This window comes from Ipomoea nil, unplaced genomic scaffold (assembly GCF_001879475.1).
Source record: "Ipomoea nil cultivar Tokyo-kokei standard unplaced genomic scaffold, Asagao_1.1 scaffold2845, whole genome shotgun sequence".
NCBI classification, from domain to species: Eukaryota; Viridiplantae; Streptophyta; class Magnoliopsida; order Solanales; family Convolvulaceae; genus Ipomoea; species Ipomoea nil.
Window position 1 is genome coordinate 6,592,700 of NW_017619273.1, and position 71,640 is coordinate 6,664,339.

Sequence of the window (71,640 nt, forward strand, 5' to 3'; positions counted from 1 at the left end):
TTAACCTTATTGTTCAACAACAGGAGATACAAGCCTCCTCTCCCTACCTCTTTATTGGCTTTTGCAAGAGCTTCGTCATCAGATGATACTGCAATTGAGTGGGATGACTCTGAGGCATATCTTTTCACTATGTACATATTATCAATTATGGAGGATGTTTTCCCAGAGTCACTCAAAACTGTGAGGAGTTTCTTTCGCAGGAGTGGTTGAGGCGAACCAAAATCAGGTCCTAGTTTCAGAAATTCAAAATAAATAAAGAAATTTCAGAAATCAGAATGTTGTAAAAGTTAATTCCACCCAAACCCATTCTATTTCCATCACTTCATTACAAATGAGATTTCATATTTACAATTTATCAACTCTATCAGGCTATTGGTGCCATAAAATATTTTCCCTATTATAAATAGCATGGTTGCAGTAAGCGCTAGGCGCTAGTCGGGCGGTGGCAGCAAACTAAAATAAATAAATTTGTGCACGTGTGTGGGTAGATATATATATATATATATATATATATATATATATATATATATATATATATATAGGGTTGAGTTCAAATGAGGACAGCAATATATAGAGGACTGTGAGGACAAATAATGGGCACACAACAAATTAATACCAGGCACACAACTTAATACATAATGGCACACAAGAATAAATGTAAACATCAGGTTTCGAACTCAGGCTCTATAAATTAGCAAATCTAGCACGCGACATACAAACTGTGGCACACGACTACATTCGGCTATGCACACAACATACCGGCTAATGGCACACGCTACATCTGTCCTCACCAGTCCTCTATAATATACTTGTCCTCATTTGAATACACACACACACACACACACACACACACACACACACACACACACACATATATATATATATATATATATATATATATATATATATATATATATATAATGAAAAAAAATTAGCAAGGCTCACTTGGCCAAGTTAGGCGCCTAGGCCGATTTTTGCAACAGTGGTAAATAGACAGATTAAATGGCAAGTTTAAGCCCATTTGCAGGGCAAAACAGTAAATTCTTACTATAATTTTACTCCAATAAAGCATTAATAATATATACTCCGTATTATTATCTGATTTATTACAAAAGTATTGTAATAATTATGTAAGCCCTGCAACACTATGAGCAATTTTGATTACAGAAGTTTGTGTGTTGCACACAAAGAAGATAACAGACTTACCATTTCGAATCTTTAGTATGGCCAGCTCCATTGCAGCTCTTGCGTCTTCAATGCTATCATGCCCATTTCCAGAATCTTGTATCTGCCTCCCAAGAAATCTCCTGCTTAGAACACGAAGTGCAGTTTTGAATGATCTTCCCTTTGGGTGTTTGTACAGTATGGCAGTGTCAATCACCAAATTGTGAATGATCTTTAGAGCTGACAAATCATTCTCTAAGGAGTGTCCAATCAGAACAGTTTCTTTAAAGACCAGTTGTAGAAAATCCTCCTGAAGAAATGTGCAACAGTTAAAACCATAGAGGAGAAATATATAAGGTGAGAATTTAGTATACCAAGCAGACTAGAAGTCAGAGAAGTCCACTGTCCACAATTATGTAAAAGTTTCTTTTTCAATGAGGAATGAAGAAATTATACAGCAGAAGGCCCTGATAATAAACTTATAAACCTGAATATCTTTAAGAGTGGTAGTCACACCATCCAACATCTCATGCGTGATTCCGCTGTACCTGAAAGAAAAAATCAGAATTGCCAAAATATGGCCATCATGCTATAAATACAATGTCACTACTAATAAGATGGGCAATATAGATTCTAATTCCATTTATGTAATTGCATCTTCACTTCAAGCCAGAGGTGGCAAAAGTGTAGAACTTAATTCATGTCACATATAAGAACATTTATAATATAAAATTAAAAAATATATATATGTGTATCTAAGATGAACAAACAATCTCTAGAGTGATTTCAAAAAAAACAATCTCTAGAGTTGAACAGTTATATCCAGAATGCTCTCCCCAAGCAAATGCCCTTGATTAATTTATGAATTAGGAATTTCCATGCAATGATAATAGTATACCCTACAAGCATCAGCAAGGGCTCTCCTCATTTCTATACCAAAGTAACATATTTGCTGATACTTCTATTCTTTTAGATAAAAATGACTTCTTTCAACAAGGCCAAATCTGAGCCCTCAATGTCAAGGGTAAATCCAGAAATAATCAATTAAATTTAAATGCACAATAGGACATTAAATAAAGTTTACTTAATCTGTGGCTTCTCCTACTCATGACTATTTTTTGAGGATGGGAGTACTATCATCAAATTCTTCTGTTGCATTAAGTTATAGAATATAGACCTATAGCCTTATAGAAGGAAAGAATCCATACTATTCTCAAAATCAGAATAACATATGCATTATATTATTGAAGCAACTCATTGAATGCAGCAGAATGTCCCAACTATGGTTATGATTCATGTCAGCCTCTGTTTTATCAAAACGGTATTTAGTACAAAAGAGATGCAAAAATGAACAATTAACTAATAAAGAAATATCAATATTAAAGGTCATATGAGAGATCGTTTTAATTTCACTTTCATTGCAAGGAATGAAAAGAAGAATTTCGCTTGTCTACAGTTCCTTATGTTGACATCATTATTAAGATATATGGAGAATTCCTTATGAAAAGATAAGGTTTCTAGTAGTAGGGATAAAATTTACTCTGCACATCTTCATTCCCCATGCATTTAGCTTCAATAATTTTAATTGGAATTGTATATGAGTTAAATCCAGGCCCATATCCCCCATGTCCATCTCACCACCCAAATCTCAGACATAAAGAGATATATAAATGGTCAAAAAGAAAGAGTTATCAAGAACATACCTTGTGTTATAATCAATAATCTCATTAAGTGGCTTAACCAGTTTATCTAATACAACCTGCAATTTTTTTTTTTAATAAAATTACCCTTGATCAGAAAAAACTCAAGTATAAACTAAATGTATGAAATAAGCAAAAACTTGTCCAAAAATATTGCAAAAATCCCATACATAAGCTAGTATGACAGGGCCACATCACAATTTGCGAGATAGGCAGTTAAGCAGATTTCTTATATATGATATGTAATGCTGAGGCATGTAAAGTCAAGCTTTGCAAGATAGGCAGTTAAGCAGATTTCTTATATATGATATGTAATGTTGAGGCATGTACAGTCAAGCTTAACAATGCCCCCAGTCGAAGAGAGAATAAAAATGGAAGAGGAAGACCCCCTTCCATCCCAGATTGAATGTCTAGTTTTGTTTTTTAAAATTCCCTAAAATATTGTCCGCTTTCCATGAAGCAAAAAAAAAAAAAAAGTATTCCATGCTTTTACATCTAGAAGTTATAAGACACATTATTACAGTTTCCAACTTTATTAAACTAATAACGTGTCTTTCAAATTCACCTAACAAATTACCAAGTCAAATCCTTAAACTTGATATTCGGCTTATTCGCATAGACATGTAAAGTCAAAACAAAACATTCAAAATGGATAAAGAAAAATATAATCAGTGTATGGAACTCTGAATACAATGGGATTGATTAAAAGACGGATACACATCATAGAAACAGTTAAATAATATGAACAATTTACCATACTGAACAAGTACCTCACATAGGAAGATAAGTAAAGACATGGATGGTGAATACCTGCCCTTGAAAATTTACAAGTGTGACTCTGGTGAGTTCAAATCCTTCATTTGTAATACACTAGCCATGTAAAACATTTAAAAGAAACAAAAATAAATAACGAAAGTAAGATGAATCATATTCTCAATGATGATGACTATAAATAAGAAAATTGTATCCCTCCACCCTACCACCTCCCAACCAAAAAAAGAAAAAAGGATCCAGACAAGGGAAAAGAAAAACTATAAAGTAATATGAAGCTTGTTTAACTCATTACTATTATTAGCCAAGCATTTGAAAAATAATTAATAGTACAAAGGCCTTCTTCCAAACTAGAGAGCCTATAACCAGGAGAAACAATGTGGCAGCGGTCCAGGCTTTTCAAAACCATTCCAGTCAGAAAACCAGAAGCTTAACTCCTTTATTGAATTTAATAATTATCATTATTATTATAATTACCCTTGAAGAAGCAAAAGGCCAAAAAGGCAATCTGAAACAGAGAAGTAAAGAAAAACCAATGTTGGAATAGCTTATCCTCAAATCCTCACATTGTTGGAATAGCTTCTCTTCTCCAACGGGAAACCACAGTTACCAGATTCCAGGAGATAAAAAACACTTCCGAATTCTGATGGAGTCAAGGGTGACTAGCAATTTAAAATCAACCCTCCAGTGAGATATCACTAGAACTATCCTCTAAAAGAATGATTGCCATGTGAAATAGATAGATGTAAGGAGTTTGATGGAATGGGCTGGCCTAGGGAAATGCATAAGAAATTACCTACAAGATTAGATAATTACAAATTATGGGATACTCTAGGCAAGTGCTTTCTACAGTTGGAATGAGCAATCAGCAATCTCTTTTTTTTTCTTTTCTTTTTTTTGCATTTTACTTTTTCTGCTCTCAACTAGTACTATTTATGAAATACATTCAATGTACATCACTTGTGCATTTTAGTGCCTATATACATATTTTTATAAAACTATTTTAATATACTATTTCAAAAACCAATTGTTGAACCAATGAACCAACTAATCAACTATTGAACTGGTTGAACCATAAATTTTACTCAGTATTATTCATTGGTCATGCTATGATTTGCACCATTCACTGGTAAGAACTCATTGTTAAGAAAATGCATATTTCCTCTAGCTGGCATTTTGATGAATTAGGATTGGGAATATGACTAGCTCCAAATGGTTTAACGTGAAAGTGTAAATATGTGCAGATGCAGTGACTCAACAAGATAACATCAAAACACAGAAGCAAAACCATAGTTGTATAGTCATATTTCAAGAAGAAAATGCAAGCTTAGGAGTTAGGACAACAACATTGATGAATTAGATCAGTAATTTACCATCTCACAATCAAGTGCTAATATCTCATATGGATGAATTCCTGAAGGAGCAGGAAGTGTTGAGAGATATTCTGTTGAGAGAAAAGGGTAAGGAACTAAATACTCAATAAACTCAATGGAAATACTCTACAAAGAATTCAATGTAGAGATCCTTGGCACCTGGATGGTCACAACAGTATCCATTATCTTCCAGTTCCTTAGCAGTAAGAGTGTAATAAGTAATGGGGAATGGTATGCTTTTCTTAAGGTCAAGAAAAGTTGTAATCTCTGAGCCAGAATTTGTAGGCCCTGCATGAATGAAAAAGCATGTACCTTGTGAAAGGTCTGGTGAGACATTAAAAAAAACAGATTTTGCTTTCCCGAACACATTGTTTATTTATAGAATGCACAATTGTGATGGGTCAGTGAGTGAGGAGATGACCAATCAATATTAGTTCAATGTTCAAACCAATAACCTCGTAAATTAAAACTTAAAACGTCAGACCAAATGTTCTAATTGTTGGTCACAGACACTGAATTGATCTCCCGATACTCATTGGTTTCTTAGTTAACAAATATAAACACATTAAACACACTTGTATACTCAAGTCAACAAACTAAAACTATGGTCAGACATCAGGGTGAACCAAGAAAAAAATTCAGAGTAGCACTATTTAAGATTTTAAGTCACAGCAAAAAGTAAAAAAACAACCGATATAATTCACATAATGATACCAGACCTATGAAAATTTGAAACTTGACAAGCCATATGCCAATAAGTTGATACACCAAAGGCTCAACATGCCAAGACAATGGATTCTAACAATCACATTACTTTTCATGAATCTATCACAGTTATTTGTGGACCATATTTAGTTAAAATTGCTCAAATAACCAAACAAAGATGATGTTGATAAAGTACAGGTTCTTTCACTTAATGCCTTCTTGTTGCTCTCCATAGTCCATACTTTAGCATATAGAAATGTCTCTTACTGAAACATCCGTTACATCCCTTTTCCACAAGCAATTATTATCTGCATGTCTACACTCTACAGCATCTTTCAAACATCCCTACTTTCTTATTTTTTCATGTTGAAACTCAGACCTCAGTTACTCACAACATAGTTTAAAATGTGTATTCATGCTAAATTGGGAAACATGGTATAAAATGTAACAAATAACTTTGGAAGACAAAAGGATGATCATTTTATAAAGCAGACCTTGTTCAGACGTTTGAGCAATTGTTTGTTCAGCAACATCCCTTTTTCTTTTCATTTTGTAGGTAAGAAGTGCATCTATAGTTTGCGTTCCATCTGATACACAGCTAACATAAAGCAAAAACAATGCATAAATAATATTGGCAATAATTACAAGATATTGTCTCAAGGTTATTATATTGACCACCAACCTGAGAGCTAAAACTGCTCTTGGAATGCCACCACATTGTTTAAAACTTTTGAGAACTTTAGACTGGGACAAGTAAAGTGCAGCATCAAGGCCAGGCACATACAGCATAACCACTTTAGGAATCAAGGGCTTGTTCTACAGGGAGTGAAAATAAGATAGGGTGAGAGATACAGCTAGAGCTTTTAATTTCTAAGAAACGATATCACATTCTGTGGCAAATTTACAAGGAACTATAAACATATAGCATTTGCACACTACACCAAGCCTAACCTTCTTACTTTTATATGTTAAAGCATATTCATATATATAATGCCTTGAGCTACTAACTGTAAAACAAATTCATATGAATATGTACTACATGCTAATTATAACTCATATGAATATGTACTACACACTAATTATATACAAAATATGCATGTACATAAATCTTCTGGATTAAATCTCACTTTATATCCTATCATATTACAAGATAGACGGAAAGCATGTTTGCTCCCTTAGCAACTTCTACAAATCTGTTTTATTGGAGAAGGAAAGTTACATGGTATGGGACATGCAGTTACTACTAAACAATGGTTAAGAAAAGGATGGTCATTGCAGAAAATTTGTAGCCATGTTTTGCCCCAAAAACTATATAAACTTCATTGTTCTTTTCTTAGAGTTCAACTAAGACGTAGAGCTAAGACTACAAAATACCCCCATCCGCAAAAGTTAATATGATAATATCTGGCTATCCGCACATTCTGTAGATATGAAAAGGCAATAGTGGAAAGTAGCAAGTTCACAAATTATGTACCATATAAACACTGAATTTTGCCAAAGAACACAGAAAAAAGAAATTCTTTATTCCAACACATAAACATCTAGCCTTTTACAATTAACATAGTAAACTTGTAAAGAGTTGGTACTGTCCTTCACAAAAATACAAAATACCTCATTCCTCAAGCCTTTTACAATTAACATAGTATGTTTTCCATTATGATTCTGATTCAAGCATGTTTAAAGAAAAGCTGGCACATGCATATGTGCATACATGTAGACATATAGCAAAGGAACAATACTTAAAGGCAAGCAATGCAGTTTCATTACTTTGATGAAAACCCATGATGGCATGAATCCTTCAGCAAGCACCCAGGTGGCCAATCCTTGCACATCCTAGGTGAGCATATGAAACCCAGTTAAATTCAAGTTCTAAAAGAAATGGAAAACATATTTCAAGCTTTGGCAAGGCCATGAAAAGTGAAAACATACTTGCAAATTCAATGTTGAGTTGGCTTCTGGTTGCTTGAAAACAACTTCTGCTCTTGCCTACATAACAGAGCTGGACTGAGTACCAATGCTACTTATTTAGACAAAACAAGACCAATCAAACATTTTCTAACATGTTCATGAATAAATTTAGTCTAGAAAAGTCAGAATATCTCTTGTTGCATAACAGCATAAAGAGAACCTTGGATCATATTATCAGTTTAAGCAGTAATTAATCCTTCCCGCTTCAAGAAATGAATGAGTTACTATTGATATTTGGACTTTTACAAAGAAAATACCAATTACTATCATTGGGAATTCAAGGCCACCAGAAAATTTGCACTACATCAAAGTCATTTTTCCTATAAATGGAGGGGAAAAAAGATAACCAAGAAAAAAACAAGAGCATTTAAAGCTCAAATCCTTTTTGATAAGCACAGTAGTTCTACACCAAAAGGACACCAAAGAATGTCATCTATTTACCGCAATATAGAAGGCTACCATCATGTTATACGCTTAACACTTCCCAGTATTCTTTAAAACTCTAAACATTCAAGCTCAACATTTTAAGGCAAAAGAATATCTAAGTATCTATATGGAACGCCATGGCTATTGTCTTCTTATACACATTCCAATCTTCATTAGAACTGTAACCTTCCAAGCTCAAAATTTCAAAGCACTGAACTTTTAATCTAAAAACTACACAAACCATTTCCAAACAATCTTAATTCCTCATGTTACTACTGCTAACGATCACTTTATGCAAAAGAACTCCAATGTAATTCATACTAAACCCATAAAACCTATGAATTTCACCTACTGTGCACCAAAAGAAAACTTAATAAAAGCGGTGTTTCGCTAATTCCAACAATGTTTTCGAGTTCGATATCATATGATTGAAGATTGAAACCCCAAAAAAAGAAATAAAGTAACAACAAAATTTAAATTCCACAAAGCTACGCAGCAGTGTTGAAGAGAAATAAGTGCAAAACCTGCGGCCCATAAATATCAAAGAAGGCTTTATCGTCATTGCTGGATTTTTCTTCGACGGAATCTCTGGTTTGGTTGTTCGATGAATTCATCTCATTAAATATTTCTGAAAAAGGCGCTCTCGGGTTTGTGTTGTTGCAAAAGAAGAAGGCAGAGGGAGTAGAGAGCAAAGGTCTACCAACATAGGAGGAGAAAAAGATCCGGCTGGAAGCGGGTCAAAATTTGGACCTGTGTTATGATGTTTAAACCCTTTCCCTCCGTAATTTTTTTATTATTATAATAAAGAAACAATATCAAATAGACCACTGAACTTTTAAAGATTGTGCAATTAAATCGAGTAGTTATGCTGCATGGTGTATACGGATACAAAAACGACGTTGTTTTATTAAAAACGCGCGTCTCCCCTTTAAAAAAAAAAATCAGGTTCGATTCTTAGCAACAACATTATGTTGTTCATTCATTCTGAAATTTTAGTTCATAAATTATGGAATTTTAGTTCATTGATTCTGGAATTATAGTTCATCGATTCTGGAATTGTAGTTCATCGATTCTGAAATTTTAGTTCATAGATTCTGGAATTTTAGTTCATTCATTCTGTAATTTTTAGTTCATAGATTATATTCTGAAATTTTAGTTCATAGATTCTGGAATTATAGTTCATCGATTATAGAATTATAGTTCATCGATTCTAGAACTTTAGTTCATATGTTGTTGCTGGGAATCGAACCTTAATTTTTTTTTAAGAGGAGACGAGCGTTTTTAATAAAACGACGTCGTTTTTGCATCCGTATGCACCATGCATGGTGCATACGGATGCACATCATAATTTGCCAATTAAATCATTGAAGTGTGTAATTGGACCATTAAAAACTTAAAAATTGTGTAAATAACATTCTTTTACCGCCTATTTTTAAGTTTTTCTTAATAAATAGGACATATAAAATGGAACAAAGAGAGTAATAAGTAGCATTCGATAGAACTTGATGAGCATTGAGCACCGGATGAGAACAGGATAGTCCACAGTAAAATTTGCAGGCTTTAACCAATAGTTATGCTGTGCAACCTTGTTCACCATGTGCATGGTAATTACGGGATAGATCCATAATTTCTAAGTTGTAGATCCATAATTATTATGGATCTCCATAATTTTTATACTGTAGACTCATAATTTATATACCGTATTGTAGATTTATAATTTATATACTGTAGATTCATAATTTCTACAGCATATAAATTATGAATCTACCCTTGTGTTCACCATGCACGTGGTGAATACGTTTCTATAGCATAATTTGCGGGCTTGAACTACAATAGTTATACTGTGCAACCGTGTGAACATGCATGATACACATGGTTGCAAAATGATGTCGTTTTTTACTAAAAACGTGCGTTCCATTTAAAAATAATAATTTCAGTTTCGATTTCCCTCAACAGCATAATTTCGCCTTGAACTAAACCATGCCATTTTGGGTCAACATATTATAAGCCCAACAACAAAGCCTCATGGCCCAGAGGCCATATATAGATTTAGCCCAATTTAAGAAGTGACTAGAAAAATTAATTGAAGGGAAAACAACGGCAACTCATTGATCGATCGGCGACTGAGAGAGACTAGAGATGTCGAAGACGCTGGTGCAGCCGATAGGGCAAAAACGGCTGACGAACGTCGCCGTCGTTCGTCTCAAAAAGCACGGAAATCGTTTCGAGATTGCGTGCTACAAGAACAAAGTCCTCTCTTGGCGGTCTAGCGTGTAAGCTTCGATTTCTCTCCACCATCTATCTCTCTATCTATCAATACACATCAAAATATCATCAAATAATGTTTAAAAAAAAAAATTCAAATAGGGAGAAGGACATTGACGAAGTCTTACAGTCACATACTGTGTATTCCAATGTCTCCAAGGGAGTTCTCGCCAAGTCAAAAGATTTGCTTGCGGCATTCGGGACAGATGATCAGACCAAAATTTGTTTGGAGGTCAGATGGAATTTTTTTTATTTTTTTTTTGTTTTTTTTTTTTTTTTTGACAATTCAGTGTTAACTTAATTCCTGGAAGTTTCTGCTAATAACCTGATTTGTGGAAGTTAGTGATGTTCCTTGAGCATGAATTGCTTTGATATTTACATATCATTAATTCATTATTGAGCTGCAAATAGCAAAGCTATACACATAACACACTCAAGGATGATTGCTTAAGTAACTTAAAAGTGACTGCAAATATTGCACAACTATTGAATTTAATTTGGTTTTTTATTCTACATTAAATTGGGTTCTTTTTTAGTGATTTGTGCGGTTGTGCCTGGTAGAACAGTTTATTTTTTCCTGCCTAAACGCCCCATCCCCCTGTTGAATGGAGTTATGGAGAAAGAGAGGGTTTTGAAGGTATTCCTTGAATGAAGGATCATTTCTTTCTCTGTCAGATTTTGGAAAAAGGAGAGCTACAAGTTGCAGGGAAAGAGAGGGACTCACAATTTTCAAGTCAGTTCAGGGATATTGCTACAATAGTCATGCAGAAGACGGTCAACCCAGAAACTCAGCGGCCATATACCATAAGCATGATAGAACGCCTAATGCATGAAATCCATTTTGCTGTTGATCCACATAGTAGCTCAAAAAAACAGGTTTTAATAAATATGGCTTTCCCATTTTTCTTCTGCATATATGGTTCCTTTGGCTGGTTACCCCATTATATTGATTTGCAACTTTACTTTTCTCTGTATTTGTTTATCAAGTAGAAAGCTGGCTCTATCTATCTATATTTTTCTCTCTAATTGCTATAGTTATATATTGTCTAAGAATTAGGAGCCTACTTTCTTAAAAAAGTGATTTTTGGCTCTATGTTCCATAGGCACTGGAGGTCATCCGTGAGCTTCAAAAGCACTATCCTATTAAACGGGCCCCAATGAGGTTACGCTTAACCATACCAGGAGAACAAAAAATTTCCATAATGGAGAAGCTTAAGGAGTGGAATGCTGGTGTGATTTCAAGAGATGAAGCTGGAAGCCAACTTTCTATTGTAAGTCCATGTTTCTGTTTAATGACATAGCTTGCGGGATATAGTATCATGGATTGTAATTGTTGCAGCTATTATAATATGCTGAATTTGACCATCCTTCATTCCTTCTAACTCTGATGCAGATTTGTGAGATGGAACCAAATCATTTTCGGGATTGCGATGCCTTGATAAGGAATTTGCAGGGAAGATTGGAAATTCTTGCAGTTAATGTGCATGTAGAAGGCGATACTTTTGTCGATCAGTATGATGATCATGAGGATGAATCATCATCAAGTTTGATGGAAAAAATGCAAAAGCATACAATCTCTTCTGAAAATGAAAATCTCAGGGGAGAGATAAAGCAGAACAGGCCAGCAAAAAGTGGTAGTTCAGAAGGAGAAGTCAAACTAAACAAGTGCAGTACATGCAATGCAGTTGTGGGAGATTCCAAGGAGTTCAGAGAACACTTCAAGAGTGACTGGCATAAACATAATCTAAGGCGAAAAACTAGGCAACTTCCTCCTCTTACTGCAGAAGAGTGTATGGCTGACATGGAACTTGGGGACTCAAAGGCTGATCTGAAGGAATACTCCTTTTGAGGTGGGACTAAGTTTCCTAGGTTGCTAACCTTACATTAATGTGATTTTGTAATGTTGGTGGGCTGGCTATGTTTGGATATTCCTGAAATGATTTTTGCTTTTGAATCTGAAAGTACGTTTTACAATCATAACCAAATTTATGAGATACGGAAGGTTCTTAATCAAGAACATGTTCACTAGCATATTAATCATAGCTTCTTTTTACTGGCGAATGAATTAGAACGTTCTAAAGTCTTTCCTATTATTTTAGAACGCTTTTTTAACTGTTAAATTGTTGTTCATCTTACTGTGAATCTTTTTCTCACCTGCATTCACATTATTTTACCTTGCTTTGTTGATTTTGGCAGGTTGAACATTGTCAATTGTCACATCATGGTGATTGATGGAACCATGTGTTTTCTTATGCCTCTTCACATTTTAAGATTGGTGAGAGCAGAGTTCAGTTCTTTTCTGAGAGGAATTATTTTGGCTGGATGTATGTATTTGAAGAGAGTTCCTAGTCCTTGTATGAACATGTCTTACAAGATTGATAGAATTGCCCTCTTGAGAGGACATATTATAAGAGTTAATTTCACTTTTTGTCATATGACTATTGGAGACTTGAGTGTTGTTAATTTCAATCCACGAGTTTCGAAACTGTCAATTTAGTACTATAACTATTCAATTTTTCTCAATTTCAGTGTATCCGGCTAAATTGCAAGTGAAAAGTGGCCGAAAAATTTTAATGGATAAAATTTTGAGGGCAATTTAGTCATTTGCTCATGTTCCCAAAGGCAGTTATTTACCCCTTCATATTGACTCATGGAGGTTTTGCTGTTGCTATCTCAAGAACTGTACATCCTAAGCTCCATATATCCAATGCTTAGACTGTACCCGCTCTCGTTAACTACAATCTGGGCAAATAAGATCAGTATATAAAAGAGAACATTAAAAATGCTTGCTTTCACTTAAACTGGAGTTTGAATTTGTTAGGTACCTCCGGAGCCATATCTAGTGTGGACTTCCCTTGCGCGATAACATCAAGGAAGATGATGGTATTTGAAATTAGGGAGAACGAATTCATAGTTGTTTCGAGGACAGGGATGGGGTATACTCCATATCTAGTGTGGACTTCCCTCGCGCGATAACATCAAGGAAGACGATGGTATCTGGAATTAGGGAGAACGAATTCTTAATTGTTTCGAGGACAGGGATGGGGTATACTCCCTACCCCGTTGACATCCCTAATTGTTACTTACAAATCATACACATGCATATTGTTATGCAAATTAAATCCCCATTTTAGCTTTTCACTTTCTCTGTGATTATTCACTGGTAGTTTTAGCCATGGAAAACTTGCTCGGAGTTGTTATGGAGGATGATCACTAGATGGAGTTGCTGTCGGATTTTGCTTCCACGCCACAGATGAAGAGTTTATAACTCATTACTTGTCGAAGAAGGTTGTTGACACTTCTTTCTGTGTTGTTGCCATTGGAGAGGTGGATATGAACTACGTTCGAGGTGATTCTGTAAAATAGAATACATTTCACTCTTAATAGTCTTTTTTCACATTGGTCCTTTTGTAGAAGTCACGACTTCTATATACGTTTGAGACTCATTTTCTAATAAACATGTTAGAAAATCCGGTTCATTTTCTAATAAACAAGTTAAAGTACAAAAATCATACTCTAAGTTAGAAAATCATGACCAAATGATTTTTCAACTCATGCCCGTTTACTGCGTATAGGCTCGAGCTTGGGTTTTTTCTCATATTCCCCACTATCATTATCCATAGCTTCGTCAAACGTCTGTTTTGATGTACTAGGTCCCTCGTTAGACCTACAAGGAAATACATTTTTAAAGAAGAATGTATTCCTCGATTTTATTATCATATTCTTATGTACGTCCGGATTATGAGACTCATGTACTAAGAACCAATAAACACTACTGTTAAGTGCATAGCCAATAAAGATACATTCCACCATCTTAGGACCTATCTTTATTTATTAGGTGTTGGTACCAACGCTTTGGCAAGACATCCTTACACTTTGAGGTATTGGTAGGAAGACTTCCTACATTTCCACAGCTTATAAAGAGTCTTATCGAGCTTCTTGCAGGGTACCTTATTTAAAAGGTAATTACTTGTCAAAATCGCCTCATCCCACATATTTTGAGGTAGACCCAAACTTATAAGCATCGCATTCATCACATATTTCAATGTGTGATTCTTGCGTTCGGCAACACCATTCGATTGAGGTGCGTAAGGTGTCGTACACTCGTATATGATACCTACACTTGCGCAGAAGTCACTGATATGTGCTTCGTACTCACCACCTTTATCGTTTCTAACCTTCTTAATCTTGCAATTAAGTTGGTTTTCAACTTCATTCTTATAAAGAATGAATTTCTCTAAGGCTTCATCTTTGCTTTTCAGCAAATACACATAGCAATAACGTGTGCTATTATCGATAAACGTGATAAAGAACTTATTACCACCTCTTGTTTGTATCGATTTAAAATAGCACAAATCACTATGGATTAATTCAAGTGGTTCAATTTGTCTTTCAACCGATTTGAAAGGTGCCTTAGTTAGTGTTGGTTCAACATAAATTTCACACTTATTATTTGTGCTAATTTGAAATGTAGGAATATGGTTAATGCTAATTAATTTACGCATAGAATTAAAATTAACATGACATACTCTACCATGCCATAAATTGGAAGACTCAAGCAAGTAAACAGAATCAACTTTGCCTCATCAATTCGGAGTCGCTGGATCAGGTCCTCCAAGTTCATTTCCTTTCGCTTGTGTTTCAGGTAATTCTTGAAGTCCTTCCAACGTAGAGGCAACAAGTGGATCACAGACGCCACTGAGAAGGTTTCATTCACGACCATGACCTCGTCACAGATCTCGTTAAAGATTAGTTGTAGATCTTCAACTTGACTGAGCAAGGCCTTGGAATCAACTATTTTAAAGTCAAAGAATCGATCGACAACAAATTTCTTTGTTGGCATCCACGCTTTTGTACTTGTGATCCAAGGATTTCCACAACGCTTTCGCTGTGTCAATTTTGTAATATACATTGTATAGCGCATCACACAATCCGTTGAGAATGTAGTTTCGATAAAGGAAGTCAGAATCCTTCCATATGCCAACCATCATCATGGATTGTGCATCATGTTCCTTTATCTCAAGAACTCTCTCGATCAAGAACCTTGTCAAGCCGAGAGTTGCTAGGTAGAACAACGTCTTTTGTTACCACTTCTTGAAGTTCGATTCGTTGAACTTATATATATATATATATATATATATATATATATATATATATATATATATATATATATATAGAGAGAGAGAGAGAGAGAGAGAGAGAGAGAGAGAGAGAAGGGTTCGGGGGTGCGGGTGTAGCTTCCAAACCACGCAGCTTAAGAACACAAACCATGCACATAAGATTTTAAAATGCCGCACTTTAAGTTTCAACAACTCACGCATCTTAAGAAGGAAAACAACGCACCTTAAGAAGGAACACAACGCACCTTAAGTTTCAACAACTACTCACATTAAACACACAAACCACGCATGCACCTTAAGCCCAAAAAGCACGCACCTTAAGCACAAAAGCACGCACCTTAAGTACAAAAATCACGCACCTTAAGTTTCAACAAATACTCACATTAAACACACAAACCACGCACCTTAAGCACAAAAAACACGCACGCTGAGCACACAAATCAGACACCTTAAGTACAAAAATTACGCACCTTAAGCACACAAACCACGCACCTTAAATTTGATTTAGATGCAAAAATTACCAAATTGTCACCGTTTTTTGTTTTGTTTTGTTTTGTTTTTTGTTTTTTTTTTTTTTTAAATTTTGTTAATTGTGGATGTTGATTTAAGCAAGATCAATAGGTCAGATTTAACTGCACGCACGAGAACTGAATTATATATATATATATATATATATATATATATATATATATATATATATATATATATATATATATAGGCTAATGTTCTAGTGAGACAACATATTCCCTGACTGTGATACACAACATAAATGCACACGGTCTACTACTAGCATGCGCACACACTAGATTGCATGCACTCATGTTGGGCAAATTGCACACACTCTAATGTGTACATTCCTGTAATAAAATGTGTGCATTCATATTGTGTCTCACGGGAAGATGTTGTCTCATTTGATTTTATATATATATATATATATATATATATATATATATATATATTTCCAAAACAATAAATACATATTGTAAAACTGAGGCCGAACAAACGAGTATTGACCACAAGCAGCAGTCCATAATAGCGAGTGCTTCCAAACGTTTAGGAAGGGGAAGGTAAGAGTTAGCTTTGCCTAATTTACGAGTTTTGACGATAAGCGACATTCAATTCCATGATAGAGAGTGCTTAATTGGAAACCTTTAATTTAATTAGGAAAGTGGAAGGAAACAAAGAAATAGCTTTTGGAACTCATATACTAATTCAGAAGGTTGAACACGTCCACCTCTCTCCATCTACCTTAGCTTCTGTATGTGGATGGTGTTAAATCATTATATTATTTCACCATTTCTATGCTATTTTCATATTTTATTACATACTACAAAAATTATCAATTTAAAATAGATGCATGAATTATCGTCCTATTATAACACAAATATGTGATTGAGAAGAGTTATTTGTTTAAGAATATCAAGAATTTGTTATTTTTAAATGTCACATGTATAACAATTTGATGATATCAGTGTTACTTTCTATAATGAAGTCTTAGATTTGAGTGAAAATTTGTTACTTTTAGATGCATCTTGATATTTTTCACCAATTGAAATTTTGAATATTTCACCATTAATCTTTTAAAGTTTGTATACAATTGTCACAAATATAAAAATATATATATAAATTTTCTAAAAAATGAATAGTAAAAATTATTTGGTAGGATAATATAATAATATAATGTGAGTAAATAATTTATACAAATAACATATAAAAAATCTAAAATTATAACTGTCACATTTAGCCAAACATAATAGAAAAACAGAATAAAAAGTGCATTGGAATTATCATAGTGGTTCGTCTCCTAACTTGATGTCAGGACGGAAAGTGACAATGCTCCTGTGACTTAACGTAGTGGTTCTTCGCCTGACTTGATGTCGCAACTAAAGGCTTGTGAGCTCATAAAGAAACAATAGAATAGAAAGCCCACAAATAATTGAAATATTCGGGGGTTTGGAATTGAGATGATCTCCTTGTGAGTAAAAATGTAAAGTTTGGCTCAATTAACCTTCTTATAAGGCAAAAAGGGTCCATAAACAGCGACATTGTGAGAGCAACCTTTCAAAGTGAGGAGAGTTTGGTGTGCGCAATAAGTAAATGTTTAGCTTCTGTATTCAGCTGAGTTATGATTTACATCCTCCCAAATGCTCTGTCTGATTAACGAACCTTTAGGATTCGAGATTCAACCTTTTGGAAACAAAGATAGAGAGGTCCATAAAATGAAAATCAATGATTTAGTTAAAAAAAAAAAAAAAAAAAAAGTCGAGACACCTGTTTTATAAAAATGGAAAAATAAAAATTTAAATAACTCGAGGAATGTCTTTAAATATGTGTTTTTATACTTAAAATACGAATATGAAACAACGCATTTATGACAAAAAATACAGCGCAGGCTGCCCCCAACCCAAAATAAACTTCAACTTTTTGACTCCCACTCTGACTTCTCAACTTCCCCAACACCACTGTTCAATCGATCGATCATCGGCGATGGCAGCATCGGCGACGCCGCCGGCCGTTGAGGAGAAGCGAATCGAGGAGGTGTTATCATTTCCGATTCTGTTATCGGACCAGATTAAGGATGCTGTCAAGGAAGCCGACTCCTTCAAATTGGAGTGCTCCGAGATCGGCAAACAGGTTGACCGACTCTGCCAGATGCTCCGCTCCGTCGCTCGTCTCTACACATCTACCGCCGGCTCCGTCTACGAGAGGCCGGTCCGGAGGATCGTCGCGGAGGTTTCCAAAAATATCGACCGGGCCTTAACCCTAGTCCGGAAGTGCAAGCGCCGGAACGTCCTCCGCCGCGTTGTTACCATAGTGTCGGCCGCGGATTTTCGCAAAGTTCTCAACCTTCTCGAGTCTTCGGTTGCGGATATGAAGTGGCTGCTCAACATCTTCGACGGCGAAGGCGGCGGCGGAGGTATTGTCTTAACTCTTCCCCCAATTGCCAGTAACGATCCGATTGTGTCTTGGGTTTGGTCTTACATTGCTTCTTTACACTTGGGGCAATTGAATGATAAAATCGAAGCTGCAAATGAATTAGACTCACTAGCTAAAGATAACGATAGGAACAAGAAAATTATTGTAGAAGAAGGCGGAATTTCACCTTTGTTAAAGCTCTTAAAGGATAATTCTTCTCCTGAAGCTCAAATGGCTGCGGCCATGGCGTTGTTTAATTTAGCAAATGATGAAGAAAGGGTTCGAGCAATTATTGATGAGCTGGGGGTGCCAATTATTGTTCAGGTGTTGGGAGATTCCCCTATGAGGGTTCAAATTTGGGTGGCGAATTTAGTGGCTCGCATGGCAGAGTATTGTTCGCTTGCCCAGGAAGATTTTGCCAGGGAAAATGTGATCAGGCCACTTGTGACCTTGCTGTCATTTGACATCCTTATGGATGATCTGAAATTGAAAGTTGGCAAACAAAGCATTCACTCCATTGTACAGATTAATAAGGAATTGGAGAAAAAATCATCGGGATCCTATAGTTATAGGCGAACTCTCGGGTCGCCACTGTCAAGGCACTATTCAGAGGGAAGTAGTCGGGGTGGGAATCACAGGAAGGACAGAGAGAATGAGAAGCCGGAAGTGAAACTGAAGTTAAAAGTTAGTTGTGCAGAAGCATTGTGGATGCTTGCCAAGGGGAGTGTTTCAAACAGTAGAAGGATAACTGAAACAAAAGGTTTACTTTGTTTAGCTAAGCTTGTTGAGACAGAGCAAGGTGAGTTGCAATTAAACTGCTTGATGGCAATAATGGAAATAACTGCTGCAGCTGAATCTAATGCTGACCTTAGAAGAGCCGCTTTCAAGACTAATTCTCCTGCTGCAAAGGCTGTTGTGGATCAGCTGCTGAAGGTGATTAAAGAATCAAATAGTCCAAAGATGCAAGTTTCAGCAATAAGGTCAATTGGTTGTCTTGCTAGGACATTTCCAGCAAGAGAGACAAGGGTAATTGGTCCTTTAGTTGAGCAGCTGAGCAATAGGAATCTAGATGTAGCTGCAGAAGCTGCGAATTCACTTGGGAAATTTGTCTACCCTGAGAACTTTTTATGTGTAGAGCATTCAAAGACGATTATTGAATTCAAAGCAGTTCCCCCTCTTATGAGACTGTTGAGGGGGAATGAACGGTCTCAGTATCCCGCATTTGTTCTCCTCTGCTACCTTGCTTTGCATGCAGGTAATAATGATGCTTTGGATCAAGGCCGAGTTCGGACTGCACTTGAGGGAGCAGATCGTACATTATTTACCCTACATCCTGAGTTGAAAGAATTGATGCAAAATGCAACATACCACCTAAATGTTTATCACTCTGGATTGCTTCCTCAGCGCCAACCTTATTCTCCGTAGCATTATCTCATAGCCTATGGATATTGGGATTAGTGTAAAGTTGTACTATACATAGCAATACATTTTAATTGGAAGACAAAGGGTGGTTCTCAGATCTTAATTAAATCATGGCAGATCAAAAGGTACTTTGTCAGTGTACTGTAAGTGTGTCTTGATACACTTGTTAGCTCATCATCTAGTGGAGTGTGGTGCATTTTTTGTGAAGGGAAAGAAAAAAAAAAATTTCTTGCAGCATGTTATTTTACTAGTTGCACATAATATTGGATATTCTTACTCCTTTTTGTTTATTATTAGTAGCACAACAAACATCATATCCTTTTGCATTTATTATTTTTCCCTGTGTTGTTATTCTTCTTTCCATCATAGTCTTCTACCTTCAAAAAGGAAGAATGAATGAAAAAAGATTCTAGGCATTAGAATTATTAGAGCAGATTTGATGATTATCCATACAATTATGTCACTATTCATCTGCTGCTTTCAGGTGCTTCCAATCTATCCCAGTTTGTTTGTTTGTTCAGATACAATGTGAATGTCAATGTTTTGTCTTTTGACTAAAGTACTAAACTGCTTTGATATGTGTATTGAATCATCTTTAAGGATTACTTTCAAGTTATAGACCATGTGAATTGTCTTAGGAAGAACTGATTCTTAATTGCAGACATTCAGTATAGTGATCTGATTTCTTGTCTTTTCACACTGGCATTTTTGCAATTTCCTAGAGTTAACTGTCAAAGATAATGTGATATTTTCTGCGTGCTTATTTTGAGGGAGAAACTATGTGCAGCTGCTGCTTTATGATGTCTAAGTTTTCCATGTACAGACACCTGAAGGCTTTTGCACACTGGTGAGGTAGTTTCTACCCTTTGTAATGATTTGTTAATTGAGTATATTCAGGGATGGCAACGGGGCGGGGGCGGGGAGTATACTCCCCGTCCCCGAAACCCCATCCCCGCCCCGTCCCCATCCCTGGCCGGGAATTGAAAATTGTCCCCATCCCCGCCCCCGAAACCCCGACCCAGTCCCCATCCCCATCTCCGGCGGGGAATTGAAAATTGTCCCCATCCCCGCCCCGCGAGGAATTAAGCGGGGACGGCAGTCAACTCTTAGTCGAAATTTTAAATTATTGTATTTTTAATTTTAAAAAATTAACATATATATATATATATATATATATATATATATATATATATATATATATATATATATATAATTTTTAATTATAATAATTAATCGGGATGGGGTGGGGAGGGGTATCCCCATCTCCGTCCCCGATCCCCAAAATTTTTCCCCGTTCCCGGGACGGGGATCCCCAGCAGGGACGGGATAATGAAGGGAAGTATTGATTGGTGTATGAGTAGGTTGCATTATTGTGTTATAGTTGGTCCATGTTTAGAGGGTTAGCTGTTCTCTTCTGCTTTGTCCTTACAGCCTTGAAGTAAGGTTCCTCTAATTGTTCTGGACTTCTGTTGGGGGGACAAGAATTCACTTCACTGCTGTTGCTATATGCCTATATCTTCATAATTGGGGATTGGTTCTCAAATTGAACCCCTCTAATTTATGAATCATACAAATAGGCTTTGGTACCCAGCTGAAAGCAGAGAATCTTGCATTTGAAAGTTGAGTGATCTTGTTTGTTTAGAAAGACACAAAACTATTCTCCTGCGAGTCTCATTTTGTGTGTTTGGTTTTTAGGGCATCTCCAATCGGCAATTTATATCATGGACCAGGGTTCACATAGTATTATGGACCTTGGATTGAAACACCGAGAATACTCGTAAGAATTTCAAAACACAATACACAAAAATTCACAACACAAAACACAGCATTATGGACCATAGATTAATGAAACGGCGAGATACAGAATTCATATTTGTAAGGTACAGAATTTTATAACAGAAGACACAAAATTATAACACAAGTCACATACACATGTTATATATTTATTAATGATTAATTCCACTAGAGGTCCCTTGTTTTTTGTGGCAATTCTAAATTTAGTCCAGACTATCGTTTTTGCCTTTTAACATACCAGATTATTACTTTTTGGACACTTTTAGTCCTCAAGATTTTTTCTATTTTTAGTAAGGGCATTTTAATCTCTTCATATTTTTCTTTTGTTATTTTTTCGGTTTCAACCAATTTAATTAGTTTAAAACTATTAAAAATCGATTAAAAAATATAATTACTAAAAATCATAGATTACCTAAAATTCTAAACCAATCATATATAAAGCAAAGGTGTGTGGCGCCTACGCACCTGGTCTCCGGATTTCTCTCCCTTTATCTCCAAACATTGGAGGTACCCTTAGAAACTTTCGATAGAAATTCTTGTTCTCCTCTGATTTTTGTAATTAAGATTCGACTTTACAATTTAATTTTTTGTAATATTTAGTGCAATATTAATATATAAATTTATATATTTAGCACTTATAGTAAAAGGTACTATTGAAGTAAAAAATTCAAATTTAAAAAATTAATAAAAAATTGATTTGACCAAGTAAATAGAATTGATAAAAAGTAATTGAGTTAATACCCAAAATCGTTCTCGACTATAATGATTTTTCTCAATTTCGTCCTAAACGACTTTGGTGACCTAATATCGTCCCAGACTTTTGTGTTTCGCTCAATTTAGTTCCAGACTTTTGTGTTTTTGCTCAATTTAGTCCCTCATTTGTTATTCTGTCCATTTGGTGTTAAATAAATAGATAATTCTGTAATTTTAATATTGACATCTCTTTACTCATAGACATGTGAACTGCGAAATCCTTTTTTTTTTTTTTTTTTTTTTTTTACGAATTACTCCTAAAACTGCGAATATAAAATTTGATTTGCAGGTCCGGGAGTAATTCTGGGTGTAATTCGTACAAGAAAGAGAAATTTCGCACTTCACAAGTTGAAAGTAAAGAGAGATCAATATTGACATTACTGAATTGTCCCTTTATTTAACACCAATTTGACGGAATAACAAATGGAGTACTAAATTGAGCGAAACACAAAAGTCTGGGACGATATTAGATCAACAAAGTCGTTTAAGACGAAATTGAGAAAAATCACTATAGTCGAAGACGATTTTGGGTATTAACTCAAAAGTAATTATATAACAACTACATGACAAATGGGGCCAGCCCAGCATGTTCCATATGCTAATTGACCATGGGCTAGATTGGCCCAATTACTATATATATATATATATATATATATATATATATATATATAGGGAAGGGTTCAGGTGCGGTTGATGCTTCCCGTGCGGTTGAACGCCTTTTAAACATTAATATGGCGCATCTTAGATACACAAATCATCATGCATCTTAAGTTCACAAACAAAGCATCTTAAGAACACAAATCACTCACCCTAAGTATAAAAAGCACGCACATTAAGCACAGAACAAAGCACATTGAGCACAAAATTCACACACTTAAGATTTTAAAATGTCTCACATTAAGCACAAACTCACGCACATTAAGTACAAAACTCACGCACATTAAACACAAACCTCACGCACATTAAGCATTAAACTGACGCACTTTAAGTATTAACTCACAGACTTTAAGTTTTCAACAACTACTAACATTAATCACTAACCGGTCTAACCCCACGTACATTAAGCACAAACTTCACTCACCTTAAGAACAAATCTCACGCACCTTAAACACAAAAGCCCACACACTTTAAGTTTTAACAACTATTCACATTAAACACAAACCCACGCACATTACGCACAAGACTCACGCACCTTATATACAAAACTCACGCACATTAATCACAAAATCACTCACCTTAATTTTGACCTAGATGCAAAACTTACAAAATTGCTACCGCGTTTTTTTTTTTTTTTTAAATTTTGGTAATTTTGGACGTTGATTAAAGCGAGATGAATGACTCAGATTAAACCGCACCTGAAGCACTCACCCGCACGAGAACCGATTTCTATATATATATATTTATTTATTTATTTATTTATATTTATATTTATATATGAGCGCACTCATATACTGCCGCTCAGGAGAGAATTTAGAACTAATCAGAGTTGTTCATCTGAAAAGGTCTAACAGATCATATGCAAGTATAGGAAAAAAAAATACAATGACATTTTTGTAAATAACTGAAACTTTAAAGTGCAAGGAACAACATTATAGAGTGCAATGTTTAACACTATAGAGTGAAAGTAAGTAAAAAGCTAAACCATAAAATTTATACTCCTAAATAGTAAAAAACATCCTTAAACTAATTATATAGGAAAAGTTATAACATAAAGATTAAAAGGTGAACCCTAAGTGCAATTAATGATAACGTTTGTTGAACTTAGGGTCCGTTTGGAAAGCAGGAAAATGACTTCTGGAAAATGTTTTCTGAAAAATGAGTCATTTTCCGGAAAACATTTTCCTTTCCAGTGTTTGGTTGCATTCTGGAAAACTGTTTTTGTGTGTTTGGTTCATTTTCTGGAAAATGAGTAGAATTGTATAATTAAACATTTTAATTATTTTATTTAGAACATTACAACATGTATAATAATATATAATAATTTTAAATATAATAAAAAAATAACTAATAATATATCAAAAATATTATGGTGGTGGTGGCGGTGTAGTGGTAGTGGTGTTATTTGTTATATAATAATAATAATAATAATAATAATAATAATAATAATAATAATAATAATAATAATAATAATAACAACAACAACCGGTGGTGGTATGACGGTGGTGGTAGTGGTGGTGGTGGTGATGGTGTGGTGGCGGTGGTTGCGGTGGTGGTGATGGTGTGGTGGCGGTGGTTGCGGTGGTATGACGGTGGTGGTGGTGGCGGCGACAGTGGTTGCGGTGGTATGGTGGTGGTTGCGGTGGTATGGTCGTGGTGGTGTGATGATGGTGGCGGTGTGATGGTGGTGGTGGCGGCGACGGTGGTATGGTGGCGGTGGCGGTGGCGGTGGCGATGGTGGTATGGTGGCGGTGGCGGTGGCGGTGGTGATGGTGGTGGTGGCAACGACGGTGGTATGGTGGTGGTGGTGGCGGCGATGGTGGTATGGTGGTGGTATGGTATTGATGGTGGTTGCGGTGGTATGGTGTTGGTGGTGGTAGTGGTGGTGGTGTGGTTGCGGTGGTATATGGTGGTGGCGGCGACAGTAGTGGTGGTGATGGTGGTAGTGAGGTGGTGGTGGTATGGTGTTGATGAAGTTGGTGGTGGTGTGATGTTGGTGTAAAAGTTGGAAAATGACTTCCCCAAAAAAAGGGGAAGTCATTTTCCTCCAAAACAAGCCTATTTTTCAAAGTCAACGGAAAATGATTTTCGTTGACTTGATTTTCCAGGCACATCCAAACAATAGAAACTTGAAAAATGATTTTCAGAACTCATTTTCCAGGTTTCCAAACACACCCTTAATATTGTTGCTATGTATACTTTATATTTCCAAACACACCCTTAATATTGTTGCTATGTATACTTTATATTTTCGCTAGGTGTGTTTAAAGGCAAGCAATAACTAGTGAATTTCTAAACTATTAAAAAAAAAAAACTAAATCTTAAATTGTAAAAGTAGACAATTTTAGGCAAATATTATGAGTAAAAATATGTAGATTATACTTTAGAATAATGTACATTATGTTTTAGAAGAATGTACATTATGTGTTAAAATAATGTACATTACGTGTTAGAATAATGAAATATCTAGGGTAATATAATGTACATTATGCTTTAGAATAATGTACATTATGAGTTATAAAAATGTATGTTGTAGTTGGGCGCGCGAAAAAATAAAATAAGCAAAACTACATCATTTTAAGACCGTGGTCCACACACTGCATGGACCACGGTCCGTGCAATAACTATTGATAATTTTATTGCACATATACATGTTACATAATACACTCTATAGTGTTGTTAATTGCACTCCATATTGTTATTACAAATTTGAAAACTAAAATAATATATTTCTTAAATAAATATTGTTAAGATAAATTGGTCCTGTTTGGTAAAATAATTAGCCTATAGGTTAATTTTGGCTTATTTGACCACTATTACCACTTTGACTTGGTTAAAAAATCAATATAAGTGTTTGGTTAATTAGTTTTTTGTAACTCCATAATGCTAAAATTCAAAAAGCTACTCAAAACAACTTTTTAATTAGCTTTTTGAGAAAAGGAATTATACCAAACAGCTAATTTACCAAACACATATTTACAATCAGCTAATGTTATCAACTAGTTATACCCTTTAATTAAGCCAATCAACTAACATCTAACATCCATTTACCAAATAGAGCCAATATAAAATATACCCATTACCATATAAAACAACAACAACAACAACAAAAAAAAAACAATCAAAATAGGTTAATTATTCAATTATTTAACTAGTACTTTGTTTCCCCTTCCATACGTTGATGAATGATGATCCATATCAAGTAGAAGCTCTGACATGCATGGAAGCTCTCTCATGGCTGAAATCCCGGAACCTTAACAACATATGCTTGGAATCTAATTGCTATAACGTTACGAGTGGCATCCTGAAAAGAACCAGAGATTTATATCTTACACAGGACCTATATCTTAGATCATTGTCATACTCTGTTTAAATCCTTTAATAACGCTATTTATCGTATTCCTAACTCATCGAACCAGATGATTCACTCCCTAGCTAGGAGCGCTGGCTCTCAATCAATCTGTTCGAGTTACATGCATGGGAGTCTTCTCTCTCGGGGATTGTATTCTTCCGTTCTTGAGTTAGTTTATGAATTTTTCCTTTAAAAAAAAAAAAAACTAATACTTTATTAGTTTTATTTTGCCTGTCTAATATAATTTATAATTTATAATTTATTGAGAAATGGTCAAATAGGCCCCTAAACATTTCGCGAGAAGTCAATTAACCCCACAAACTTTTAAAAAGTTCAATTGAACACATGAACACACGATCCTTTAGAATAGAATTTAGGGTTGAACGTGATTTTAAATCCTTTTTTTTTATTTCTTTAATTTAATTTTTTATTTATGCTTATGTGGCAGTCAAGTACTCACTCTAACGCTTATGTGGTGCGCCACGAGGCATTTACCGGCTTTTACCTGAGAGGTGACCGGCTAATGGGTCAACTGACTAAAAATCGTGTGATCGTGTGTTCATGTGTTCAATTGAACTTTTTAAAAGTTTATGGGACTAATTGACTTTTCGCGAAATTCAGGGACATATTTGACCATTTTCTCTAATTTATTTGAAACATTATTAATTTTTATTCCAACCCGACTCATGCAAACCGTACATTTGTCACTTATTTTTGTAAAGAGTTATTTAGCATATCTAGGCGTTGATAAAAATAATTAATGAGTCCACTAAAAATTCATTCATATGCATAGGCTGGCCGAAATTACCTTGTTTGCTTCCATGTCTATTTTAAAAGCACATAATGTGGTAACCCACTGCCCAACCAATTAACAACTCCCAAGTTACAAAATCTCATTCAATGACATATATTATCTCACCTCCCAAATTTAATAGTTCAAGTTTTTTTTTAACCAGAACTCACTCAAATTATTTACAATTTGTAATATTTAGCTTGGTGTTTGTATGTAAAATGTATATGTTTGAAAACTATATATAAAAAATACTATTGGGCACAAGAAATTGAATTTAAAAATTATAAGAAAATATTAATAAAAGCAAGTGAAAAAAAAAAAGAGTTGGTTTACCTTTGATTTACAAATAAGCTAAGTCTGCAGTTGCTATTCGGACTTGCGCTCTGCATGAAACCTACCTTGTGACTCGCGTTGACAAAGGATCATAAGGAGGTAACTAGCTTAGGTTGCTCATAGATAACCAGTTCAAACTTCAAATCAAGAAAGCTAGCTAATAGAGAGATTCCACAAGAAGTTAAACTTGAAACCTTGTGCTTATCAAATTAATTGTCCGACCAACTTAGGTGAGGTTGGGTTGCTGGTTTAAAGGTTTAATTGATAAATAGTAAACAAGACAGGTAAAATGATGATATGTGTTAATAAAAACAACAACAACAACAACAACAACAACAACAACAACAACAACAACAACAACAACAACAACAACAACAACAATAATAATAATAATAATAATAATAATAATAATAATAATGTTCTGGCTTTATATTTGACTTAGCTTGGTAATATTTGTAGGATAAAAGTTACAATTAACTATAGAAAAATGAACAGATACTACATTATAACAGAGTCAATAGTACTAAAAGAAACTATAGAAAAAATGATTGTATGTACCTTTTTATAACAAGTTAATAGTGTCAATATTTATTTAATGCGATTTCTTGATTATGGAAAGTTAATTACCTAATTCTATAACAATTTGTTAACTTTTTTTTTTTTTTTTTTTTTTTATAACTTCTCTTAAAAAAATTGTAATTAAGTAATAAAAAAATAAATTTTTTCTCCTAATATTACTTTCAATATTCACTTCCTAATATAACATTATTTATAAGACTTAAATAGAATATATTTGTGTTTTTTTTTTTTTTTGAAAGCGAATATATTTGTATTTGTTAACTATCAAATTAAAGAATTTATCAATCTACCACAAGTATATTAATCATATAGTAAAATGTAATAAAAATAGTTAATATAATAATTATGTGCAAAAAAATAAGTTCAATATAATACTGATATTTCAAAACAACAAATTATATTAGAATATAATTTGGTGTGCTCGATCATGTGCTTGGCTCCAATAATTGCATAAGATTACAAATGATATTATCTTATCTTATCTTAATCCTAGGCTCTTAGGCTTTTAGCCGTATACCAATATGAGCTCCACTACTGGTACATGCCAAACAAATATTATATCAATGTTAAGCAGAGAGGTGTTGAAATTCCATTGATTGCTCCCTCCCTCATGGCTCCAATCCCAAGAATGCTTTCTTTATTACATGAATGTATAGTAAGTATTAACTCTAGAGTAGGTGAACTCCCCCTTGTCAATGTCTTACAATTATTGTATATATATATATATATATATATATATATATATATATATATATATATATAGTACTAACTACTAACAAGCCCTCCACATCAAGAATCATATGATATTGCTGCATATTAATTTATAGCATAATCTTGTGATAATTTGGCCATTCTTCTTAATCTATAGCATAATTTTGGGATAATTAGGACATTCCTACACTACTAATGATGTCACTAAAATAAGGTTGTTTAGTTTGAAAAATATTGTTGCACATGACAGGATATGATATAATTTTAGAAGAGTATATTTAATGCATTGACTTATGAGAACCATTTTTCATGGGAGAGTTGTGGAGAAATTTAGGTTGTTCATCTAATAGATCTAACGGTTAAAAATTAAAGAAAAAATTATGGTCATTTTTATAAATATTTATGAAACTGGCCCTTTCTCTTCTTTTATTTTTTTTCATCTTATTTTTAACTGTTAGATATACTAAATGGACATTATAAATTTGTTTACAGTTCTCACAGAGATGATAGCGCTCATATATAAGGGAGGGTTCAGGTGAGAATGTGCTTCAATGTAAAAAGTGAGGACTAATATGGTCCATCTATTTGGATAAATATATCAACGGTTGAGCATGGAGTTGCTAAAAAATACGAGAAAAGGGGTGAAGTTTGTTTTATAATTATTGCAATTTTCAAAGTTTACAATAATTATACAATCGACCTCATTTTTTTTTTAACTTAATGTTGCTGTATTTACAGAAATAAAAATAATTTTTCACGGACATCCCAATATAGTAATAAGGATAACAATTTTTTACATACAAAGGGTGTAGTACAAGAGAAATTTAATTAAGTGTGAGACTGTATAATAAAATGTAATATACTGTACATGTAAAAACATAACATAAAGATTTGAATCTAAATAAGTGAGGGTGTGTATATATATCAGTAAATACAATAAATAAAAAGTTTGAAATAAAGATTATTACCATTTTCAAGCCTTTAGAGTCAACCCAAAAAGCATGTCATTGAATGAAGGCAAAAAGATTGCGTGAGGGTTGAATTTATTATAAACGAAAGAGGTAATAAGTTGCATGCAAACTCATCTCACAACTCACATAGGATTCTTATTTAGCTATCTCTATCACCCTCCACTATGCTTCTCATGGATGGTGTGTACTTTAATTTGATGTTTTGGTTTTCCACTTAATTTATCACAAAAGTGTTGAAACTTCCCACTACAAGACGTAATGCGCCCTAGATTATTTAAAAGCTTAAATGAGTGGTCTAAATTAAAAATGATTTTATCTTATTTGGCGCCTTAGGACATCTCTAATAATGGTGATTTTTTTTTTTTTTTTTTTTTTTTTGGTTTTTAAGTGTCTAATAGGAAAAAGAAGAAGGGAAGAGAAAAAGGAAAAAGGAAAAAAAAAAAGAAAAAAAAAAGGAAGTCTGACACGAAAAAAAACAGAGGAACTGACGCGCCAGTGAGCATGTGCACTGCACGCGCTCGGCTGGGCGCGGTATGTGCCGTCCACTCACGCGACTGCGACTTTCATTTCTCTTTTCTCTCTCGGCAAACCTCACAAAAAATCAACTTTGCAGGAGGCTGGAGAGCTCTTTATTCTCTCTCTTCCCTCTCTCTCATCCACATAATTTTTGTTTATCTCAAAAACTGTGAAAAAACCACAATGGGGGATAACCTTATAAATTTGGAACGATCAATAGCTTTTTTTTTTTTTTTTTTTTTTTTTTTTTAAACCTGCAATCTACAAATTAACTAGTATTAAATGAATGATTTAGACTAGCTAAAATAACATGAATCTCAAAATTATCATCCTTGATTTTTAGATGCAATAAAGACTAATACATGAACAATTGGACAAGTATAACTTGTGTGAGGCAACACCGGCCAAATTAATTTTTTTGGTGGCTAGTTTACTTCCTACACATCTTTATAGAGGAGAATATATATAATCAGGGAGGAGGAGCATTGCAGGCAAAGGAAATAGGAGATTTAAACTCATAAACTTTTATCTACATGATATTCATTTGTTGGGTAGTCAAACTTATAAATTTGTTATTTTATATATATTATACTCAATAAGAGGTGGTGTTAACCATATTGATTTTCATTTGAGTTAATATCCAAAATTGTGCTCGACTATAGTGGTTTTTCTCAATTTCGTCCTAAACGACTTTAGTGACCTAATATCGTCCCAGACTTTTGTGTTTCGCTCAATTTAGTCCCAGACTTTTGTGTTTTTGCTCAATTTAGTCCCTCATTTGTTATTCTGTCCATTTGGTGTTAAATAAATAGACAATTCAGTAATTTTAATATTGGCATCTCTTTACTCATAGACATGTGAACTGCGAAATCCTTTTTTTTTTACGAATTACTCCCATAATTACTCCTAAAACTGCGAATATAAAATTTGATTTGCAGGTCCGGGAGTAATTCTGGGTGTAATTCGTACAAGAAAGAGGAATTTCGCACTTCACAAGTTGAAAGTAAAGAGAGATCAATATTGACATTACTGAATTGTCCCTTTATTTAACATCAATTTGACTGAATAACAAATGGAGGACTAAATTGAGCGAAACACAAAAGTCTGGGACGATATTAGGTCACCAAAGTCGTTTAGGACGAAATTGAGAAAAATCACTATAGTCGAGGACGATTTTGGGTATTAACTCATTTTCATTTAGATAGGGTGAGAGTATACTTTGAGCTTAGGTGGTGGGTTAGGAGTCATTGTTGTCTGTGGGACATATACACAATATATAAATTAAATAAAGACTAAAGTGAAAAGATGATTTATTAGTATGATAATGAAAGAGTGTAAAAAGAAGTAGTGAAGTGATATCTTTCACATAGTCACATATAGGACTTTCTTGAGACTTATCATTAGAGATTTGTCATACTAGTCAATCAGAAGCCTTTAAAGCATCTCATACTTGCTAAGAGAAGATAAAAAAGGGTTTCCAATTTCCACTCTTTCAACTCATGTTTTGCCAAACTTTTTAGCCTTTTTTTTTTTCTATGATACTTCTTGGCTTGATTTTGACTTGGCTTGTGTTCTTGCATGTGCATGTACCTTTCTATATATTCTATATAACCCCCCCCCCCCCCCCCCCCCCCAACTCTAGCTTCCCCAACATTATTGCATATATACCATCAAAATCATGAACAAGAAAATTAAACCTAGCATTGTGCTCCAACCATGGTCATATCCATTATACATATTAATGGCAAAGCTTCGAGTTCATCCAGTAATTAAATTAAATCGATAATTATATCGTATAGCAGTGTATGTTAGCGTTAGAGGACGTACAAAGCTGGTGTCACAAGACTCCCTCAATCTTGTTTGATCTCCACCACTAACTCTTACTAGTGCCTGTTCTCACTTGTGATTATGAAATTTTTCAAGTGTGTATGGTATGTATTTGAAATTTTTGATCTGTTTGATCATTATTTTGATTAGTATAGAATAAGTCAGTCGCAGCATAGAAATTTTACGTGCTCACGGTGCGAAATGAACTCAAAATTAATTCCATGACTAGCTACGTACTCTAGGTAAGTGGAGTGAATATATATATATATATATATATATATATATATATATATATATATATATATATATATATATATATATATATTGAATACCTAGGTGTTGTACCTTTCCAACACCTTTAAGTCTTTAACAAAGCAAATTAAAAGGAAAAGGTATGGAAAACAAGCTAAGAGAGGGAGAAGTAGTCTTTCTATTTGCCAAATTGTAATGATTTTATTTATAGATATGTACCAAGAACCATGTACATATGCTGGCTGCAGGTTGCAGATAATGAGAAGAGCCAAACAAGTACATACATATATATAGCTAGAGAGAGAGAAAGAGAGAGAGAGAGAGAGAGAGAGAGAGAGAGAAATGAAAACAGTTAAAGAAACTAATTAACTAAAATGGGAAGAAAAATATATATAGCTCTAAATCGATTCAAGTGTGTAATCTGCGAATGAAGACAGTGTCCAATTCTGGGGGGCTGAAGAACTCCCTCCCACCCCAACAAGCCGATGACGATGATGATCTCTTGGATGCTTTTCGCTTCTTGGGAGGCGGCGGGCACGTGAGTCTCCTCGGAATTCTCGAACCCTCCGACGTCGGAGTGGTGGAGGAGCCGCCGTCTTGGTCGTCACTATTGTCCCAGCCGCCGCCGCCGCCGTGAGTGGCGGCCACGCGAATGGGCTTGAGAGGATTTCTCAGCGCGATTCCGGCGAGGATCCATCTTTTGGCTTCTGACTCCACCTGCAGGCTGCCCTCCATTTGGTGATGAGGCTTTTCTGCAAACTCCATGATTATATATATATATATGAATGGAGGAGGGTGTAAGCAAAGGCGGCGAGTTTGAAGAGAGAGCGTGTATGTGTAAATTGGATGGAGAAGAAAGCTAAGGAGAAAAACAAATAAAAGAGAAATAAAGTGAAAGAAAAGATTGATTCTTGTTGTGAAGAATATATTCTTCTCAAGAAAGCAGCTGGAAATTTCTTGATCGAAGCTGCAGCTAGCTAAGCTAGTGTGTAGAGATTAGAGAAAGGAGAGAACAAAAAGAGATCAGAGGTCTTTGGTGGTGATGATAATGGGAGTGGGAGTGGGAGATGTGATTTTTGGTTGGTCATCAACCTTAGCTTTGCTTTACTTATATTTATGTGGGGGGGCACACCATATATATGTAATAAACTATAGAGATTATCATTATTGTTGTTGTCCTAAAAGGTTAATCCCCATCATCCTACTGGAAGTTGGGCACAAGGAGCCTCCTCACTTCGAGAGGTTACTCCTATCCTGTCGTTGGTGAGACTCGATTCTAGTCATTCTTTCCAACTTTCAACTCTATAACCAGTTGAGTTGTCCATGCGGACAACTTTTTCTTTTCTGACTTACATTAGTGTGACTCTATTGTGACATGATAAACCACCATTTATTACTTAAATCGTGGTAAAATGACATGTAATTAGCTTATAGTTCATTGATATTGTGTCAAACATTCCTTATAACTGTATTTTCCATCTTTACTACTATACACACAAAAATATAGAAACAATCGATACAAAATTATACTCCGTATTTTAAAAAATACCATTTTTTCAATCAATTATATAAAAAAATATAATGCATTTATATTCCTTGGATTAATTTGGGTTTAATTTTCATAAATGACAATTTTCCTTGGGTCAGCTCTCATGCCGACCTCTTTGAGCGAATATGGATTATTATTCAAGTGAACCCGTACCTTAATTAGACAGACGGAATAGACTTAAAACACATCATGATTTACACTAAAATATTAATAATGCACTTAACCCTCGATTGTATAGTGTATCCGATCCGCTTTTGATTTCTAAGTAGCCTACAAATTACTCATTATATTTGAGGGATCAAAAACATTTGTTTGGTGTCATCCTTAAACCGAAAGTAAAAATATCAATAATTGATAATTCCGTCTACTTTACCATATAACATATTATTTGTACGGGCTTTGAAACTTTTTTTTCACACATATTTATATAGCGAAATTATTCGTGATGTCTCCTTAAAATGGGAAGAATAGAAGTACTTTAGACAAATCAAGTGATTGAAAAGAATGAAAATATGTAATTCCTTTAAAAAAAATTTGATACACACACACCACACGTGCTTAGGTGAGACTTTTTTTTTTTTTTTTTTTCAAAAACGTTTAGGTGAGACTTGGTGTTTAAAAAAATGAAAATTCATCCTAACCATCAATCTAGTTAGAAAGATCAAAGACTTTGAAGTAACTCAAGTAAGGAAAATTTGCAATTGTATTTTGATGAATATCTTAAATTTTAAAGTAAGTCGCATATACTACAAAGTGTATATGATGAAACATAAATATAACAACATCAACCATTTTAGAAGTGTATCCGATGATTAAAAAAAAAGTATTGTTATAAATCTGCTACTGGCGCTCACTTTCGATTTTAAGAAGACAGCACCACCAAAGCTAGCCACTCATAAATAATAAAATCTACATTTATACTTCCTTTGATCTCTATTTTGATTGCTAAAACATGATTAGGAAAGGATAGTGGTTGTGTTTTGGGACTGCAAAAAAAAAAAAAAAAAAAAAAAAAAAAAGCGTCCTCAATTAAAGAAGCAATCTGTAAAAAAAATAGCACATCTTAAGGAAAACTACGCACCTTAAGAAGGAAAACCACATAGCTAAAGCTTTAGAACGACGCACCTTAAGAAGGAAAACAACGCACCTTAAGAAGAAAAACCACGCACCTAAAGCTTTAGGCATACTCACCTTAAGTTTCAACAACTGACGCACCTTAAGCACATAAACCACGCACCTAACGCTTTAGACCGACGCACTTATTAAGTTTCAACAACCGACACACCTTAAACACATAATACAAAAACCACACACCTTAAATTTGACCTAGATGTAAAAAGACCAAATTGTCATCGCATTTTTTTTAAATGTGTTCAATCTGGGTTGTTGATTTTGATTAGATCAAGGGCTGAGATTAAACCTCATCTCTTACCGGAAGCCTATTACCGCATTTGATCTCTATTATATATATATATATATATATATATATATATATATATATATATATATATATATAGACACACAAACACAAAGCCCCACACACCAAATCCAACTAAACAAATATTCTAATGGTTGTGGTTGGCAATGCAAGAGGGTGATAATAAATGAAAAGTGGTAGTGGGATTGTTAGAAATGGATTATTTTGTGAAAGGAAATTAATAAAATGAAAAAAGGGAAAATTTAGGAAGATGGAACCCGAGGAAAGCGTGAGAATGCGGTGTTTAAATTAAAGAAGAGGTTTGAGAAGTGAATGTGCCCGTGGCCTGACCGCGGGTAGAATAAAGTCGGAAATGATAATTATATTGGTACGTAAAGCTAAGGTTAAATACAAAGATTTGACAATGTTGACTTTAAGGAGATTCCTTGTTTGCCCACTTGTATTTTCATTCTCTTCTTTTTTTCTCTCTCCGCCCCTCAATTTTTGTTTGCTTTCTACTACTTTTTCTCTTTCTTATTTCAACTTTTCTATTTATAGGATTGTGTAATTTGTGTTCCATCTTACTTGATTAATGTTTGGAGAATGTTTGGTTTATCCGTTTAAATTAAAATCAAATACAGTATTTAGCAATTAAAATAATTTTTTGTACCAATAATTTATCCTTATAATTAAATAATATAATAATATTCACTTGTCTCATTTTAAATATCTTGTTTACTATGGAATATTTCATTTATTAGTCAAATTAATTCTTTCCTATTTGGGTTACTTAACCCGGCGGATTTCTGAATAATCTATCAAAAAATTCAGATTTGTAAAAAAAAATGTAATTCCAACACATGGTTAAACTATTACACATTTATCTACAAAAAAAAAAACTATTACACATTTACACTTTAACAAAATTACAATTTGGCATCTTCATCAATACATCATATATGAATTCTTCAAATTCAAATCAAAACACATAGTTAAACTGTTACACATTTACACCTTACAAAATTACAATTTGGCATCTAATACAATTATGCTAGTCTGCCAGAAGTTAGAACTAAAAAATTGATCATCAATAATCAATTCATCACCAGCCAGTTAGCACTCAGCACAAAATAATCCCAGCATCAAATATCCAATCCTAATATTCTATTCTTCTTCATCATAAAATATTAAAATTGAATAAGTTTAAAAGTTTATCAAAATGATTTACAATTGAACTCTAAGAGACAAAGTATAAAAAAGAATAAAGGGTGCTCAAAATGTTTTTTTTTTCCCTATATCAAGTTAGGATCGGGGGCAAATTGCTCAATGAGTTATGACATCAAGAGCACACTACATAGGCAACATATCAAAATCCAATTCTAGATTTTTCAGACAACACGGTGGAAGCATCATCATTGCGAAAATAGGGCAATAAGCTGTAAGCATAAAGAATAAGAGAGATAAGGTAAGCGATATACATTACCAGTCACCATTCAAAGATAAAGGGGTAGGAATTCATTACTGATACTTGAGCTCAATGGCAACAACATTTAAAATGTTGCCAAGCCATGAGCCACACTTTCTAGCCAAGGAATCAAGGATTGAGGGTTTGAACCTCTAAGGGATAGTGATACACATACACTAGTATAGACATACATTCATCAAATATCAAAATAAAAAAGTCAAATGCTTAAAATAACTGTAGTGAAATACTAAATCGAAATATAGAATAAAAAAGTATACATGTATTGGAGGCAATGAAGAACCAACTCCAATGCTGGATGTGCTGCACAACCCTGCAAAAAAAAATAAAAATAAAAAATTGTACGTTAGATTTTAAATTAAGGTAATAGTGTTATTAGCTATATTTTAAAAAGGTTATAGTATTTACCTTCTTTTTTTTTTTTTTGTCAGAACACGAGGTGTCTTGAGCAGACCCTAACTGTAGGAAGCACCTTTAAGCTCGTACCATGCTCAGACTAATCCTCGTTCGCACCTAGCCAACCCAATTAAGGGGCAAAGTGCTGGCCAGATTGGGTTTCCATACGAGAGCGGGTTCGAACTCCCGACCTCTCTTAAGGGAAAGAGTGCACGACCACTCACGCCAACCAAGCTGGTTAACCTCAGCCAATCCTGTGCTCACACAAGTGCCTCAACAATTTTAGGAGTTAGAGAACTCCTAAAAGAATCTAGTACCCTGCCATTGGTACTGAATGCTGATTCTGATGAAACTGTAGAGATGAGAACAACAAGTATATCCCTTGCCATTTTAGACAATACAGGGAACCTATCAGCATTAAGCTTCCACCATCTCGAAATCAAAAGAATCCTCCTCATCCACAATAACCTCAAACAAATAAACTTCCAACTCAGTTTTTCTTTTTCCTACCCAAATCCCCACTCTTCAATCTTTGCTTCTTAATATGAGATTTTAATAAAGACTGAGGTCTCCTAACGGAAACAAAATCAGATATTGAAATAGAGGGAGCATATCGATTGTTCATATTGTTAAACTAGAACAGGAAAATTGTCTACATAATCGACAAACAATTCCTTAAGGCCAGCCATAAGTTTCTCAAACAATGATTTACCATAGACATCACCATATAACTGATTAAACTGGATGTGTATGTATTATATTTTGTCCCTGGGGTCCAAGATATATGCATAGAATATCAGAGAATTCATCTTTTCTGGATTGCCCCAATATTTATCAAACTTTACCCTCATATTCATGCCCATAATCTTAACACTGTCAGATTCAGCTTCCACCATATTATTTAACAAGCATGACAGATCAGAAACCTCAGAGAAAAAGGTATTAGAAGTCATGTACAATGAATCAGATATCCTAACAGTCATTTCATAAAAAGATTTCAGAATTTTAACCAAAGAAGCAACATAATCCCAATTGTTAGCGTTTTTAAGTCTAAACCCCTGCATGTAATTGACCTAATTATTATGTCAAAGTTAGATATGTTTTGGTTTAGGTGTCTGACAGAGTTTGAAGAGAAGACCTGATCGATCAGACACTACGCCAGAGTATTTTGAAATCTATCCGTTGGACTTCACCGAATTGAATTAAGATGATCTGGCAAAGTAGTTACTTCAAGGGGTGTTTTTACAAGAAAGTTCTTTATCTGATATTCACTAAAAATGGTAAGACAATAATTTACTATATGGAATTCAATCCAAGATTACTGGTTTACCTGTTCTCAATCAGAGTTCAATATAAGGGAGATTATTTAAGGGTTTTCAACAACTCTATAGCGATCTATTCAGACTTGAATCACTGACTTACTCTCTCAACACTTTGAAAAAATATACTCTGATTCATTCTCTTCTCAAGTTCTATGAACTGAAGATCTACGAAGAAATACTTGAGAAGAAATCATTGGTGCTTAATTTGTAGACATAAAGGCCATGCAACTGTGGGAACAATGTAGAATGCGTCATTGAAGCGGACTGCAACAGAGCGAATCTCCAAGAAGGGATTCCTTGGACTTCTGATTGCACAAGATTTCCGTCTTCAACAATCCTTTATACCATTGTAGATTGGGTACTGACCGAGTGAGGATCACTTTGGGTGAGATTGTTCCATCTCTTACCTTTCTGTACAACTGGTGCTTGAGATAGTGGATTGGACGTACTGATGGTTGTCCCCCAAATGTAGATACATGTTGTATCGAATTGAGTAATCAATATATGTGTCATTTACTTCCTGCCACTTATTTTATGCTCTAAGTTCATTACTGTTGCATTATCGGTTAGAATCATCGGTTAGGTTTTGCATAATTTTAACAACGAACTGTTGTAGGTCAAAAAGTCTTGCAGTCAATAGTGACTCAGATCTCACCCCATTTTTTTTGCAGTCAATTCGACATTCCAAACGCGCGTTTATATATTTAGATAATAAAATTACGATATCTACAACTTTAATAAGAGCCAATATTGTTAGACCCTTAGCGGGTACTAAAAAAATGTCGGTACAACACATGCTCTGAAGAGTTGCACTTTATGCCTTTCTAATTATACAATGCCAACTTAAAATCCTAATATAACCTCATTCTTCTCAATTTTACCAAACTTTCGATGTTAAATTTAAGAGCAAATTACACTTTTGGTCCTGTGACTATTAGGGGTGTGTTAATTTGAGTACGTGACTTTTAAAACTAACAATTTAGTCCTTTAACTATCATTTTTTTAGCAGATTTGGTCCTCCAGGCCAAATTGCCGGTGGAATTTGGCCGGAAAGACGTTCGAATTTTTAAATCAAACGCTATTTTTTTTACAATTAAAAAGACCGAATTACCCCCACTAATATTTGATTTAAAAATTCGAATGTCTTTCCGGCCAAATTCCACCAGCAATTTGGCCAGGAGGACCAAATCTGCTAAAAAAATGATAGTTAAAGGACTAAATTGTTAGTTTTAAAAGTCACGTACCCAAATTAACACACCCCTAATAGTCACAGGACCAAAAGTGTAATTTGCTCTAAATTTAACGATTCTGTCAAATTAAGTCGCGCGGTGGCAAAACTGAAATTTACGTGAAATTCAATGGCAACAAGAGAAGCACAGCCAACCGCAAACAAAAATTAGGGAGAAGCACAGCCAACCGCAAACAAATTAGGGTAGCAGTTCGGAGAAGCACGACCGTCCGCACGAAGGAGAATCAAACATCAGCAAAGGGCAGTTAGGAGAAGCACAATCGACCGCCACTAAGGAGAATCCAGCGGAGAAGCACAGCACGGTCGTCCGCGACTAAGGCGAATCACACACTAGGGAAGAAACACAGCAAACAAATTAGTGCAGCAAAAGCATCCTAAGGAGAATCAAAACTAAAGCAAAAGGAAAGCTGATTTGGTCTCTTTGCGTCCGGTATGCAATTATGTACAATTATGCAGAGATTGAAGTACATCTATTTGAGAATTTTCCTTTTTTTTAGGGGGTGTGGGTGGTGTGTTGGATTTTTAATTTGGAACTGGAAAAGGAGGATTGGCTTGAGTGGTGGCTGGGTTGCTATTGAGTCTATATGTTGATTTGGAGCATTCTGAGTATGTTGAGTGGTGGCTGGGTGAGCTAATGGAATTAATTGAATGAAGAAGATGGTCCACCTAGCTTGGTGGACCAGCATACTCCATGATAGTTCTGGTTCCACGACTTGTCACAACATTGCCATCCACCTGCACTCTGATTCAACAGCATTTGCAGAAGATGACAGCTGATCCATGAAAGATGGGTAACAAGTTGCCTGTTAAAAACAAAGGCACATAAGTCCAAATTAAAAACCCTCCATCCAACTGCTCAAGTGATTATTTTCATGCTTATGGTTTAGATTTTATCACATTGCCCCCATCTTTGGGTTTGTCAAACTGCTCAAGTGCATTTCCTCACAGCTATGTTGTTGCTTGTCCATTCTGCTACTTGTTATGCCTGTGTTTCAGTGTTAGAAGTGATCAGTCTTACATGATCCCTACTGATTAGTATGTTACTCCTGGAATGTTTCATTGAATTGCAGGGAGAAGATGCCTGGTGCATCTACACTTAGAGACTGCAAGACTTTGGAAAGCATCAATAAAAAACAGGCTGAAAGCAAACAATTATATGCTGCAATATGTGCCTCCCCTGCAGTAGCTCTTGGATCGTGGGGACTGTTGAAGGGGCTTAAGGCAATAATTTCCACTCATTGAATGTGGGTGGTGTGTTGGATTTTTAATTTGGAACTGGAAAAGGAGGGGGTTTCTTGCAGTAACAGTCCAAAGCTTTGTTAAGTGGAGGATGTTGCGGCCATGGGGTGGATCTCAAAATGGGAAATGAAGCTTTATGTTGAAACCGACTGGGCAGTATTATACACTAGATGGATGGGAAATGCTTGTTCTATCTGTTGATTTGGAACAATCTGAGTATGTTGAATGGTGGCTGGGTGAGCTAATGGAATTAATTGAATGAAGAAGATGGTCCACCTAGCTTGGTGGACCATTGGAATAATTGATTTACATAATGGGATTGTTTGGTAGAGTTCTGGCATTGCTAATGGGATGAGCTACTGGAAAATTGTTGGCTTCGACTTTAATTTGCTTTGCTGCTCTGTCTTTAATTTGCTTTGCTTTCCAGTGTGGTGATGTAAATGCACCTTGGTGAGTGCAATATTAATAGTGATTTTGTCATTTTTGTGAATTTGTTCTTCAATCAGTAGTTATGTATTCTAACATGCTTTTTTTTATTTCTATTTTTTGTTAATGTAGAATATTTATTTATGTTATTGTAGAAAGATCAGAATTCAAAATTGTATTCGCATTTATGAGTTTGAATTTATTGTTTATAAACAGCTCTGCTATGGAGCCCAGCCATTCTGAAATCACTGAATCCAGTCGTGATGAGAGGAATAGAAAACATAGGGAGCGGTATGTTTGTAATGAGACTCGACAGGCAGAGATAAACATGAGACGCCGAAATGCTTCCTGTGAAACATATGGTACCTTCCTATTAAGGCTAGATTAATTTATTTTTAAGCATTGTTTTTTTTAGAGTTAATTTCTTAGTTATTTTTAAGGTGTCTTCGTTCATTGTTCTTATGTGGAATCTCTTCAGCTTACCGTCGTGTGGAACTCCTTATATTTATTTATTAGATTATTAGAAGTTTTTCCATTAATTCATTGATTCTGCTTTTTAAGTTTCTAGCTTTAATTTTGATAACTTAGAAGGTTTTAGTGGAGCTATTAGAGAAATTTTCTTATGAATTTCAGCTTTCTGACTAGTTTTATTTATGGTGTTTCCCAGCTTTAATTTATTAGTTTGTGTGCGGTTCATAGTTTATGTGGCCCAATGTTCAAACTATGTAGTATATACCTGTCTAGCTAAAGCAGTAGCAACCAAATTTGATGATTCTTATGAATGCTTCTGCAGGTAGTGATGAGCATAAGTCTTTAACAGGATTGCTTGATTTGTCTAACGCTAATTTTTGTGCATTTCTTTTAGTTCTGGATCATTTCCTAATAGTTTGAGAATATTTTGTTGGCCAAGTTACTATGTCCTTAATGTTGTTTACTCATGATTCCTTTTTGGAGATTATGGGTTCAGGTCATATTGTGATGAATTTCTTAAGATTTTTTAATTATGCTTAGGAAAAGATAGTCTTTTATATGCTTACTCATGATGAGAAAGTAATAATGCTTAGGCAATTATTATTATTATTATTATTATTATTATTATTATTATTATTATTATTATATAAAATTGTCTTATCTAAATTCAGAATAAGTTAATTCTGCACTTCATCAGCCAAAATGATTGTTATTAACCTCTAAACATTATTATGACCAGTGATTGTGATATCTGCAATTAATTCTCACCTCTTTTTTCTCTTCTAGGTAACCAAGATCAGATCACCACCAATTTTATCAAATCTATGCTGTCCGACAATAATTGACTCAACAATTCTTGAATCGGATTCTTCACAGCAGCATTGGTAACTTATATAAGTATATAAGAAAGTGCATGAGGTTTAGTTTTTGTATGTATATGTTGCCTTTAAATAAAACACCAAAGGGTTTACTATATGGACAATTTCATACATCGTATCTCAGAAATAGTAGTTTAGAAGGAGATACATATATTTTTCGAGTAAGATATTTGTGGCTATATGGAGTAGCTTACTATTTAATTCTTATTGAATATCCTTACAGTAACAATATATGATTATATGTGCCTAATTTCCGTGAAAATCACCATTCCAATGGGAAAAACAAAAAAAAAAAAAGTGAAATCAAATAAAAAATCAACAGTTGGAATTTGGTCAATATTAGTCCGTCTTTATTGTGTAAAATTCCAGAACTGTTCCAGTATTTCTACAATTTAATCACCACATCCGCACTGCCCTACTATGCCTTGAACGGTAAAATGTATACTATTACAGGTTTTAACATTTTTATCTCTCATTATTATATGAATATGTTTAACAATTATGAAACACTAATTTAAAAATACACATTGAGCATGGGTCTAATCACGCAACGCGCGTCTTTAATTTGAACAGTAATGAAGAATTGAGATGCTTTTTTTTTTTTTTTGGAAATAAGAAACTTTATTATCAAAGAATGATGATCCAAATGGAAATTTGCAGCTGGGGTTTTGGGGTTGAGGGCTAAAAGTGTAATTTGAGATGGGTAATAAGCTTCCTGGTACTTGGGTTTAACAGGTTAATTAAGGAAGAGATTTGGTGTCGACCGAGCTTTGAGTGAGATTTAAGGTACTGGAAAAGATCGGTATTTTTTAATTTCTTTGTTTAATCATAATTTTCTTACTTAATATTCTATATTTTACATAATTATTTCGTAATAAAATTAATCAATACACAAATAGGAATTTATTTCCATATTACGATACTTTCTTATTTACTAATGCCATCTTCGCTATATCAAATAGATATACTTGTCATGTCATTATTACCATCTTTATACAATTGTAATTTATAATTAGAATATAGAATACAAATCTTAATAGATTTCTAATTTTGAAGTAGAATATTGATGTCTTAATTAATAGGATTCTATAATACAAATCTTTATAGATTCTTAACTGTACATCTATCTAGAAAAACACTATATTAACCCCTATTCACTGGTATTCAACAAACACAATTACTCTTTTCATGATAGATAGTTAGTTTTAGTTAGTGGTTTCTTTATTTTTTATTTTAGTTATAAGCTATTATATGAATACTTTAACCAATTAAAGAACACTATTTTATAAATACACATTGGGCATTTATAATTATTATATGAATACTTTAACCAATTAAAGAACACTATTTTATAAATACACATTGGGCATTTATAATCGCGCAAAGCGCGTGTACTAACTAGTTAGTTTTATAGATTTTAATTTTGGTAGGACCTTATTTATTTACCCGAACAGGACCACAAAAATCTAAAAACCGACCCTGATAATAATTACGTATAATACATACTCCGATCCACAATTAATCATTAGATCATAACAAAAGTGTTTACATCAAACTTTATACTTATCACATTTATTAATCAATTCCATCTTAAACTATTGCAAATTTGATAATAAGACACAAATTCAAGCCAAACCATTTTATTGAATTGCATATATAAATATTATTAAAGATAAAAGCCTTGAATTGAAATATCATACCCCTTACACAGCAAAATATATGTTTTGAGGGGGGCATCGGCCATACAAATAACCCGTACAATTAATCAATCTCGTGGTGTCTGCATTAAAACAAATCCGTACCTCTGTGAGGTAGAAGGTATTAGAGATTGTTGTACACTGAAATCTCCCGGCAACATTTAAGGCCGCTTTAATTGCATTTTCATAGAGGGACATTGGACCACTGACTTCGGGTATAACGTGTCTTATTTGTAATGCAAGAAGGATATTATTCATATTAAATAATTGTAATCAGGCCCGGATTTTGGGCTGTGCAAGCTGGGCTACCGCACAAGGCCCTAAATTTTAGAGGGGCCCAAATTTTAGAAGGTCAATATTTTATTTTTACCTAGTTAGTTTAGAAATAAAAATTAAAATTTTTTAATTAAATTTAAAAGGCTTTATAAAGAAATGGTAGGAACATGTATTTATTGTATTTTAACTTTGAGGTCTAAGGTTCAAAACTTGTGCACATTATTATTATTCCATAATATGTCTATTTTTACCCGTGCGTTGCACGGAAAAGATTTGTTATAATCTTTAAATTATAACAATGAATATTATATAGTGCAATTGATGAAATGAGTTGTATCGATTATGTTTTTTTATGTTATCTTTGCTTGAATTCGAGCAAATAATTGCCCAACTATCCGTGCAGTGTGCGTGCGATGCACGGATAATTTTTTTTTTTTTTGGTTATATATCTAGATAATAAAATTACGGTATTAGTTTTATAGATTTTAATTTTGGTAGGGCCTTATTTATTTACCCGAACAGGGCCACAAAAATCTAAATACCGGCCCTGATCCCAACGGTCTCAAATTAAAATATTAATTTGTAGTGAATCGATTAGGAGTTGTACGTCAAGTACTAACGTTGTTTACCAATAAATTTTTAATAATTTGTAATTTTTTAAATTGTTGCATTCTTAATATATTTTGATATTTAATATAATTTGTGTATTCATTTATATACGAAAACATGCAATTTGAATTATAATTCAATTATAATTTATTTATTTAAAATCAACGTATGTCTTACATAAAGTATTTAAAAATTAATCTTGAATTTCATGGTTAAATTAATAAGTTTTACAACATAATAACAACAATATTTATAATTTTTAGTCTAGGCATCGCACGAGTATTATACTAGTATTTTTAATAGATTCATAAAAAAAAATATTGCGGTTATTTGGTAAATAGATGTTAGCTTATAGTTGTTAGCTGATTAGATAGTATGTTTAATTAGTTGATAGCATTAGCTTATGGTAGAAAAGTGTTTGGTAAATTAGCTATTAGTTGTTAACTGATTACATACAAAATTACTTTATAAAAGAGTCAAACAGCTAATAGTGGTTAAATAAGCCAAAATTAACTGATAAAAACTAACTAATTTACCGAACAATACCATTATATTTTAACTAAATCTAAAAACATAATAAATGTGAATGAATGTTATACCATTCATTTATGTCTGTTTTTTCCGTTAAGTTTTTTATTTTATTTTATTTTATTTTTTTATGCTATAAAAGTTGTACTTTACAATATTTTGGACAAATATAACCCTACCGTTATAACTTTCATTATTTTTTCCACTATTATTACCATGCACATGCATCCACCTTATATTTTCTTATATTCTTCAATAATAATAATATATAAACATTATATATCTCTATCTCTCTATCTCTATCTCTATCTCTCTATCTCTATCTCTATCTCTATCTATATTAAAGCAAAATGATTAAGGAAAAATCTCTATCTCTCCTCTATCTCTATCTCTATATATATTAAAGCAAAATGATTAGGGAAAATTTTTCCCTAATCATAATCATCATAAATATAATTAAATAAAGATGAAAAGAAAATCATAGTGAATAATAAGCAAAAAGGTTTTAGTCGATGGGAGAGTAATTCACAAAATTAATTTGAGTAATAATTGTTGATCCATAATTGAGAATTAACATTGCAATAATTATGTTATGTTTCTAACATTAATTGATTGGATATAAATTTAAACTTCAGAATCAATATTTACATGAACATCTACACCTACTTCAACATTATAAATAAACCAGCATCCACAAGACTAAAACCAATACTACAATTATGTTTTGGTCGTGGCTGGAATTGGGAGGATGGTTGTGGCTAGAATAGGGAGAAGAATACTTCTGGGAGTTTAAATCTCTTATAGAGCTTTATACCGTGCGATCTGGGGAAGATGAATTAAGAAATGTGCAATAGACATGAAGAAAAAGCTGAGGATAAAAATCATACCTTGCTTCTGAACATGGGGCTTCGATTCTTGGAGCTGTTCTTTCTTGGAAGCAGAGGTAAATGTTAGCCGTAGCTCATGAACGCGAAGAAGAAGAAACAACTTACGTAAAAAGACTATTTTGGCCTCATGAATAAAAAATTTAAAAAGGTTCAAGTTTTTTTGGCTAATTTCTACCGGTGATTTGGCCGGAAGGACCAAATCTGCTAAAAAAAGAATAGTTAAAGGACTAAATTGTTAGTTTTAAAAGTCATGGAGCAAAATTAACACACCCTCTATAGTCATAGGACCAAAAGTGTAATTTGCTTATTTGTTAAATTAATAATAGTCCGTGCATCGCACGAGACATTTACTAGTTGGAGTTAAGATATAAATATCAAATTTATTAAAAAGTTTTACATTATTATTATTATTATTATTAACAATAATTTAAATATCTAAAATATAAATAAATTTAAAATTTTAATATAAAATATTAATATTGGGCACCTATTTTTTGCACATCGCACATAAAAATACTAGTTATTATATTATACATCTCACTTGAGATTGTCTCATATAATACCTCCTCTTGTGAAATTTTACCTAACAAAATCGTGGTTGATTAAGGCTCTGTTTCACTGAGCTTATTTATGAGCTTATAGCATATCTCTGTTTGGTAATGTTCCCAAAATAAGCTCTTAGCTTAAAATAAGAACTTATTTTAGAACGCTACCTTAGTTTGCGTTTCAAAATAAGCTCTTAGCTTCCTAACTTTTTTTTTTCTTATTTTTATCCTTATTATTTTAAAGAAATGACATAATTTACCATTCCCAATTAAAAACCCTTTTCTCTTCTCTCCAACTTTCACACCAAATATTATTATTATTATGTCTGCATGGGTAGTTCAACTGGTCATAGAAGTGAAACTTTGGAAGAATGACCAGGGATCGAGTCTCACCAGTGGCAGCGTGGGAGCAACCTCTCAAAGTGAGGAGGGCTTCTTGTGCGCAGTGAGCACCGGTCTAGCCTCTATGGTTCATGTTCAGTTGAGTCACCATAATGCTCTGTCGGGCCGGGCGTTAGAGTTTCAGCCTTCTTTTGGAAGAATATTATTATTAGGAGATTTGTAATAATATTGCTACTTCATTATGAGATGCTAAATCATGATTATGCTAATAATTTTATTTTAAAATGTTAATTTTTTTAAATACAAAATGTTAAATTTTAATATGTAAATAAAGTAATTTAAATTTTATGAAGATATCATTTTTAATCTTTTTACATTTATCAGTTTAATTTTACCAAATATTTTTAATCATAACAACTAATTTAACAACTCTTCAATTTTCAATTCTGAACTTATAACTCATATTTTTAATCATAACAATTAGTAACAACTCTTCAGTTTTCAGTTGTGACCTCCCTTTCAGCTTTCATGACACGAGCAAAATTGTTATATGTCTAAATCCGTAGAATACCTACTCTTTGTAAAATTCTTCTCCCAATAAAATCGTGGTTGATTAAATTGTGACACGAGCAAAATCGTTATCTGTCTAAATCCGTAACGCACGCTGCTCTCGACAGCGCATTAGCTCCACCGTATTTCTCGCGCCGCCGCCTACAGAGACGTCGCAAACTCGACGTCTTCCCAATCATGTCACTCAAAACGCCCTCACCGGCCCTCCCATCACCCCGCACACGAACCCGTGACAGAACCGGATTTTCCAATTCTGTCCTCTTCCGATCCGCCAAGTCTCCGATTCGCTGCGACTTCAGTAGCTCCGAGCAGCAGCAGAGTCGGAAGTGGACCGTTGATTGCGTGTCCGGCAGCGACCCCATTCACATTATCCTCAAACCGCCTCCAGCCACTTCGTTCCCAATGGCTTCGACCGCCAAGTTGGAATCGGCTCTGAAGAGCTCCAAGAAGGTATGCCTCTTCTACTGTGCGGAAATGAAGGATCTCGCGGAGCGAATCGCGGCTCAATCTGATGCCATTGAGCTTCGTAGCATCACTTGGAGGTATCCATAATCCATTTACTCAAATTCAGTGTTTGGTTGACCTGATTATTAAGGAATATGCGTGACGATTAAACCTTTGACAATTAGGATGCCCTTCCTTTTGTAAATTCTATAGAATTTTGTGTTTTTTTGTGACACAGAAATTGATAAAATGTACTAGAGCTTCAAGAACACTGGAACTATGTTATCTATATCTATATTAATGCCTTTTGTCGTATGTTTCTATTGGATCGTTAAAATACGTTTTAACTTTCCGGCGGGGTTACTTTATTTGGTTGTTTGTCTTGGATTAATATTTCTAGAAAAGGTTTGAAACTCGGCAGCTGCAGTAGCCTGGAGATTATGCCATAGGTAGATCCCTTGTGTGCGCCAATATATTTGACCCTGCAACTGAGCTATTGTGGTTTACATTTTCCCAAATGTTCTATTGGGCTGGGGTGTGGGGCTCTTGGGGTTGAGTACTTGGCTTCAACCTTTTGGGGGAGGAAAAGGTTATTTTTTACTTAAGCTTACATATTAGAGATTTATTGGCCATTATATGCATAAAGAAATCTAAGGCAATGTGGGGTGTCATAGATGATTATAGGTGGCAACATTTCATGGATGGTACTGTTTTGATCTCCAGTGTGTTTGTTATCGACTTTTATGATTTTACTAATCTGATCTTTGTTTGAATTGGGTTTGATACTTTCTAATTCAGGACATTTGAAGATGGATTTCCCAACTTATTCATATCTAACGCTCCTGGTATTCGAGGACAGCATGTAGCATTTCTTGCTTCATTTAGCTCTCCAGGAGTCATATTTGAGCAATTATCTGTTATATATGCATTGCCAAAGCTCTTTGTCTCCTCATTCACCCTTGTCCTTCCATTTTTCCCAACGGGTACATCTGAACGTATGGAGGATGAAGGCGATGTTGCTACAGCTTTTACTCTTGCTAGGATCTTGTCTAATATTCCAATTTCTAGAGGGGGGCCAACTAGTTTAGTAACTTTTGACATACATGCCTTGCAGGTGGGTGCTGAATTCTGGTTGTGCAAATGAACTAGTGATCTTGATGCGTTTTGTTTATTCCATATGATCTTTAATTCTTTATCTTCTTGAGCTGATCTCTGATGTTCCCATTCATCTTGTAACATCTCAGGAAAGGTTCTACTTTGGTGACAATATATTACCGTGCTTTGAAAGTGGAATTCCTTTACTCTTAAACAGGCTTCAACAGCTCCCTGATTCTGACAATGTGAGATTTATTTTATTTTATTATCTTTTTCTCTGTTGGATAAGTTAAAACCTAAGTTGACTCTAGGATCCATTTAGTATTTAATTTCTGTGAATAGTTTCAAACTTAAAAACATTAAGGGTTTACTAATATATTCATATATAAACTTGTAATAGTTTGCTAATGCTTTACAAGTAAATTCTTCTATAAATGTAACCTAAACATAAATGTAGCCTAAACATAGATGTAGCTCCTGAACCTTTACAGCTAAGGGGAAGAACAAGATATTATAAGAAGTAGCCTTGCGATTTGAATGATTCAAACGTCGGCTTGGCTGGTAGTTTATCCCTTATAGATAATCCCGGAACAGTGGAACTGTAGACCATTACAAATTTGATATGCATGGAATTCTCAAAATTTGTCTTCAATGAGAACTCCTCTCCTACACAATCAGTCTTGGTAGCTTTTGTGCTAGCTGATTGGTGCATTTAAGTGTATGTCTGCAGTTGGGTTACTAAGGAGCTCAAGAAGTTGTAGCTCTGATACAGTTCTTCTCAATGTAATTTTCTCCATGCTCGTTACAAAGAAATTTGGATTCTCATTGACCTATACCTGATGGTCTCTCTCTCTTTCTTTTTCAATAATTGGAAATGGTCTAATTTTCATTTCTGAACTGTAAACTAGGTATCATATTGGACTCTGCTTGGTTCAAAACGTTAAATGATGAATGCTTAAATTGGTTCCTGTTCTGATAATTGCTTTTCCCTTTCCTTCCTGCTGTAGATATCTATAGCATTTCCTGATGATGGTGCATGGAAACGCTTTCATAAGCAGCTGCAGCATTTCCCCACGGTACTCTCAAATCTGATGTGAATGCTCCATAGTTCTCAAACACAATGACAACAAGAGTTCTAGGCTTCTCTCTCTTGTTATGCTTTATGCATCATTATCGCATTTGTTTGTGCGTTAGTTGTATATATCCAATGCTTCTTTCTCTGCATTCCTGTTCATTCATACTATTTTACATAACTGTTCAATTATATGCTTTTGATACAAGTGATTTTCCAACTATGGATATACAAACATCATTAATTCATTATACATTGACTGATTGATATGGTGGGTATTGGTTAACTGTCAGATTGTTTGTGCCAAAGTGAGGGAAGGTGAACAGAGAATTGTTCGTCTGAAGGAGGGAGAACCTAAGGGACGTCATGTTGTGATAGTGGATGATCTTGTGCAATCTGGTGGCACCTTAAAAGAATGTCAGGTGAGAAGCTAGATGGTATGTTATTCATCAATTTTGCTATGTGGTATTTGCTAATGCTAAGCAAATGAACATTTGTTCAACCTGTTTGTTTTTCCAAAGTCCAGTGCTTGTCAAATCAGTCTATTTATTCTGTCTCTCCAACACCAAAATGTTACATGTAACACGTATTTTAGTCAGTGGAATGGTCATGGTCTAGTCATGAGTCCAACTGGGTAGTAGCTATTTCAAGAAAGAAACATACAAGGGTAAGAAAATGCACCCCAATGTTTTGGGTTCATAGATTCACGCTCAGTCGAATCATGAATATTTACTTTATATGCTATATAGAGCATAAAATTAGAGGGAATACCAAGACCTGGTGGTGGTGCAGATTCACTTTTTTCTTCTTGTAACATTCTTGATAAGTATTGAAATGCATATGACATTTTTTCTAGAATATAAATACATGAATAAGCATTAGTCCTATAGCTTTAGACTGTGTATAAAATAAAACAGTCCTGCAGACCCACAGTGGAAATACTTTACCTCCCAATTAGACTGCCATGTTTCTTCTCCTTTTTCTCATTTAACATGTCATATTTACCCGTCCTGGGAGTATACAGAAAGTGTTGGCCAAACATGGAGCAGAAAAGATAAGTGCCTATGTGACCCATGGAATTTTTCCAAACAAGTCATGGCAGCGTTTTGAACATGACAAAGGAGGTATGAATTTTTTTTTATTATTTTTTTTGCTAAATTCTATATCTATAAGACTAACTACTCGTGTTTCTTCAAGTATATACCTTAGCCATTCAACATCCTTTTGCATTATGATTCCTCATTCTTTTTCCTTCTCTCATATTGGATGTTGGAACCACTTAAAGTTGCAATACATGCCCTTTTCAATTTGTTATGTGATTTGGTCTTCCTTTCTCCCTTCCATTAAAAATTTTCAGGTAATCCTGGGAATGGGATGGCATACTTTTGGATAACAGACTCGTGCCCATCGACAGTAAGGGCGGTTAAGGGTAAACAACCATTCGAAGTTCTTAGCCTCGCAGCTTCTATAGCTGCTGACCTTCAGATTTAGTTCTTGCACCAAAGCATATTTGGGCAATTCTTTTCATTCTTTGCAACTGCTCAACCCTTGGGAAGATTCAATGTTACTGAGAAGAAAATATGAGTGGATAGAATGCCTCAGCTAGTTGAAGGATAATTGTTTTTTTTTTTTTTTTTTTTTTTTTTTTTTGGTTAGTTGCAGGTTTTTGATAGAATTCAGACTTCTTTCAATTCTTGAGTGGTAGATATTTGACTCAAATTTTCATTGTAAGAAGTGTACATCTTTGATCAGCTTGTGAACAGAAGGAATAATGTATAGTCTAAAGCAACCATCCATACTCAGCTTCACCCAACCTTTAGAGGAGTTATTCCATGAAAGATTTACACACTTCATAGTTAACCACACCAAAGTGGGCATCTTTACCAAAAGATACTTCCACTTCTCGTGCGTAGCTTTTGATCCAGTTGATCCTGGAAGCTCATCTATTTGTTGCACAATTGGCTCACATCTACATAAAACATAATATAGTGGTTGGTTTCCTCACGAATATCTGTTTTGATACATTGAATGTTTATTTTTTTAAAGTTACATTATTTTGTGTATTGAGATTCATTATTTAGTACAATATGTACTAAATAATGAACCTTCAATGCACAAATAATGTACCTTTAGTAAAAATTTATTTATGATCCACAATATAATTTGCTAATTGAGAAGGTAAATTTTTATGTGGACTATGATCCACACAGTGTTATGTGGACCATAAAAAAAATAAATTTTAATATACTAAAAGTATATTATTTGTGTATTGGATGTACATTACACAAAATAATGTATTTTCAATATTCAAATATTGTACTTTTTCTAAATACAATGTATATTTTTAATATACTAAAAGTACATTATTTGTGTATTGAATGTACATTAGTTGTTAATGTAGTATACAAAATAATGTACTTTCACTACTCAAATAATATACTTTATGTATATGGAAATAATGTACTTTTTATTTGTTGTCTACACAGCTATGTGGCAATCATTATTGGTGGATTTGTGTGGACCACGATCTAAAAACACATAAAGTATATTATTTTAACCCATAAAAATATTATTTTAATACATAAAGTACATTATTCTAACTCATAAAATATATTATTTTACTCCAGAAATTTTATTATTCTAACACATAAAGTACATTTTACATTATTCTAACTCATAAAATACATTATTCTAACACATAAAATACATTATTCTTACACATAAAATACATTATCTTACCCCAGAAATTTTATTATTCTCACTCATATAAAGTACATTATTCTAACTCATAAAATACATTATCTTATCCCATAATGTTCATTATTCTAATATGCGCGCGGAGCAAAGAATTTTTGTTAAACATCAAAATGACGTCGTTTTAGACCGTGATTCACAAGATAATTTGCCATGGACTATAGTCCATGCAATAACAAGGCAAATTATTCTTTGAACCTGAGTAAAAATACACAATTTATATACTGAATGTTCACAATTTACATGCTGAATATTCACAATTTTTATATACTAAATATTCACAATTTACATATTGAATGTTCATAATTTTATATACTGAATGTTCGCAATATAAATTGTGAACATTCAATATAGAAATATGCCAATAACGACTCAATTGAGAAGGCAAATTATGCTGTGTTTTGCATCAAAACGCGCGTCCTACTTAAAAAAAAATCAGTTTCGATTCCCAGCAACAACATTATGTTGTTCATTTTTTAGTTCATTCATTCTGAATTTTTAGTTATGAAATTATGGATGTGTAGGTATGCAATTCTGGATTTATAGTTATGAAATTATGGATGTGTAGGTATGCAATTCTGGATTTATAGTTATGAAATTATGGATGTGTAATTATGCACGGTGTAGTTATGCAATTCTAGATTTTATAGTTATGAAGTTATGGATGTATAGTTATGCAATTATGGATGTGTAATTATGCAATTCTGGATTTATAGTTATGAAATTATGGATGTGTAGTTATGTAATTCTGGATGTATACTTATGAAATTATGGATGTGTAGTTATGCAATTCTGATTTTTTTTTTTTTTTTTTTTTTTTAAGTTAGACGTCAAAACGACGTCGTTTTTCCATCCGTATGCACCATGCATGGTGCATACGGATACACAGCATAACGATTAAATTGAGAAGATATAGGCCTTAATTCGGGTTCTACACTAAATACTCACGCAAATTATGTTGTGGACTCGTGTCCACAATGCATCATGGACACGAGTCCAAAACGATGTCGTTTTCAGGAAAAACGCGGCATTTCAGTTAAACAAAATTGATTTTGAATGTACAGTTATGGAATTATGAATGTACAGTTATGGAGCTATGAATGTACAATTATGAAATTATGAATGTAAGTTATGAAATTATGAATACAGAGCTCTAACATTATGAACTTACAATTATGAACATATAGTAATAAAATTATGAATATAGAGATCTAAAATTGTGAACATAGAGCTTCGAAAATTATGAATGTACAGTTAGGGAATTATGAATGTACAATTATAGAATTATGAATGTACAGTTATGGAATTATGAATGTACAATTATGAAATTATGAACACAGAGCTCCGACATTATGAACTTACAATATGAACATACAGTGATAAAATTATGAACATAGAGCTCTAAAATTGTGAACATAGAGCTTCGAAAATTATGAATGTACAGTTATAGAATTATAAATGTACAGTTATGAAATTATGAATGTACAATTATGGAATTATGAACACAGAGCTCTGACATTATGAATATATAGTGATAAAATTATGACATATACTCATATAACGAAACGGTCTGAAATTTTACAAAAAAAAAAAAAATTGGAAGATAACGGTGCCACTAACGGCACCGTTACCGTGTCCACATTGCATGCTGGATACAGGTCCATATCATTACGATTGAAATACACATTATTGGGCTAAGTTCCAGGAATAGGCCCAATTGTACAGATAGCCACATACAGCTCAGCTTCGGTTAAGATCGCATCTCATGCTCTGCCGGAGCTCCACTCCGATCTTTCTCAAAACTCACCAATCCATTGCCATATGGTCAATATGGTCTAGTTGAGACTTGAGAAGACTGTTTTCTACAACATTTTCTGCTGTAATCTCTCGTAATTGCTATACCGGCACAACATCCGCAGATCTGATCGCGAATCTCGGTCGGTGTAGCCGTTCGATCCACGATCTCCGGCTGATTTCCAAATCCAGCCGCCGATAATGGCCGGAGCGGCCTCGGCGCTATTCCTCTTGGACGTCAAGGGCCGTGTACTTGTGTGGCGAGACTATCGTGGCGATGTCTCCGCCACTCAAGCCGAACGCTTCTTCACCAAGCTTCTCGAGAACGAGGTTTTTTCTTCATTTTAAACAAAATTCCATCTCTTCTAGATATTAAAACGTTTAGTTAACCTTAAACATTAGGATGAGTTTAGTTCGCCACTGTTCCTTGATCGAGTAAAGTTAGCAATGGGAAATTTACTTTTTAAAGGATGGTCTCTAGACACTAGAAGTTTTACTTATTTTCCTTGGTTTTTGCTGGTGTTTAAGGAAACTTAAGTAGTTATACATTTAAATGATTTCATATACTAATCTTGTGTTTTCTATCGTCAATATTGTTATTGATCTTTGCTGTCACTTCCTATAAATATTTTGCGTAATTCAGTAATTATTAGTGGACTGGGAGCTGGAGATTTTACAATTTCCTTTGAAATTTGATTTGGTTTCAGGGTGATCCTCAAGATCCTGTTGCGTATGATAGCGGTGTTACATATATGTTTATCCAGCATAACAATGTGTACCTCATGATTGCATCAAGGCAGAACTGCAATGCTGCTAGTTTGCTTCTGTTTCTACACCGTGTAGTTGATGTAAGGACTATTGGAGATTTGGAGATGGGATATCAACTTTAGTTTTATCTGCTCAAATTTCCATTTTAACTTTCATTTAATTGTAGGCCATCATTCTTTTATAATATTCATTACAGGTGTTTAAGCATTATTTTGAAGAGTTAGAAGAAGAATCTCTGAGAGACAATTTTGTTGTTGTGGTATGAGGAAATGTTCAAATCTCTAATTGAGTCTTTTCATGTACCTATCAAAATTTTGATTACAATTGGCTACATGTGGTCATTGATCTGAAAATAGAAAGACTTCTTGTGGTTAAGATGCTACTTTTATCTTTTTTGCAGTATGAGTTGCTTGATGAAATCATGGACTTTGGGTATCCTCAATTTACTGAAGCCAAAATTCTTAGTGAATTTATCAAGACTGATGCTTATAGGATGGAGGTTACGCAAAGGCCTCCCATGGCGGTTACCAATGCAGTATCATGGCGCAGTGAAGGAATAAATTACAAGAAAAATGAAGTAGGTTTCTCTATTTAATCTGAAATGATTTCTCTTAAGCCACTGGAATCTAAGGAAATGTTCTATGTATCCAGGTATTTTTAGATGTTGTGGAAAGTGTTAACATTCTTGTCAATAGTAATGGACAAATAGTGCGGTCAGATGTTGTCGGTGCATTAAAGATGAGGACATATTTGAGGTGTGTTTTTTCCTGCTGAATTTTAGTTCTCCATATTCTATGCTGGAAAAGGCATGCTCGGTAATTGTTTTCTTGGGGCCACTGCTAATCTTTTATATCACCAGATATGTGTACCAGTACCTGTCAAGTAAATTACTCCGTAGTGTGTTCCTTTCTACTCCTTTGAACCCTTTGTTTTATTTTGTGGTGTGGGCTACCTTCCCAATTGCTGTTTACATAGGCAATCATAATAAGAGTCGGTGGATCTTATGAATATTTTTTGCTTTTAATTTATTCTATTTTTGTTTGAACTGTGTTCTATTTGGTTTTTGTGAAGGAATTTTGTCTGTTTAAAGTGAGAAATTGAGGCTGACTGGACATGTTATCTTGTTGTTCCTGCCCATTATTTGAAGAACCCTGCTTTTTCAAAATTCAAATAAGTTCCAGAGTTTTCTCTGTTCTAAACTTCTGAAAATATGCACCCAGTACATGAATGAGTTAAACAGTCTTCTTAGAGGCAAAATATTACCTTTGAACTTGTTCTTGAAAATTTGTCCCATTGACTATTATAAAAGACAGTTTGTATGTTTGGATCAGTTAATTATCTAAGAAAATGGGTCCTTTGCTCCATTAAATTTATTTAATGTTGTGAACTTTTTGCAACCAAAGCTTTTATCCCAGGGACAGATCCCTGTTTATGATGTTGTTGCTTCACTTTTGTTTGTTTGTTTTTTTGTTTTGTTTTGTTTTTTTGTTTTGTTTTGTTTTTTTTTGTTTTTTTTTTTTGTTTTTTTTGTTTTTTTGTTTTTGTTTTTTTTTTTTTTTAATTTCAATTCAATGAGCTTGGCCTGAGAAAGGAAAATAAAGAAATACCTAGTCTACATGTGTTATATTGGTATATTGTCAACCTTCCAGTATTGTGCTATCTTTTTCAGTGGTAATTTTGGCCAAATTATTAACCACTACTGTTTCTAAACATGCAGTGGTATGCCCGAGTGTAAACTTGGTCTGAATGACAGAGTTTTACTGGAGGCTCAAGGACGATCTACTAAGGGAAAAGCCATTGATTTAGATGACATCAAGTTTCATCAGTATGTACTAAATGATGGATAGTTTAGTTATTATGTGTAATGCTTTCTTCAACTGATACAATGTGCTAGTTGATAAGTTTAATTCCGTGATTCCTGAAAGGAACTTTACTGGGGAAAAAAGTGAATGGAAAGAGAGAATGAATAACAACTGTTTTTCTAGCAACTATTGACTTCATTAAATTTTCTTTTTTAACTAAACGCCATTATCATTATCATTTTTTTTTATATTATTATTATTATTATTATTATTATTATTATTATTATTATTATTATTATTTTGTTAAACTAGTGGAGCTCTATATTTTACATCTTTTGTTGAACTCAACAACAACTAAAAGACTATTCTTTTTTAGTATAATCAATTTTGAGCACCTCTCTACCCTTTACATTTGTTCCCTTATTCAATTTCCTAATAATTTCTACTTCAAATCCAGATGTGTTCGCTTGGCCCGATTTGAAAATGATCGAACAATATCCTTCATACCTCCTGATGGATCTTTTGATCTCATGACCTACAGACTCACTACTCAGGTCTGTCATATGAGGCCTTGGTTTTGAATGTGATCTTTCATTCAATCATATATTTATGTATATATGTGTATGTGTGCATATACTAACAATACTAAAAGTGTTAGAATGCTCATATTGTTCTTTTGCCAACAGGTAAAGCCTTTGATATGGGTAGAAGCTCAAGTGGAAAGACACTCTAGGAGCCGCATAGAATTTATGGTGAAAGCACGGAGCCAATTTAAAGAACGCAGGTATATTTATCATTTATAAGTAGTTGATGCATAGCCATAACTAAGAGCCTTGCAACGCCATATTCTTCATTCTTGCTGACTTAAGTACTAAATATCTGGTCACGAGCTACTTGTTTTTTTTTTTCAGCACTGCAGGTAATGTTGAGATTGAGGTACCTGTACCAGTTGATGCTACTAATCCAAATGTCCGCACATCCATGGGATCATCTACTTATGCTCCTGAAAAGGATGCATTGATTTGGAAAATCAAATCTTTTCCAGGTGGCAAGGTAAGAACAAATATCAACTAGTAGCTATCTTCGTTTCAATCGTTGACCGTTTTGGTTAGTTCAATAAATAACACATGCAAATTCCATTTTTCTTTTCTAGGAATATATGCTGAGAGCAGAGTTTCGTCTTCCCAGTATTACCTCTGAGGAAACAACCCCTGAAAGAAAAGCTCCTATAAGGGTGAAGTTTGAAATACCATATTTTACTGTTTCAGGAATACAAGTAAGCCCTTTTCCTAATTAGGAGTTTGGTACTGTTTTAATTACTTAAAGTGCTTTCTACACGATGCATGGTGGTGACCTAATGTAATGTCGTTTTGTATATGGTCAGCTTTGTGTCTAGTATTATTTATTTGATATTAGTGGAGTGCTGGTTGGTTAGGGAGGAAAATGAGTGTGGGTGTCAGATGTCAGCCAGGTGGAGCAGCAGTTTAGATGTGTAGGATCTGCATCCTGCGGGTTTGTTGAATGATGTAGTGAACCAGTTGACTGGAGCTTGGAATGTGAGGCAAGGGGTATTTGAGAAAGCAGGGAGCATCATATCTTGTGTAATTTCTACTCAAGGTTGGACTGTTATTAGGAACTGAAGTTAGGTCTAAAGTTTAAAGATCACGACCGTAGTATGTTTGCTAACTTATGAATTGTGTGTGGGAGAAGTAATTTGACTTTTCATTGGGATGGAGGGCCAGGGGGTTAGCTAGATTTAACCATGTCTGTCAGAAATATAAACAGTGGGTTTTTATTTTTTATTTTTACCTCTGAACATTTGGCTTGAATCCTATTGAGATAGATAATGTATGTGAAAACATCATACCAAATCTTGGGTTATCATCATTTTTATTTTATTTTTGTGTTTAATTAAGGGAACACTTCTAGACTGTATGTTAATGAATTTTGTTTTGGCCATGCTTCTATAGTAATGCTTCACTGGATTACAAGTTGATATGACATTTTCCCTGAGGATTTATACTATTCTGGGATCTTGTAGGTTCGATATTTGAAGATCATTGAAAAAAGTGGGTACCAGGCTCTTCCTTGGGTGAGATATATCACTATGGCTGGCGAATACGAGTTAAGACTGATGTAAAAGCTGGCTGGTCCCTCCCTTTGTTGTTACCGGAGCCATTGAAGTTTTTGTATAACATTTTTAATCGGACTGAGCTGCCTCCTGAAATTAATGGTTGTTGTGATGGTTTTTAATGAAACAATATAATCTCTTGCACATTTTTTTTTCTCTTCTAGTTTTTTAATTGTACCGATACATTTAAGGGTTGTGTCAAAGGAGTTTTGTTGCTTGTAACAAAACTAGTATGCGTTACCAAAGGCCATACATGTAAGGGTTGTTATATTCTGATCGAGTCTTCCTTTCCAATATGTTACGTTGGCTATCTATTTTGATTACATTACATTGAATAATTCATATTTGACAGTGAGTTTTGATTTTAGCTTATTAATCCGCAGGAAATTCCAAAATTTCAGACGATAAATCATGATGAGGGTAAGAATTTGATGTACCGTTGATTTATAGCTTCTAATGGTCAAATATTAAATCATTAATTTTGGCATTAGAATTAATCCAGCTGCGCCTATTTTTGGTAATAAATTTTGACTTTTACTCATTGCCAGTTTTCTATTTTCATTCGTTTATCGTTTTGCAGCATAAATATTAAATAGTACGGAGTAGTAAAATAGCTACAAGTTGAAAGTCTCATCTTGGTTGTGTTGCACTTACACATCTAATGTAAATGTCTAAGTTGGAAAGAACAAAAGGAAAATACTTTGGGGTTTGTAGGAGCATGTTAACGCCACTAACTACTATACAATTTTAAAATATTTTTTCTTTAATTTTTTCTTTTTATTGATTTGTATTTGCATAAATAGATCAGAGGTGAACCCGATTTTTTATTTCCTTTTAATATACGGATTCTTTAATTTAAGCCATTTTCTATATCAACCTTAATAAATTTCCATTAATTCTTCAATTTGGATCACACAATAATGCAGGGTGACCCTCCCACATTTTCTTCTGCCAGCACAATATAACATAATAAAACGAGAAACACATGTAGATACAAACTATATCAATAATCTTGTGAGAAATTAAACATTGATCAACCGATAACGTATGGTATTAGATGTTAGTATAATAGTATGTATGAGTAGGCATATATGGTGCTAATATGCAGTAACAGTTTGCTGGAGATTGGATAGCCTTTGCAAAAGGATATTGAAGTCATCTTCATTGCCCAGCATACTTATCCTAACAAATTTTGGGTCAGCCCCAAATTTGGTTCCACTTCTTGTCAAAATATTGTGCCCTCTCAAAAGCTTCTCACAATCCTCTTCTCTTCCCTTGCACATAATCCATGCAAAAGCTGTTCAAACACATACATACATACAACCATTTCAACATAGATTTAAAATGTTGCTGGCAAGACTAGAAAAATGTTTTTTCAACTCATTCACATAGCATTTCATTGAAAAATATAATATTGTAAAAGTAATGGATTCTATATATATATTACCAGGGAGTGTTTGAGTGAAGTCTTTGGCAAAACGACAGTAGTGGATGGGATATTTCTGGAGAGTGAAGAGATGAGAAACCTTTACAACTTGTCTCAACTTTTGCCATCTTTGATACAAGAGGGTGTGGGTATATTGAAAGAAGTTTTGGATTTGAGGATTGGAGCAGCTATCTGAGACCACTCCCAAGATCTTTGCAGCCCTGAGCTGAGATTCCTTTGACACCCCAATACTGCTTATCTCAATGAACTTTGTCATCTTCTTTGCCACTTCTTTGTTCTTTACAATACCCCAACTGCATATATAGTGTGATATATACAAGGTAAAAGTAGTAATTTAGGATAGTTGTTCTTAATGGACCAATAAAGCTAAGAGAAGATTTTACTTAGACTCTGTTTGTTAAATGGTTGTTAGCTGATAGCTGTTTGCTGATTGGGTTAGAGGGTATGACTAGTTGATAACATTAGCTGATGGTAAAAGACATTTGGTAAATTAGCTGTTAGCTGATAGCTGTTTGGTATAATTTCTTTTCTCAAAAAGCTAATTGAAAAAGTTGCTTTGAACAGCTTTTTGAATTTTAGCATTTTAGAATTACAAAAAGCTGATTAACTAAACACTTCTATTGAATTTTTTTAACCAAGTCAAACAGCTAATAGTAGTCAAATAAGTCAAAATTGACGGATAAGTTAGCTATTTTAGGAAACAGGATCTTACCCAATTCTTGATCCAGCATGACCAGTGCATTTAGAGACAGTAAATAACATAAGATGATGGTTGGCTGGGGAGGTAATTGCAGTGTACTGTGGCCAGTAATAAGCTAGATCATGAACAACACTTCCTCTTTCTTCACCTTTATTATTATTCAACTGTACCACTGCTCTTCTTAAAACCCCATCTGGATTATTTGGTGATGTTACTAGCTCAATATAGGCTCCATCTTTCTCAAATTCCCTTGCATCTCCTTCCCATTTGTACATCCCTGACTGTAAAAACTCTGTCATCTCTGGATATGACTGCATGCAATTCAACTACATATGTTAGATAGTTAGTTGCGTATATGCCTAGAGGAATATAGAAGTAGAAAAACCGAGCAGGTAAAAAGTACCACTACTCAATCAAGTTTGGTGCCGACTCAACCTAGTTCGGTGCTAACTAGGCGCCTAGTCAGCCGGTTAGTAGGCCAGCCAATTAAAAGCCGCTTAGGGCTGAAATCGCCTCGACCTAGGTGTGCCTAGTCCGATTTTTACAACAATGAATAATACTAATAATATAGAATCACATGCGTTAATTATATTGTGATAACAATTGATGCATTTTGAAGTTAATCATGTGATTAGTGTGAAATAATATAATAAAATTAAATGCAATGCAATATTAATGTTTCGCATCTTTGTATCCCATGTTACTATATGCTTAGTTTCCAAGGTCGGAAAAGGACAATTAATTAATTAATATAACCAACGTATTACGCTGCAACGTTTGCTACGCCCAAATGAAACATTATGTTGCATTGCATGTACCTAATGAATCAAGTTTTGTGCCATGCACTCTTGCATTATATTACACTCATCATAAAAATATTGAGAATTTTTATTTATTTATTTATTTATTTTTGCATCTTTTACCAGAAAACATGTTCTTACTTCACTGAAAATTATAGAATTTTTGACCACTCTTAAATCAAGACGAAAGTCTTGTTCCGACCACTTTTGGTATCCGGAAAAACCTTTATTGTTATTTCCGACCACTTTTTACTTTCGATTTAAGATCACTTTCAGGTGGTCGGAAATTCTATAACTTTTCAGCTGTGCTTTATGTGTGTCCACATATATATAGTGTCCACATATATATACATATATAGAAGATCATATATATGAAAACAATGTCTCAAGTAAAAATTGCAGACTAATATGCAAGCTAAGTTGCAGGCCGAGGAAAAAGACAGTGACAATTTGATAAATATTGCAAATATAATTAAAGTAGGTTTTAAATATTAAAAACATATATATATATATATATATATATATATATATATATATATATATATATATATATACCGAGTAGTAAGGAGCTGCGCAAACAACACTGATAGGGCGAGGATGGTGATCGGAATGATGAGAAGAAAGAGCGTAAAGGGCGGCCTGGATAAGCTGGGAGGAGCCGTTTCCGACCACGATATAGTCGTCGTGATTGTCCACCGCCGCATTTCCGACCACAGTATGCAACCTCCTTATCTCTTCCTCAAGCTTCGGCTCCATGAACCAACACACCTTGTTTACGTCGGAAAAGTAGCTCAGATGCTCATCTCCGGCGAACGTTATCGCACAACTCTTCCCCATCTTTCTCCAGTACGACTCGTACATTGCCGGATCTCCACTATACATTATTCAACACACAAATTTAATTATTATAAAATTCTGATAGTTGAATTACACATTTATGTTTATATATTATATGTAACATGTAAATCATAGGGCCGGAGCTGTTTACCAAAATGAAAAAATGGAAGATTTTCTAAAAATACAGAGAATTGAAAGAGGATTTTCCATCTCCATTCTTCAATTTTTGTATGATTTTGTAGAAAACAAAACCAGAGAGTAATGACCCTATAGTCTCTTTTTTTTAAGGGTGATGTAGAGATTCACCTATGACCTTTGACATGGAGTTGACTCTGATATTAAATTAAAGCATGTGTTTCATTTCAATTAAAAACTTAAGTTGATAGTTGGATTGCATATACGCTCAGCAAATTAAATAAAAACAATGATGACTTACTGATCAAGATTGATAACCTTGCTGTAGTCGAGATTTTGGCCAGTGGCGGCGTTTTGTGTTGTGTGGTGAGAAATGGTATTTGCAGTAGTAGATGAGATTGGGGAGTGTTTGGCCACAAAGGTTGCCTCTGTTCCACACATGATCATCTATCTGATCTTAATTAATCAATAATCACACTTAATTAGCTTCGCTTCGATCTCTAACACTTCTCGCTCTAAGAACCTAGCCAATTTGTATGTATATATGTTATAAATAAAGAAGATGTCTTTATTGTCTGTAGCATATCGATCTTCTATGCTTCTCTATTTATAGTGTAGGAGACACAAAACCTCATGCATTAAAAATCTGTATCTGAGCCTTACAATTATTTTTTATTTTTCATTTTTTGGATTTTTTAATCTTTTATTCGTTTCATCTCCAGCCAATAAAACCGTATGTAAAAACTAAGGATGATCATAGTTCAGTTCGAATTGATCGAAACCAAAATCATAATTATAGGAATGGTTTCTGATTTATTAAAATCATATCAGAGATCGGAATCGCCAAGTATACACATTTGACTCCTAACAAGAGCAATACCTATTGACCTTCTTGGTTTGAGCCGGTCAATAGTGACAGAGAGTTTCTTTGTCACCCTAAAAAGAATTACAATATATATATATATATATATATATATATATATATATATATATATATATATATATATATATATATATATATATTACACATTCTTTAAGAAGTTTGTGTATGTAAACAAGAATTTGGACATTCTTTTTGGAACCTGGGAATACATATAAGTACTTTTTTTTGGGTACATTTAACAATAATGACGATTAAATTAAAGACTTCGGCTATAAGCTAAACTATAAATTCTTTAAGGTTACTACAATGGCAATTTTCAATTCTCATACAAATTACAGTTAATTTTAATTTTAGTCTTTAACAATCGTGATTTAAAAAAAAAAAATTAGTTCAAAATCAATTACTATATATTGATTTCTGTTTATTAAATAGACCACTTTTAATCATTCATTAAACCTATAAATGACATATTTCATGATTAAAAGTAACATTTTTAATAATTGATTGATGGACCTATAGATCCTGATCTTGGATTAGAAAAACATAAATTGGACTTTGAATGACAAACGTTGGCCAATATAAGCTCGGATGCATGAACCAATAGTAAAACCGTGTTGCCTGAATAAAAATTAAGAGGTACAGTCGTACAGAATTAATTATATTTGTAAAATACAGAATTGCATAACACAAGACACATACACATGTTATATATTTACTTACTTTTTAGTGTGAAATTGTTTTAAAACATGAATTGAATAGGACAAAAATCAACTGTAAACCTGTCTCTCTTGTCATTTCTTTAGTTCTGCTCCAGTGAATAGAAGATAAGATCTTCATGAAGCAGAGTTGCCAGGCCATGTGCTGTACCATTGACTCTAGTATAGGTTTGACTAAGATCCAAAAAGACAAGGAAATTTATTTTTATTTTTTTTTTGGTTTCATTAAACTGATGGATTTTCCCATTATATTTAAGATTTAAGAATCTGGTTGTTTTTTGGTCGTTATGCTCCTTGGTCGGCGCATCTATTGTATGAATCATGAATGACAATACCCTACAAATATGTATGGTACTGCTCGATCTGGATACAAGGCAATTAAAAGTCGCAAAGGGAAGTTCATTGAATTTCTTTCTTAGTGAATCACCTCTGAAACCATCTTACAAATTAGGTGTAGTATTTATACTAGAAAATATTTGTTAGTTATAAGGTGGGACGTTATATTTTTGGGAGAAAATATAATACTTTTAAATCAAAATGTAAAAGTATTATATTTGTCTGAGTTAATTTCATTTTAGTCCTTAATTTATAGGTACTAGTCTACTTTTAGTTTTTTTTTTTTTTTTTTTTTTTTTTTTTTTTTTTTTTTCAGAACATCCATTTTGGTCCAAGTATTATTGTAGCATTATCATTTTTTGGCCCTCTATCAACAAATCAGTTTAAATGCCATTAAATACAAGAGCATTTTGGTCTTCAATTATATTTTTTTAAAAAAATAAACATAAGAATATAGCGGGTCAACTCACTTTGTATAATACTAAAAAAAGATCGAAATGTCCTTGAATTTAACAACATTTCAAAGATTTTATTGATGGAGAACCAAAAATGATCATACCACAATAATACTATGACCAAAGGAGATGTTCTGATAAAAATGGACTAAAAGTGGGCTACCACCTATAAATGTAGAACCGAAAATGGAATTAACTCTGTTTTTCTTCAAAAATATTATACTTTTCTTTATAAATGACAAACACTTTATTTCTAATTAATATTGCATTTTCCAATATAAGTATTACATTTTCATCTCGATCCGACCCGTATCAATGTATCATAGACTCACACAAATTTTAAATTTGCCTCTCTTTTTTGGTACATTTCAAGTAATATGAATAAACTTTGTTATGAATTCTTAATGAGGCTCATTGCAAGCTAAATATCTACATTAGACTGACCAATTACTCATTGAGCTATCAATACATTCTCATCTCTTTAATCCCTTACTTCGTAGTATAATTTTAAATCCTTACCTTTAGTCTAATTTAAACCATAAATTCGTATTAACGTCGAACAATAATAACCAAATTCATTTTTTAATTGTAACTTTAAACTAAAACTATATTTGAAGTAAGATTTATTCGGTAGTTATTATAAAATTGATAAATTTCAGTTGACCAATAATTATTATGATTTTGCCAATAAATAAAATAAAATAAAAGCTTAGGGAGAAGCTAAGGGTCAATGGGACATGTATATGAATTGTTAATGTTTTCATGGTCGGAGTTTGATTGAATGATGAGGTGATGATAGTCATGTGAAGTTGATGATGAATGCATGTGCTTCTCATGATAATGCATGTGTAAGGAGGCCGCCTATAAAATCCATGCACCCAATACAATTTGTTTAATTTTCACGAAATTTTCCACTAATAAAAAACATTATTTTAATAATATAAAGTTTTATATTTTAAATTTTACTTTTTACTATTAACAATTATGTTGTTGTATATTTTCATAACTTCTCAATACAAAATAAAGTCAAAGTTCAATAATCTCCCTAAAAAATTAAAGTAAAAAAAAATAAAAAATTCTATATTATATTGTTGTGTATGTATTTTTTTTTTCTTTTACAACTATTTATCTCCAATTACATTAAAAATATGTGAATCATTTATTTATTTAAAAATATAAGTACATCATCATTATATTTTTCACACACAAAATCAAATAAAAAACCAATCAATATGTTATAATATAGGATATGTGTTAATATAGTTTAATTTGCAAAATTTTAAGAACTCTTATGTGTCACATTATATTCCTATTGTTTGATACTATATTACATTATTATTATCAAACTAATATTAAATAGTGATCCCTTCAACAAAAAAAAATAATATTAAATAGTGATGTGAATTGAACCTTTTGTATAATTGCTTATGTATTTAATCATTCAAAATAAAATTAGAATATATTCAATACAAAAGTTATAGAACGTTGAGGTGGGCCTTCTATATTCTCTTAAAAACTTTTAATGAGTAAAGATATTCTATTATGTATTTTCAGTATTGAACAACAGTTTAATATAGCGTCTCGTACTTTTCATTACATTTTTTTTGAACTACCAACAAAGAAATTCATTAATCAACCAAAACTAAATGTTGAATATAGTGAGGAATAGAAGAGTTCCACACTAAGGGACCAGACCGAGAACTTGACGCTCTAGCTATAGCGTGAGCACGTACGTTCGTTGATCTATTAATAAAATTGATGTGCACGTAATCGGCGTGTCTAAAGAGAGACCAACACCTTCTCAAAATACAACTTAATTGCATAAGAAAAGTCCGGAGATGGGTCATTCAAGAACTGACATACCAATAAACAATCAATCTCAATAATCACATTACGCCAAGTAGGGGAATATTACTTTGAGTTTCTTAATTGCGACCATAATATAGTGAAAGTTGTGTTTAGTGGTGATGGAGTGGAGTGTGAGAGGATATCCTCACACGGGATATCATCTCAAGGAATGGATCAGACTGAAAAGGAGTTGAATAATAGGTGGTTAAGCACGACAGTGTAGAGTGTTTGTAAGCTAATTCAAATGGTATAGTGAGAATCATGCAAAAACATTACAGACACAAAATAAAAGGCAAGTAAGAGACACACTAATATAACAAGTATCAAACAAATATAAAGGTAGAGATCGGGCTTGGACCTAGTCACTTTTGTATAGATGTTATAGTGTGTCCTAGGATAGAGAACATGTAATGCTTTAACAAGGGAACTAGAGTGACGCTACTAAGCGCCAATGCCACTCTCGTACACATTGGACTATCAATTAGCTTTAAGTCTCATTCTCATGGTAACTAAAACTAGTTGAAGAAATTCATCAAATATGTAATGTTTAGCACCTTCTAACTCCTTTTTTCTCAAAGCAAAATTGGACTAGTGAAATGTATGGCTATGGTGTTGTCTTATTCTCATAGTAGTAACACATATCCATGTTCTTCTTGTATAATTAGACCCAAATTATGCAAGAGTTCATACAAATCACCAAGCTCACAACTTAGAACCATCTTTGCATCATTTGACTTCTCACATTGCAATTCAATTCACATAGCATAACAAAAGAACTCAATCTAAATACCTAGATGAATCTAACTACTTATACTTGGAATTGAAATACAAGCATGAATTGAAATGGAAGTCATTACAATAACAATTGAACTAAAGAAAATGTGAGTAAGAAAGACTTAGCTTTGATGAAGAGAAATTGAAGATGCAATTTTGAAATTAATTAAAAGTAAAGTTGAATTAAAAGTTAGAAATTACTTCAAATCTTTATCAAATGTGGAATAATTACAAAGAGAAATGTTGTGGAGAGGTTTTCCCCTAAGAAAAACATAGAGAGAGAATGTAAAAATAAAAAGTGATATGAAAATAATCATCAAGTCACATTTATACCACCAAATTTGTGCAAAATGAGCAAATCTTAACTTTCTGGACGCGTTCTAATGGTCTACCTCACACCGGTGAGCTCCACCTATGAGCTTTGATCATAGCTTGCATGTTCATTTACTCACGGTGATAGTGACCATGTACTCTGTGCAGTAGTTTTGGTTTCTAGTCCGAATTAGACTTTGCGGTCCTCATATAAGTTGTAGCTCATTCAATTATCTTTCCAATGCCATTTGAATCACTTGATTTGGGCATTCATATGTTGAGATATAGTTCACTTATCGTGATAGAATCGGTTGAAGAGGCAAGCAATACGGGCCAATTAAATATCTTAGAAATCAAAGTTCTTGATAGGTGAGGCCCAACCAATTGCTGCAACTCTCTCGTCTCCTACATTTGCTTCAATACTCCACAAGGTCGATGAACTCGCAACAGATGTTGGGCAATTAGATGCAATTGGTGACTTCAACATCAAAGAATAAATTTTAAGCTTGAATGGGTTTGGCAGTGGCATTGACTTCAGTGGAGTAAGTATTCATGTTCTACATAATGTTGGCTCTGTTGCTCCATGGCAACATGTATGTGGATTAAATCCACGTTTATGCAGCAAAAGGCTTCATGAAATTATAAAATCAAGAAAATTTTCTCTATATTAATTATGATGTTCTCTAGCTCGCATATGAAGATTTGTTATGAACATTTCATGTGGTGTGGGGTCTTCTGGATCAAGAAAGTTTAATTTGTTTCATCAAATTCTCCATTTTACTTCTGGGAATGAATAAAGTATGTAGACCCCAAAAACAATGTGATTGATTAACAATTTTGTGTTCTTGATGCATTAATTTCACTACATAAATGATAAAGATTGGTTAACCAAAAGGTGATGTTTAATTGAACAAATTGACTGTAGGCGGACTTCAAGCGGTGCTTAGAGAACTTTTGGCAACTCATCAATGGTTGGAATTCTTACACTATGCACCTGAATTTCGATCAATGAAGATATGATAACTTCTTGCTCGTTTGTTTTGTGTCTCAATTTGTTTGATTTCCCGTCTTTTTGGAAGGTTCTGATAAATGACACAGTATCTTTTAAAAGTGAAATTATTTTCTAAACCATCTTACATCTTACATCTTACAATCTAATTAGTTTTGTTACATTAAAAAAATAGATGCATGAAATCCTTAAGTTGATTCTCTTATACTAATATTTATAACATTGATCCCCTCATTTTAGCCATTGATCATCTGGAAGAGCATTGCATTTACTTCTTCCGGATGGAGCACTTTCGGCGATAGTTGGTCAGGAAATTGGATGACATGATCAAATGTGATACAAATTACATAGTCATGTACCTAATTAGAAACTTTTAATAGTTAAGGATCGAATGTGATTTATGTATAATAGTTAAGAGACCAAAAGTGAAATTTTTTCTATTTTTTGTTAGATTTTATTTTATTTTATTTTTTTGCCAGGGAAGAGGGTTAAAAAAAAAAGAAAAAAGGAAAGGGAAAAAAATGATGTTAGTTATTGTTTACGCACTTGTTGGGCTCTTGGTATGTGAAACACACACCAACCACTTGCTTTATTTTTATTTTTTTTCTGCAAGGCCCAACAAAAAAAAAAAAAAAAAAAAAAAAAAACCATAGAGCAACCAATAGTTATACCGTGGGCCCTGATCCTATATAATGTTGTTTTGAACTTTAATTTTAATGGAGACCATTTGTTGTTCAGTTCGCATTATAGAGGATTTTTTTTTGTTTGTAAAGTATGTGTATGTATATCATATTATGCGTTTCTGTACATCATGTTACGAAGTAAAAATTCTGTACTTGAAATTGATTAGTAGTTGTATAACACAAAACATATTGTGCGTCTTATTTTGTGAATTTATGTCTTGTATTATGTAATTATGTGCCTATATTACATAAATCAGATCTGAAAATAAGTAAAATAGAAAACATGTGTATGTATATCGTGTTATGCGTTTCTGTACATCATGTTACGAAATTCTGTACATTAAAAGTAAGGATTCTGTACATAGAATTAATTAAAATTTTGTGTTGAAACATGAAAAACGAGAAGTTACGGAATCTGTGAAAACTTAAACATCAAACAATGTTTTTTCTATCTTTCAAATTGTGAACATTCAGTATGTAAATTGTGTATTTTTGACTCGGATCCACCTTGCAAGGTGGACCCGGGTCCACAGAATAATCTTCCCCCATGACAAATTATATTATGGATCATGGCCACAGAAAAATATTCATTT

General features: G+C 33.7%; 7 protein-coding genes and 1 long non-coding RNA gene across 9 annotated transcripts in view; 5 read left to right on the forward strand and 3 right to left on the reverse strand.

Annotated features, from left to right (window-relative positions):
• The window catches only part of LOC109160337 (small RNA degrading nuclease 5), a 10,196-nt gene extending 1,344 nt beyond the window's left edge, over positions 1-8,852 (reverse strand). The window contains exons 1-12 of one of the 2 annotated variants that reach the window (XM_019308664.1): positions 8,632-8,852; positions 7,643-7,699; positions 7,481-7,546; positions 6,396-6,529; positions 6,208-6,311; positions 5,168-5,296; positions 5,009-5,079; positions 3,675-3,734; positions 2,868-2,923; positions 1,652-1,712; positions 1,207-1,474; positions 48-229 (exon numbers count right to left, since the gene is read on the reverse strand). In XM_019308664.1, the coding sequence (XP_019164209.1) occupies positions 48-229; positions 1,207-1,474; positions 1,652-1,712; positions 2,868-2,923; positions 3,675-3,734; positions 5,009-5,079; positions 5,168-5,296; positions 6,208-6,311; positions 6,396-6,529; positions 7,481-7,546; positions 7,643-7,699; positions 8,632-8,721 (1,278 nt within the window). In that variant the 5' untranslated portion in view covers positions 8,722-8,852. Of the gene's footprint in view, positions 1-47; positions 230-1,206; positions 1,475-1,651; positions 1,713-2,867; positions 2,924-3,674; positions 3,735-5,008; positions 5,080-5,167; positions 5,333-6,207; positions 6,312-6,395; positions 6,530-7,480; positions 7,547-7,642; positions 7,700-8,631 lie in introns of both variants that reach the window. The other variant, XM_019308663.1, reaches the window with a different exon arrangement.
• Positions 8,853-10,187: 1,335 nt separating this feature from the next.
• On the forward strand, positions 10,188-12,813 carry LOC109159683 (ribosome maturation protein SBDS-like). Its single transcript, XM_019307768.1, has 6 exons — positions 10,188-10,380; positions 10,475-10,604; positions 11,048-11,248; positions 11,476-11,643; positions 11,766-12,222; positions 12,569-12,813. Exons 1-5 carry the CDS (start codon positions 10,247-10,249, stop codon positions 12,219-12,221), a joined length of 1,089 nt encoding a protein of 362 aa, XP_019163313.1. The 5' UTR covers positions 10,188-10,246; the 3' UTR covers position 12,222; positions 12,569-12,813.
• A 5,044-nt stretch (positions 12,814-17,857) lies between these two features.
• On the forward strand, positions 17,858-20,144 carry LOC109160300. Its single transcript, XM_019308608.1, has one exon. It carries the CDS (start codon positions 17,980-17,982, stop codon positions 19,831-19,833), a length of 1,854 nt encoding a protein of 617 aa, XP_019164153.1. The 5' UTR covers positions 17,858-17,979; the 3' UTR covers positions 19,834-20,144.
• A 12,632-nt stretch (positions 20,145-32,776) lies between these two features.
• Positions 32,777-33,133, reverse strand: LOC109159893. The gene has a single exon (XM_019308001.1). The coding sequence runs from the start codon at positions 33,131-33,133 to the stop codon at positions 32,777-32,779; it is 357 nt and encodes a 118-aa protein (XP_019163546.1).
• A 6,820-nt stretch (positions 33,134-39,953) lies between these two features.
• On the forward strand, positions 39,954-42,999 carry LOC109159991. The gene is made up of 4 exons (XR_002050662.1): positions 39,954-40,214; positions 40,855-41,473; positions 41,666-41,811; positions 42,707-42,999. It is a non-coding gene; the product is annotated as an uncharacterized LOC109159991 (long non-coding RNA).
• A 5,271-nt stretch (positions 43,000-48,270) lies between these two features.
• On the forward strand, positions 48,271-52,671 carry LOC109159668 (ribose-phosphate pyrophosphokinase 4). Its single transcript, XM_019307741.1, has 7 exons — positions 48,271-48,794; positions 49,495-49,810; positions 49,941-50,036; positions 50,799-50,867; positions 51,157-51,285; positions 51,888-51,987; positions 52,221-52,671. Exons 1-7 carry the CDS (start codon positions 48,430-48,432, stop codon positions 52,352-52,354), a joined length of 1,209 nt encoding a protein of 402 aa, XP_019163286.1. The 5' UTR covers positions 48,271-48,429; the 3' UTR covers positions 52,355-52,671.
• Positions 52,672-55,321: 2,650 nt separating this feature from the next.
• On the forward strand, positions 55,322-60,435 carry LOC109160162 (AP-1 complex subunit mu-2). The gene is made up of 11 exons (XM_019308369.1): positions 55,322-55,741; positions 56,119-56,259; positions 56,376-56,438; positions 56,580-56,756; positions 56,831-56,934; positions 57,897-58,004; positions 58,439-58,535; positions 58,668-58,765; positions 58,893-59,034; positions 59,135-59,257; positions 60,023-60,435. Exons 1-11 carry the CDS (start codon positions 55,613-55,615, stop codon positions 60,119-60,121), a joined length of 1,281 nt encoding a protein of 426 aa, XP_019163914.1. The 5' UTR covers positions 55,322-55,612; the 3' UTR covers positions 60,122-60,435.
• Positions 60,436-61,009: 574 nt separating this feature from the next.
• On the reverse strand, positions 61,010-64,553 carry LOC109160163 (L-tryptophan--pyruvate aminotransferase 1-like). The gene is made up of 5 exons (XM_019308370.1): positions 64,333-64,553; positions 63,615-63,933; positions 62,272-62,570; positions 61,560-61,852; positions 61,010-61,409 (listed from the first exon to the last, which is right to left on the reverse strand). The coding sequence occupies exons 1-5, from the start codon at positions 64,476-64,478 to the stop codon at positions 61,210-61,212; spliced, it is 1,257 nt and encodes a 418-aa protein (XP_019163915.1). The 5' UTR covers positions 64,479-64,553; the 3' UTR covers positions 61,010-61,209.
• Positions 64,554-71,640: the final 7,087 nt, after the last annotated feature.

Coding starts and splice junctions, on each gene's coding strand:
- LOC109159683 (XM_019307768.1), top strand. CDS start 10,247: ATGTCGAAGACGCTGGTGCAGCCGATAGGGCAAAAACGGCTGACGAAC. Junction 11,249..11,475: donor ATAGTAGCTCAAAAAAACAG/GTTTTAATAAAT, acceptor TATGTTCCATAG/GCACTGGAGGTCATCCGTGA. Junction 11,644..11,765: donor CTGGAAGCCAACTTTCTATT/GTAAGTCCATGT, acceptor ACTCTGATGCAG/ATTTGTGAGATGGAACCAAA.
- LOC109160300 (XM_019308608.1), top strand. CDS start 17,980: ATGGCAGCATCGGCGACGCCGCCGGCCGTTGAGGAGAAGCGAATCGAG.
- LOC109159893 (XM_019308001.1), bottom strand. CDS start 33,133: ATGGAGTTTGCAGAAAAGCCTCATCACCAAATGGAGGGCAGCCTGCAG.
- LOC109159668 (XM_019307741.1), top strand. CDS start 48,430: ATGTCACTCAAAACGCCCTCACCGGCCCTCCCATCACCCCGCACACGA. Junction 49,811..49,940: donor TTGACATACATGCCTTGCAG/GTGGGTGCTGAA, acceptor GTAACATCTCAG/GAAAGGTTCTACTTTGGTGA. Junction 51,286..51,887: donor GCACCTTAAAAGAATGTCAG/GTGAGAAGCTAG, acceptor GGGAGTATACAG/AAAGTGTTGGCCAAACATGG.
- LOC109160162 (XM_019308369.1), top strand. CDS start 55,613: ATGGCCGGAGCGGCCTCGGCGCTATTCCTCTTGGACGTCAAGGGCCGT. Junction 56,935..57,896: donor AAGATGAGGACATATTTGAG/GTGTGTTTTTTC, acceptor CTAAACATGCAG/TGGTATGCCCGAGTGTAAAC. Junction 59,035..59,134: donor AATCTTTTCCAGGTGGCAAG/GTAAGAACAAAT, acceptor TTTCTTTTCTAG/GAATATATGCTGAGAGCAGA.
- LOC109160163 (XM_019308370.1), bottom strand. CDS start 64,478: ATGATCATGTGTGGAACAGAGGCAACCTTTGTGGCCAAACACTCCCCA. Junction 62,571..63,614: donor GCGCAGCTCCTTACTACTCG/GTATATATATAT, acceptor AATTGCATGCAG/TCATATCCAGAGATGACAGA. Junction 61,410..61,559: donor CTTCACTCAAACACTCCCTG/GTAATATATATA, acceptor GTGTTTGAACAG/CTTTTGCATGGATTATGTGC.